This window comes from Nuphar pumila, chromosome 13, assembly GCF_984573655.1.
Source record: "Nuphar pumila chromosome 13, dmNupPumi1.hap1.1, whole genome shotgun sequence".
Lineage (NCBI taxonomy): Eukaryota > Viridiplantae > Streptophyta > Magnoliopsida > Nymphaeales > Nymphaeaceae > Nuphar > Nuphar pumila.
The window spans coordinates 53,366,030-53,438,118 of record NC_143261.1 but is presented as its reverse complement, the minus strand read 5'-3'; the positions used below and the strand labels follow the sequence as shown (position 1 = coordinate 53,438,118).

The 72,089-nt window shown below is 37.7% G+C and overlaps 1 protein-coding gene and 1 pseudogene across 1 annotated transcript; both read right to left on the bottom strand.

Moving 5' to 3' along the window:
* Positions 1 to 11,264: 11,264 nt before the first annotated feature.
* On the bottom strand, positions 11,265 to 16,059 carry LOC149818410 (nuclear transcription factor Y subunit B-1 pseudogene; annotated as a pseudogene).
* A 9,431-nt stretch (positions 16,060 to 25,490) lies between these two features.
* Positions 25,491 to 64,936, bottom strand: SRT1 (sirtuin 1). Its single transcript, XM_089986209.1, has 15 exons — positions 64,838 to 64,936; positions 49,153 to 49,182; positions 48,949 to 49,041; positions 46,994 to 47,113; positions 36,705 to 36,805; positions 36,443 to 36,551; positions 35,311 to 35,390; positions 34,923 to 35,001; positions 34,218 to 34,271; positions 29,164 to 29,257; positions 26,580 to 26,662; positions 26,250 to 26,317; positions 26,046 to 26,148; positions 25,621 to 25,699; positions 25,491 to 25,516 (listed from the first exon to the last, which is right to left on the bottom strand). The coding sequence occupies exons 1-15, from the start codon at positions 64,934 to 64,936 to the stop codon at positions 25,491 to 25,493; spliced, it is 1,218 nt and encodes a 405-aa protein (XP_089842335.1).
* Between the last annotated feature and the right edge of the window lie 7,153 nt (positions 64,937 to 72,089).

Here is a 72,089-nt window from a genome sequence, read left to right as displayed (position 1 = left end):
TACCATTGAGTATTATAAATCGTTGTAATGTTCAGCATTCTTAAGTATACATCGCTGCAGGATTGTCTTCCGTAGTGCATATCGTTGTTACCATATCATGCGTAGATAAATTTTAATATATTTGTCATTTGTTATTAAAAAAAATTACCAATGTACAGGTTTTGTGGAGACCTTATGGAGATGGGGGCGATGATGAAGACGTTGTTGCGGAGGCTGCCAGATTGTCTGACCGCGATTTGTGGCTATTCTGCAATTTTGAAGCCGAGTTGCAGCAAGGTAGTCGAGTTCTCCTACAATCTGGCTTGGGGCAGTCTATCCCAAATAAGCCTTTGGAGGTGAGAAGAAAGATGAATATTGGTGGGGGCAGGCACGTGAATTGGAGCGATCGCTACAGGGACGAATTATTAAATTGGAACTCAGGTGGTTTCCCTACCGTATCGTATGATCATGAAGGACGACAATTTGATCCCTTCTATTTCGAAAGCTATTGGGAACCAATGCGGCGAAATCGGAAGATTGAGAAAATTGTCAACCCATGCCTCCCAACTGTCCCTTCTCATGTTGTAGCCTAGCCTCTACAACCAAAACATCGTCTCGCTCTGGTTAATACGACTAGTCCCTCAGTAACAAAGCACGAGGAAGACCGAACACTTGCTCCAAAAGAGAAGACTGTCTCTGCCGCAAGGTTCGAACTTATTGAGAGGGAGAATAAGAAATTAAGGACAGAAGTAAGCACTATGGGCATTCAATTGAATGCAGTGGTGGACATGATGATCAGTCTTCTTAGGCAAGGTTTCGCAACGAAGAGGCCACCCAGGATAGATAGTCCACCAATAAAAAGTGAGAGACAAGTCTATGAAATTTCATCAGATTCGTCCAGTGACTCGGAATAAATCCTAGATTTTCATTTTTATCACGCTATACATTTGTTGTAATTGTATAATGAGTTGCGGTAACGTGAAATTCTTTTACTGTTTAATTCTTTATTATTACATCTTTCCGATTTTGGGTCTCGGTAATAAATAAACTTTAAACGAAAATAGATGTTTCTTCAGAAATCGTGGCATTGCCTAACCTCTTTGGCATCGCTAAGATATAGCATTTCTGTTTAGCAATCGTTGTATTTGTCTTCGCCTCGAAAGAATATCGCACAAAGTATTGGCGATCTAAGCCATGAACAATAATTTAACGAGTTCTGACGGCACAAAGGTTTGTATCCATATACGATAATTGTGAAAAGGTATTTGTGTTAAATAATCAATAGATAAGGAAAGGATTTGTTGTCATCGCTGGATACTTCGTGCTTTGAGCCGGAGAGCGATTTATTTGTAGCGGCTGTTAGCGATTTTTTGCTACTGCAGGAAGTCGATTGATGACATCACGGTATGGCGATTTGTGGTTATCGTTGAATAGCGATCTGTGGCATCGCAGCATAGTGATTTGTGGGTATTGTTCGAATGTCAAATCACACGTGGAAAACGTATTTTTGAATATTTAAAACTTAATGAGCGGCATGGAAAGACGTATTTTTGAATACTTCGAACGCATGCATTTAATTTGGCGACGGTTATCAAAAAAAGGCGGCATGCGAAAAGCCGTATTTATATTTTTTTTAAATGCAATCAATTAATTAGCGGGCTGTTTTCAAAAAATGGCTGCACGTTAAAGGACTTTACCTTTGTAGGTGAGGACGGCGTTTCAGTATCTGCATTGCAAAGGTGCCATCGATATCTCCGTTCAGGCATGGCGCCGAAGAAGGGGACAATCAGAGCAGTACGACCAGCCATGGCGGCCAAGAAGAGGACGAGTGGAGCAATACGACCCGGCACGACGCCAAAGACGATGGGAGCACTACGACCGGGCACGGCGGCAACGGAGAGGACGATGGTAGCAAAACGACCAGGCACGACGCCAGAGGAGTGGATGAGGGGAGAAAAACGACCAGGCACGGAGCAAAGGAATAGGAGGATGGGAGCTAAACGACCAGGCACGGCGCCAATGGAGTGGACGATGGGAGCAAAACGGCCATGCACGGCCCTAAACAAGAAGACAACCACATCCACAGTACCAGGACTAGCGCTTAAGAGGTATATTTTTTGAAACGCCTGAGCGGTTTAGTGAACATTTGCCTTTTCATGTCGTATTTGGATTAGTGTTGTTTACTGTAGACAATAATCTCAATGTCCAATCCTGAATACCACGCTCATGGTGCACTCAGTGCAACATCCACAGTCTCGGGTGGGCGGCAACGCCCTGACGAGTTCGTAGATGACATCGAGCAGATGCAAGATGAATTTGCAGATGGGAACACTATCAGTAATTTTGTAAGTATTTGTCCACTATCAATTTCTAGGTCATCGGTTTGCATGTTCTGAAGTTCGTAAATTTGTGCAACCAGACAATGTATGATTTTGTTAATTACATTCAGAGCAACCCAATGAGCAATACAGTACGCATCATCAGCCCGTATTTCATGGTATGTCTGGGCCGTTGTTGTTCTGTTTGCTTTCATGACGTACTCACATTTCTTGGTGGTTAAACCTTGCTATTTCGTGCAACAGATGTACGTCCGGCGAAAGCCATACGGCATAGGATTCGCAGATGCACTACCTTGTTGGAACAGCGATGATGAGTGCGTAGACATTTCGAAATTTGGAAAGGTAAGTGAACAAACCTCTTATCCAAGGTTTATTCGTAACATCCCCATCACGATAAGTCTCTGGAACGAAAAATGATTTTATCGATTCGCAGATTTTACTTCTTACACTCTGGCAACATCCAGACCATTGGGTCCTATACGAGATGAATTTTCAGGTAAAACAACTATGGTGCTACAACTCATCGGACTGCCACAGTGGCGTAGAATGCGATGCTATGCATTTGGTAAGCTTGTGCCCAAAGGTGAAGTAGCTATTCGAGGTGGACTGGACTGTAATATATTATCCCTTTTTCACAGGCGGGATTCCTTAACGGGCTTTTGGGTGTCGACATTGCCGAGTGGATGTTGCTCTGTGCTGACGATGCTCCGTTACAAAGTAATGGGGTCGATTGTGGCATATTCGTAATGAAGCATATTGAAGCAATATACAATGGAGAAAAACCTTGTTTCCACGCTGTATGAGCTTCGTATCCGATGTTATTGGGTATTCCTGTTATATATTGGTTTCACATTACCTGTTTTGTTGCATGAACATATGCCGATAATACGCGACGAAATATGCGGAAAATTGATTGAGTTTAAAACGAACGGCAGACATAATAGTATAAAGTGAAACCTATCGATTGCTCTGTCTGTACAACCTAACGAGCCCCTCCATCACCGTTCTCGCCGTCCTCCTCGACAGCAACCCAGTCGGTGCAGTCGCGCTGAGGGTGGCCAGCAGGAGCTCCGCCAAGTCCTCTTCCTCTCCCTAGCGAGGTCTCAGCGGATTTGTCGTTCCGGTGACGGGTGTTCATCTCGTTCCGGTGACGGGTGTTCTATGAAAAGTAAATTGTATTCAGAAATAGTTTTGTGTTGTATACGCATAACCAATGCTGGTAAAGTTGTTCTTAAGCAATGAAGAATATTGTACGGCGAAAGATATTTCTAAATATCGCATTACGTGAACTTATCAATAAGAAAGGTTTGTTCTCAAAAATCGCTGTATTGATGAACCGACGGTAATGTACACCTAAGGCGATTTCTTGAGACGTACTTGTGGATTTATTTGAGACCCAAAGATTCGGTCCAATCGCATTGACTACGATTCAGAATAACCCTCTGGCATGACATTGTTTTCATTAACGCGGAGTGCTTTTTTATTTAAGATTTGCTTTTGGTTTAATGAAACTGACGTATATACTCGAAAACTGACGAAGGGTGATAAGACGTTTCATTAATATTTGAATGACACAACACACAGTTCCACTTTGCTTCGCGAATAAGGAACCGACAAAATCGACAATTCCTGCATAAACGACTTATTCTTGAATCGAGTGCATAGGCGGCTTCGACGCAGTTGTCGTATTCATCTATACCTTTTTCATACGTCTGTAAGATCATAATTGAAGAAAATGTCGTTTAAAATTCAAGCAATTTTCAAATGCTGGCACAGGTTTACATGGTCGTAGCAGTGTAGTTTGACGTTAGACCACCAAGCGTATCGCTTTGTACTATTCGTAAAATACGAACGCGACATTAATGGCTCTTATTCATCACCTTTTTCATATGCCAGCAATAAAGCGATGTTTAAGCATACAACATTTCATAGCGATGTTGAATATTATCATTTCGAACATTAGAAGTCTTTATTCATTGCACACATCGCAGTCTCACCCTGCGACTGTCAATCACGTGGGTTGAGCGCACATCTTTTATCAATTACAAGCCTTTTAGATCCTCGCGATGCCTCCGTCAGTTTCACCTCTGAAATTAGAAAGGACGTCAACTTTTTGCAGAGTTCTTCGCAGAATCCGGGTATATCAACCTGCAAAAACAGATTGTAAACTAGAAGCAATAGACATGCCCTAAATTTCCAATAACAAAGGCCAAGGAATGGCATACAGCGTCGAAACAGGGTTTTGCACCATTGTATATCGCTTCAATGTACTTCATTACAAATACGCCGCAATCAACGCCATTATCTTGTAAAGGAGCATGGTATGTCGTGCGATAGATCCACTCACTGACATCGACTCCCAAAATGGCTATGAGGAAACCGATCTGAGAATAATGCGATCGAAAGTAAATTCATGACCCCAGTACACTACACGATACTCATATAGATGGAATCTTACGAGATAGGAAATGTCTAGCCGTAAACCACTGTCAACTTACAACGAATTGTAACACCATAGTTGTTTTTCGTGTAAATTCATCACGTATAAGACCCAATGCTTTTCAGACTGCCAGAGTGTAGGAATCAATATCTGCAAATAGATCGAAAAAATATTGTTACCACTGTCACGCTGTAATATTGCACTGTAGGTTTGTTTGCTTACATTTTCACTTGTCATAAGGTCTCTGTAGTGATTACCGTTAACCCAATAAGGTTTGCCGTCTTGAAATCCACTGGAGTATGGCAAACAGCGTAATATAGTCTGCAAACCGAAAGAAACATTGCTAACACCAACATTAACATACGAATCAATTGGACTAAATCAATAATGAAAAGCAACATAAAATACAACTGATATACCATGAAATATGGGCTGACGACGCTCACAGTCTGGCTTGGTGCATTGCTTTTAATATAATTTACGAAATCGGATATAGTCTGTTTGCAACAAATATGGTGTTGTATTGATCATACGTACACATGGCTTACGTTTATAGACAACTACTACTAGTTTCATACTAACAAAATTACTGATCATGTTGCATTGTGCGAATTCACTGCGCATTCGGTTGATGTCCTCCAGGAGTGATTGACTAAGTTTTCGCCCAACTTCGTCGGTAGATGTTCGACTGAAATGAATGCGGATATTGCAACGACCGATATTTAAATTACATTATATAGTACACAAAAACAAATCGCAAAAAACGCATGAAAGAGACGGATTTTGCTGAACATGTAGACTATGTGTAGACAATATACCCATGATTCGCCATTGTTGGTCGTGTAGCTGTCTTCGTCTGCCTCACCGACTACAATTTTCTATGTTCGAGGGCGGATCTCCAGGTTTATGAAGGAACTGTCGGTTTGGTTGTTGCTGGTTCACGAAGTAGAAGACAAACACACCTTCCAGTGCTTGTGCGACTATTTATGACCTAAAAGATGTACTGCTCAACCAACATGATCAATGAATACTGTACGACAACTCAAACATTTATGGGTATCCGTTGGAAAATACACATTTAGTAGCCTTTTATTTATAATATATGGATACAACTTTTCATAAGATAACAATAATGATTTCAAAAGGCAAGTGGAGGTGTCGGGAACGCGAAAGATTTGTTGGAGAAGAAGTTGACTGGAGGTGTATGGCGATTTGTGGCATCGCAGCACAGTGATTGACAATCCTACGTTGCGATGCCACACATCGCAGCACACTTGAACAATCCTTCGCATCACGCTAAGATTGACAGTCCAACAATAATCAACAACGTTCTACGCTGCGATGCCACATATCGCTATTCAACGATAACCACAAATCGCCATATAGTGATGTCATCATTCGCCTTCCTGCAGAAGCAAAAACCCGCTATCTATCGATTTGAACAAATTCAACCACGAACCGCAAGTCGTCAATGACAAACGACTATAATCTCTCAAAAAAACCGGCATTGTGGAGATCGGGTCATGCAAAGAGGCATGACAACTAAGTTAATAGCCCACACGAGATTCTTGTGTCCCAAACCTATCTGTCGACTGCATCATAGCCTGTCATGAAAGAGAAAATATTATACACTGAATTAAGTTTCACAAGAAATGCATACCTCCTCGCAACATCGATTACATACCAAAAGCCTTGTAAAATTGTAGCGATCGTTGCCGGAAATCTGGTCGGGAGGAATGTAGGTTTGAACGTTTGCTGGTACTTCTGCAGGGTATTGCTGCATGATGGACATTATACGAGTTAGCTATTTGACAAGCTTCACGCAATGGGAAGCAATATAATGTTTTACATACTTGTTCATTCGAAGGGCTTTGTTGTTTTTTATTACAGGTTGGTTGTTTCTTAGTCCTTTTCTTGCCAACCAATTCTAGTGCACCCTTTGCCCTCCGACGACTGCGATCAGAGGTAGGTTTTCTTTTGATACCCTGCGCTTCATGAATATGTCCATCATAATCAACAACGTTCACTACTGACTTGTTGAAGATAATGTTTACGCTTCGGCGCAACTTCTCGAAAGTGTCAAGTGAGACATGATTTTTACCTACGTTGTTCGATCCCATTATCTTCGGCTGGTATTCATTCGCTGCAACAGACTTAATGTGAATTAACTCCACATTTTCAAGTAACTCCGTTGCAACTTTTCTCACACATGCATAGCCTTTTTCGCTTCTCGATGCCAAATCAGCAACATGCATGAATGACCTACACAGTTGTTGGTAACGGGAGGCTATGTGGCACTTCTCGTCAACACCAGATTTACTCGCATTGTCCATAACGAGCATTTCAATCTTCGCGCGTCTCGTTCATCTTCACATTACGTAAGACTCATGTATTTCTTGTATCTTCTCTTGATTGAGTGTCTTTAATGCATGACAGCATAGGATACCTTTGAATTCATACATTTTGCACGAACATTCTACCCTTCCGTTGTCGACATTGTACGTGACATGTGCTTCTTGCCTTTCCTGATGCTTTTCGCCCTGACAAAAAATATGGTATTTGTGCATATTCTCGGTTTGCACCAGTTCTTCTATTTTGCAATTCATGACATGCAACACCTCTTTCTTGATCCATTCAAATACAGTTAGTGTATACAGAGCTGCAAATCGCATCAATATTTTCATGCCAAAAGTTAGAGGTCGTGTATTGAAGCATTTCACGTCTTGTTCAAGCTCATTCTGTCTTAGATCGTCTACAAATAATTCATATTGTTCTATGAAACGAAACATTGTTAAACATGAATACAGGGTTTTCTTCAGCGTGGCATGCATAGATTTGGCTCTTTGTGTGCTTATCATACCTGCATAAAAGTATTGTCTTCCATATGCCAATGCCCACTTCTCTTTTTCTGCATATAAATTTTGTAATCATAGACAGTCAGCAAGGTCGTATGTCTTAATCATTTTGTCCCAATCTGACTTAAAGGTGACCTCGTCTATGCTATGAAGTACACACCTTGTAAAATGTTTGTCAAATCCTGTATTCTGATTAATATATGTCCTATGTTCTTTGCTGCATTTTGAAAGATATGTCGCAAACACAGGCGATGATGTGCATCTGGCCACACATGAAGCACTGCAGCCACAATTGCGTGATCACCATCTGTAAGTACAGTTTCAGGATGCTTCCCGTTCATTGCCTGTGTAAATACTCTGAACAATCACTCAAAGGTTTCCTTGGTCTGGTCATACACAAAAGCACCGCCTAATATACAACTCTGTGCGTGATGGTTCACTCCCACAAACTGCGCAAATGGCCACTGTTCAGTGTTAATCTTTACTGTAGTATCAAACACAAGCACATCATTGAAGCATTCATAATCTAATCTAGACCTTGAATCTGACCAAAACATATTCACAGCATATCCATCTGCGTCCACTTGCATTGCACTAAAGAAACCATGTTCATTGCTTGATTTATTCTGTAAGTAACGAACCAAACAACATATTTCTCCGTTCTTCATGTTATCTGTCCTCTTCCTGCTTAAGTAGTTTCTAAGATCCAAAGGTGTGAATGGCACATTTTCGCGACCACCATCTATGCGGGTAAACAAATTGTATGTCTTCCTTGGTGCAATGCCAGCGCTATCGGCTATTTTAGCCATTGCAGCATGCGCTACAGTTACTTTACGATGTGACCTTAGCATAGGAGTCATAAATGATGCAGATAAATCATGATTATGATCACTGATTAAAGTACGCACGACAAATTTCTCATTCGGATGTCTTCTCAAAACCAATCTTGCCTGACATCCACATCTTGATTCTGGCGTGCTCCTAGTTGGATTTCCCATTGATTTCTTCCAACCTTGCTTGGAACAGACATATGTCTTTCTAACCAAGACACCCTGTGCATTTTTTGACCAAGAAAACCTTCTCACACTGAAGCCAACTTTTAAGGCATAATCATTGTAAAATTTATATGCATCTTCTTCGTTATTAAAATGCATTCCTTCTACAGGAACATAGTTAAGTGCAATTCCATGTACATTCCCAGTTCCTACGGTTTTATTAAGTGTACTGACATCAAAATCAGGATCATTATTGAATTGCATTTCTTCTCCTGGAACATTGAAGTCAAGTGTACTTCCGTGTACATTCTCGATGCATACACTTTTATTATGTGCGCTGTCATGGTAGTCTACCTCATCATTGAATTGCATTTCTTTCACTGGAACATTCAAGTCAATAGTGGGTCTAATGTTTGCACCCTTCTTTTCATGTGCATCGTTAGTGCATATGTTCAATTCTTCAGTTGGGTCATAAGTATAGATATTCAATTCTCCAGATCTTTCTATTGATTGAGCTACATCATCTTTATTACAACCTGATGATAAGCTCAATAATGTTTTAAGAAATATATCAATTTGTGTTTGCAGCAACATAGCAAACAAGTCGATATTATCTCACAAAAATGAGAGTCTGTTACTAATACAGCGGTTTGAGATACAATGCATATGATGAGTGAATGTAGGATACCTGATGGGGTAGAGGCCCTTCCTAGCATCTGCAAACAAGCATTCCTGTCAACAGGTCCCAGCGTCTTACAAATATCGATAAGTTTCCAACCTTCGTAAGAACAAGATCTACCTGCAATAACCAAACAAAGCCTTAATGACACACAAGACGACATGCCTTCTTCATCGATAGCATGATGCTGGGAAGCTACTCACGCCGCCTTGATGGAACTGGTTGGAATGTTTGTGCATCATTGCTTTCTTCCTTAATGCCTAACAACAACGACAAATAAAAGAAGACAGTGGAATGTTTTGTAAGCAATATATCAATTTCCGTTAGCAAGCGGCATAGGTTTACTACGATTTAATCAGGATGTATATAAGAACAGATACCACTAGGGTTACGCAAGTCAAAGCAACGATTTAATGAATGAAAGTATCAAAGCAAGTGCGGTTTGATGTTTGCTTATGTTGAGCATCGACGTGTCGCTTACCATGCCAATAAAATATGCATGTCGTACATGTGTGTTGACGATAACGCTCTCATAATATCGACGAGGCTCTAAAGCGAGTTCAATAGAAGTCGCTGAGAGAGCAACGATATGCATGCGAAAATTGCCCCGCCATGCGTGTCAAGATGTGTTTCTGCACCCAAACGTTTTCAAAGTCTGTGTACAAATATCTTACAAATACATATTACAAAACATATAATATCTTACAAAACGATATGTATAGCGATTTGTCAGATATTGAAAATCGATACGGCAGTTCAGTATTTATAACTTACAACTCGACGATACAAAAACATACTATCTAAAAGGTCGATAAATATATCGCACAATAAATTACAAATCGATAAGGAAGAACTTGAACATAATAGCAAACAAATCGATATTAACTAACAAAAATGTATCTCACAAAAACGAGAGTCTGTTACTAATACAGCGGTTTGAGATACAATGCATATGATGAGTGACTGTAGGATACCTGATGGGGTAGAGGCCCTTCCTAGCATCTGCAAACAAGCGTTCTTGTCAACAGGTCCCAGCGTCTTACAAATATCGATAAGTTTCCAACCTTCGTAATAACAAGATCTACCTGCAATAACCAAACAATGCCTTAATGGCACACAAGACGACATGCATTCTTCATCGATAGCATGATGAGATGAAAAGCTACTCACGGTGCCTTAATGGCACTGGTTGGAATGTTTGTGAATCATTGCTTTCTTCCATGATGCCTAACGACAGCAGAAATGAAGAGAAGACACTGGAATGTTTTGTAACACAAGACAGGCACGAGAAGGCGACAGTGTGTTGTACAACAGGATAAAAAACAAGGCGGAAAGCTCGACTGGAGACGAAGGCAAAGTTTGGGTTGATAATGGGAGCAACTGTTACAGCAGATGGCGTAGGCGAACGTCTCCACTTTAAATGGTTAACATCAAACTTTCTGGATGGAGGACTTTTTTGTCCTTTTCTCCACCCGTCGTTTCACAACTTTTGAATGGAAGATATTTTTGTCATTTCCTCGAACCGTCATTTCAGGGCAAGAAAAGCAAGTAAGGGTGATTAAGTCTTTGCAACGGCACCAGAGTCCGATGCAAAGTTATGTCAACATACACGGGAATACGAGCCCCATGTGCATGAATATGTGGCACTCATTCGATCCCCCGAACACGGACGTGGGATTCAGTGAATCATCGGGGGCGAACATACACAACCCTCCCCATTAAAAAAGAAGCATGACAACCACTCTTGACCATGATACTCATGACCACAAAAACCAGAGGCACTCCCCATTTGTTGCTCTATCAAGTGAAACATACACCAATACCCTCTCTCTCTCTCTCTCTCTCTCTCTCTCTCTCTCTCTCTCTCTCTCTCTCTCTCTCTCTCTCTCTCTCTCACACACACACACACACACACACACAAGAGCACAGACTAAACAAAAAGAGGTTCAACAGACTAGCACTTGCACAAACCACAGATCAATAGAGAGACCCTCCACCTGCAGGGCCACCCCTCCCTCCATCCTTGTAGAACCTACCACCATACATTCCATGAGTATGGTGGTACCCATTGAAAGCCCCCATATCCTTCCTAGCAGAAAGTGCCTCAACCCTAACACCACGTTCCCCTTCCACCTCCCTAAACTTCTGCAGGTACACAGTCAAGGGCTCAACATAGTCATCAAACCCCAACTTCCTCATAGCCCACAGGACATCATCCGCTGTGATGGTCTTCCTCTGCTCCCTCTGGCACCTCTCATTGGCCTCACTTGTCACAAAGGAGATGTACTCTGACACACACTCCTGGATGGTCTCCTTTGCATCGTCTGATATCTTTGCATGGCTTGGAAGGATCCTCCTCATGATCCTTATCACGTTGGCAATGGGCATGAACCTATCTTGCTCCCTCACCAAGCACCCCCCTTCTCTCTCTGCAGCAGCACCACCATCCTCAGGTTGCCTTCGTTCCTGACCTTGGGGGCTCCCCATTTCTGATGCAGTTCCTGCAATAAGGAGCTAGTCCTTCTTAGCCTTGGCTTTAATGATAGACAGGAGGCAACCAAAATGAGATTTGAAATAGTTGTAGGCTTTTAGCATGACATAAAGGTTGACTATGTCCATGAACTCTAGTGTTTGATTCCATGTCTTAAGTTTGTGTAAGGTCATGTTTATGTTCTTGACTATGTCCATGAACTCTACTGTTTGATTCCATGTCTTAAGTTTGTGTAAGGTCATGTTTATGTTCTTGACTATGTCCATGAACTCTACTGTTTGATTCCATGTCTTAAGTTTGTGTAAGGTCATGTTTATGTTCAGGTATGACAGGCTGAGCCAGGGCGATCAGGTCTTCATGCCGAGTGAACTTTCTTAGGGTTATAAATTTTTAAAAAAAAATCATGGTTTTATACCTGGTTCATCCAAGGATCACTTGAGATGACATTATGGAAAAGGTTCAAAAATTATACTGGCTTTCTAAAGGGCAAAGGAATGAATCACATAATGTCGGCTTGTTGACCACATGTATGCAAGAAGGCATGATGACACATGGGCTCCCCATGCAAGACAGGTACCTCACAAGAAGCGATGCATGCGGCAGGTGATGAAGGCATCACATCATACTGATGGTTTGGTTGGTTTTGTTCTGGCTGACCTAGGCTTCCTTCTAATGTAGGTATACCCTACGAGTCTTGTTGGGACGTAGGGCTTATATTTTCACAACCACTGCCAGATTTTTGGGGTTTGTCAACCCAATTTGAATGCAAGAGCAGCTTGGTTGGTGGGACTCGTCGGTCAGGAGCATGCGTGCCATAAAACCCTAGAAATAAAAATGCTCAAATTCCAAAGCACCCAACGGTAGAAAATTTTTCATTGCTCATCAACACAGAAATGTTTTTGTCAGAGATTTACCAAAATAAACACAAATGGTCTCTCTCTTTCTCTAAATAAAAAAAACGCAGATTTTTACACAATATTACCAAAAAAAAAAGTATTACCATAACAAACAAAGAGGTTATTATGCACTCGAAGTAAAGCATAAATGAGAGAGATGGGTTTTCTTTAAAGAAATAAAAACATTTAAATTTTGTAAAAACTCTCAAAAATTGGAGAAATTAATTTTTTTTAAAGCTAAAAAAAAACTTTTAAAAAAATTAAGAACTGAAACTTAAATTGAAAAGCCATCACGATTACATCATAGGTTCAAGAGGTGAGATAAGATCCAATAATCGGGTCGAGTATTCTTCATGGTAGCCCCACAGCTTACATTTTTTTAACAACATTTTTCAAAAATTTAAAAAAAGTTTTTTTTTTGTTTAGCAAACTTTTTTTTGTATCAGGTAGTGCTCGTGTTTAAAGAAATCATTGAACCGTTTCGCTATTTTTATAAAAAAAAATGCGAACCCATGGAAGGACGCGTGTCATGTTTTGAGTGGCCGAGTACCTTGCAACGTATCCAGTTCAATGGTTTATCTTTTTTTTTAGTCTCATGTTTTCAAAGAATTTGTTCAAACTTGTCAAATGAGCTCGATAAGCCAAAAACAAATAATAGATGTTTGTTGTATGGACTCATTAAGTAATAATAGATATATTTGCCCACAAAAGCGTGAACAGATCAGGTGCAACATGATTGCCCAAATATTTGTGCAATAAGCACCTGATCACCCTCCATCTTGGGGACAGGGCCTGTCAGGTGTGGGGCCCAAGATGGAGGGCGATCAGGTGCTTAATACACAATTTTTGTGTAATCATTTTGCATCCAATTCGGACTCTACAAAGGCTCTCCTCATCTGATAGGGGCAACTTGTGAATGTCACCAAGTTGACAGGAACTCTCAAGTTTGAAGTCCCTTGCCCCAAAGTAGAAGCTAGAGGTGTGCTTTTGGGTGGGCAAGGAGGGCTCAAGGGTTTTTAGGCCAGCCAATGTATGAAGAGGGTTTTCCTTGCATTATCTAAAAAGTAATAATAATAATAATAATAAATATAAATATAATTTTATTTCAAGTAAAATAGTGTAGAACAAATGGTTGAAACGGACTGTTGCCCTTCAAGCAATAGGTTCAGAGATAAAGTACTGTTGCCTTTTACTTCCAAACAATGTTTCTTGTAATAGGGCTATAGTTCAACTCTATTACTTTTAGCTTTGAAAAGATATATTTCATTGGATACCAAATCTGTCTCGACCTTACCTCGGTTAGCTCAGGTTCGTCACAAACTCAATCTTGGTTTTGTTGGAGTGTGGAGCATAATTTTTATCTTGACATAAATTCTTGATTTTTTAAAGCAGAATATTTTAAGGTAGTTTTGTAATTTTACTCAAAATAAATTGCCTAGTATTAAAAAAGGGCAATCCGTCTTTTATAAGTATGTGTATCTCAGTCTTAATAGTGATTAGTGAATCTTAGTGCAACTGTAAAAGTAGGCAACTCTTGTGAAACCACAAAAAAAAAATTGTTCTTTGTATGGTTGATTATTTTTTCTTCTCATTTTTGCTTTTTCGATCTATCGATCGTGTGTTGAGTCGTTTCCTGAAAGGCTCGACTCAACACAAGCACCAGCAAAGCTTAAACACCTCAAGCTGGGACATAGAGCAGATCTGATGCCCTGTTTGAGACTCCCCATCCATCTCCATCACTTGGTTTCCCTATTTTGGGAGAGGCAAATGAGATCGGAGCAGTTGGGAGGGGCGATTCAGTATAAAGTGGGCAGACATAAACAACAGCCACTAGAACAGAGCCTGAATACGGTACTCGTCCCAATGAACAGACGCCACGATCCTCCATGGGACTACTGTTGTCAGTATCGAGCTTTAATCAATTTTCAAAACAGTTCAAAGATTCGGCTGATTCAGACTCTGGAGTGAATTAAACTGAATTGGCATCTTTTAACCAGTAGATGACCCATGTTGCTAAAATATTAAATCGTATTAAAATTATTAAAAAGTATTTTGAACTCTTTTTTAAAAGTACAGTTCGTTTGGTAGCAAATATTTTTTATACTCAGCGATACTGACAACAATGCATGGGACCCATCTCTCCAATGAATAGATGTTTATCATCTATTGATAGGGTCCAGTGTCTTCTACTAAATCGAGGGGTCTGAATGCACGTACCCTTCATTCTCATTTACTAATTTTTAATTTTTTTCCATGAAATCAGGAAAATGCATGTAAAAAGAGAGATGAAAAATAAGTTCATGCACATACTCTCAGCATAATGATAGCGATCGAAGACGATGCGAAATTACCATTGGATGCAGATATCCTACGGTGAAAACTGTAAACAAGCATGCAAATGCATTCTCCTCCTCTTACTAAGAAAATCTCTCTCTCTCTCTCTCTCTCTCTCTCTCTCTCTATATATATATATATATATATATATATATATATATATATATATATATATATATAAGAGAGAGAGAGGTGTGGTGTTTTAAAAATGAAACATTAATGCAACCATTTTTGTCTGTACTGCTTAAAAACAAAGGCAAATATGGAGAAGAAAAGTTCGTTTCTCAAATTTCTTGGTATTTTTGAGAAGGAGACCCTGAATCAGAACCTATAAATAAATGTCTTGGTATCCGGCGTTTATCAAATTTCTGTTAACTTTTTTCCTGAAATGTTTAGCCAAAAACATTGGAAATATGGCTAGTTATTCGACCAAAGAAACCCTGAAGTAGTAGGAGAAAAATCACAGACATTATCTGATTCAAAGAGATTGCATGCATTGCACTTCTCTTTTTTTTTTCTCTTTTCCTGAAGATGAAGAAAAAAACTCTCTCTCGCAATGGGTGCTCTAATTTTTTTAATGTTTTCTCGATGAAAATGAAAGAAGAAATCCTAGTGCCTCAGCCTCAAAAAGCTAAACGTAGAAGTACAGACTGCATGCGCCTCTCTTTTTTTTTCACTCTCTCTCTCTCTCTCTCTCTCTCTCTCTCTCTCTCTCTCTCTCTCTCTCTCAAGCAACAGCCAATAGGCGAGATAAATATGTATTTTTTCAATAATTTTTTATCAAAAGGAAAAAAAAAAAACTTACTGCACCAGCCTCTAAAAGCTAAAACGTAAAAGTACAGATCCTCTCTCTCTCTCTCTCAAAGGTCAGCATTTTCTCTATCGAACGGGAAGAACCAATCTTTGTCGCTTCAGCCTCTTAAATCTAGAGTGCTAAACTAGAGAGAGAAGGATTACCTCTCCAGCCATCGGCGTCGGAGCTCAGCCTCTGTTTCCGGTGGTTGGTGGCGGAAGACGGCCCTCCTCCTCCATGCAGCCACCCTCCCTCCATCACCACACTCTCTCTCTCTCTCGCTCTCTTTGTCCTTTCTCTCTGTCCTTTGTTTTTATATTTATAAGCCCTCAGGATTCTCACACGTGGCAAGGTCGGCGGTACAAACAAGAGAGTGCAATTCAATCCAGTATCCGACGAAATGCATAGCTACGATAAAACCCTTCTCTTTCGTATATTTTTTGTCTATGCCATTCACTATCGTCGAGTAAATCTGTGTGAATGACTACATGAAAATGTTGATCATTTTACCCTGGAAGTGCATATCTTCATCTGGACCGTCTAACGCGGAAGATTGACGGCTCTGAAGGAAATCGAGACCCACTTTTATCTTTTTAGACCTTGTGGTTTGATAATGGATAGAGACCATACGATTTTGAACATCTAATGGTTCATATGAGGGTCCTCACTTCTCACCCTAGGCACCTGAACACCGGTACCCACGTCATCACGGTTCCTTCCCTTTTTTCATGTAATGCCTTTCCCATGCCGTCCATCTAAATCATAATGACATCACAAATGAAGATAATGCCCATTTAGATGATTGCCACACCTCCCTGGTTGAGAGAAAGGGGGAGGCCTGAACTTGTTAAGGTTGCCTAGGGGTGGGCATCAAGCCCACTAATTAATGAACCTGGCTGGTTTACTAACGGGTTGAGTTTTGGCCCGATTTTTAATGAACTTGGGTTTGAAGAGAAGTCCATTGGCCCAATGGGCCAATGTGAAGTGGGCTGAATCCGGGCTGGCCCAGCCTGACCCAATCTTAAAATGCATAAATGCTTGACTGAAATTATGAGTTACCCAGAGAATATTCATGTTTCCATGCAACTAATTCCTAATTAGTGTAATTAATTAGGTAAATAATAATAGTTCAAGTTTTTATGCAACTAATTAAGTAAATAATAATAGTTATCAAAGTTACTATGTAATAGTTAATTTTTAAAAAAATTGTATTATTATAAAAAATAATAAATAACTCAGGCACATCGGGTTGGCCCGAGCCTGGCCCAAGTAATAACAGGCCGAGTTTTGGTCCGGTACCTAACGGGTCGGGTCTTAAAATCATGGCCCAAACCCAGCCCGTGGTGAGTCCGGTTGGCTTGGCCGATTGGGCTGTCAGGTCCGTTGCCCACCCCTAGTTAAACCACTAGAGCGAGTGATGTGATTAGTTTTTTTTACTTGGAGAAATCACCCCAAGATCATAGACCTAGTTGCTGTTGTAATTATGGTTGTCTCGGCAACCTATAACTCCTAGGGCTTACCCCTCACCCCAAGAGAGTCACCACGCTTCGGCTTGCGTAAGGAATGACACTGATGGGATTTGAATCTAGACTACCTGCCTAGCAGTCTAGGCCCCACTCAACTGCACCAAACCCCTTGGGGGCGTGGGTGTGATGTGATTTTAGCAAGAGTGATTGTGAGGCTAATTTTACTCTTGAGGTTTACTACACAGGGTAGGATCCTAAATGGGTTTTTAATAAAATAAAAAAAAGACAATTTAGGTACTATTAATCTCAAAATAAATGACATTTAAAGAGTCCTTGAGGATGACACCCTATCGATGGGTAAGGTATCCAACCCAACAAAGCGCACCTAAACTGGACCAAAGAGCAAGCAGGGGCGGCTTTAAAGGAAGTTGAGGCCCTAAGCATATTTCATTTAGAAGCTCATATTTTTTTCATATATATATATATATTATTGGAGGCCTTCATGTGAAATATAAGTGTTATATATATTTTTTTCATTTGAAGCCCTATTCCTTACCCGGCCCATAGAGCAAGTAACCAAATTCGGGTTCGGGTTTGGGTCATAGGTTATGTCAAAACAAGCCAGCAGGGGTCTCTCCTTGTTTGGTAGGAGCTGTTAGTGCACAGGACCTTGGGGATTTGCAAGTTCAAATCCTAATGGTCTGCCTAACCCCAGCTCGCCTATCAGAAGAAAAAAAAACAAAAAAAATGTACCGAAACCTGACCTTATAATTAAAGAGTGTTGCATATATTTTCTAAAATAAAAATTGTCAAGTCAAATTAGGTCAGGTCGAATATTCAACAAAAATCATAACCCAAACACAACGTTAGAATTGAACCAAAATAATATTTAACTTAGCATTTTTTGTGTAAACCCAAGAGTTCGGGTTCGGTGTACTTGATACAGACCTGACCCATTAGCAGCTTACCCTTAACCAGATCAGCTGTCCATCACACTCCTGATTAGGGATGTCAATGGGCCGGGTTTGGTTTAAAATCAGACTCAGACCTGATTTGAGATGATGGTATATCGGGTCCGGCTAGGCCTATAAATCATACCTGAATCCTATAAGAATTACATGAACCAGACCGGAACCATATCCGATAAAATAATATGTTTTATCATTTTTACATTGAAAATTTTCAGATCTTAGATGGAACTCGGGTTGGGCCTGAGTCTGGTATGAAATTTCACAAACCATATCCGGCTCCATATATTAGTCAGACCTTTCCGATCCAACCCAAAATTCTTGAGAAGCATGAAAATTTGAAAACCATGAGGGAGAATAGAGGGTATTAAATGCTTCGCAGAAACTACAAACTAACCTTTTTCCTCACACAAAGGAGAAAAAAGAAAAATTGCATTTTATTGTCAAAATTTGAAGTTTATTTGAGGGGGGCGTGGCGCTGTGTTAGATCTGAACCGTTCGTTAAGAAAACCGATGCATTAGATTTGCACAAGTGGATCCTTTAGATGTGCACATGGGTAGGCAGCCCTTAATTTGTATTGGACTGTTGGATCCAATGAATTAGCTAGGTTGGCAAATTGTGCATTATCATCAGCTATGTCACAAAGACACGTGGACACAAGTGTGACGCAGGTTCGACTAAATTTTTTGAAAAATAGGACACGAGGACACAATTTTTTTTATTTTTAATCAATACAAAACTAATTTTTAATATTTTATATTTTAAAATACTTTTTTATTGAAATAAAACCTTAAAATATTAGAATTAATAAACTAATGCTAAAATATTGTTTGTGGCATAGTGACAAAAGTTAAAAACGGAAAAATCTCGGGAGATTTTGAATTGTTTTATAAATTGTGTGTTTTTTTCAGCAAAATCTCGGCAATAAAAAATAAAAAAAAATAAATTTTAGAAGAAAATATAAATAAAACACATTTAAAAATGGAAATCTCACGATATTTGTCACAGTTTGAAAATCTCTCAAGAAATTGCAGTTTTAAACTTTTCTCGCAAGATTTTATAAATCTCGCGATATTTGTTACCGAAGTTTGTGGGTGTCAGTGTTTGTGTCTGTCTCCACATGTCCCAGCACGTCCTCTCATGTCCCTGTGACATAGATGGTCAGTGTTGTTAGAATCAGTTGCTGACTTGAATCAATTTCCAAAAAGATTCAAAGAATCAGCTGATTCCGGCTCCAATCAAATTCGGCTGAATTGGTCGATTAAATTTTTTAATTCAAAAAATTATAAAAAAATAAAATACAAAAATAAAAATCATATTCAGCTCGACGAGTCAGCCCAATTCTACGTATTTGGGATTGAATTGGCGAATTGTTTTTTTTTAGCAAGCCCTGACTCGACTCTGAAGTGAATCGAATCGGAAAAGATTCAATTGGAATAGGCTGATTCAGGCCAATTTGTTTCAATTTTTATAATATTGATTTTCCTAATCGAGAGGTATCATGTTCAGCTTGCCAAGTAAAAAACGAAAGTGTTAGGTCGTTTCAAAGATGATTTTTGCACTTGCATGAGAAGAGTAGACCTTGCTATAGGAGCCAAAATGCCAATTAGCTGCTTGAATATATAAAAATTAAAATGCTTGAACTATAATATTAATAAAGGCCCCAATTTGATTTTACTAGAAAAATGCATGTGCACGAGTAGCCAAGCCGATCGTGGCCTGTTCTAACTCGGCTCAGTGCAAAACATTTTTGTCCAAGCTAGGCTCGAGCTTGAATGACTTTGTCCTGACTTGGCTCGGAGCTCGAGCTTCAAGGCATTCCAAAAAAAATATTTTTTAAAAATATTGTTGAAGGCGGGTTTCAAACCCTAACTCTCTCTCAAGTTTTCCAACTGACCCACCACTAAGCCAAAGCACATATTTTAGACATTAACACCTAAAATAATATATATATATATACACTAAAAATTACACTAATAATAACTTGTTGAATAGAATTGCAAATATTATATATATATATATATCAAGTTTATTGGGCTTTATTGAGCTCGTAGGCGGATCAAGCTCGGCTAGTTTGCTAGAGTCTGAGCCTTAAATCCATGTTCAAGCTCGGCTCATTTAAAGCATCACTATGCACGAGTGCACATGGAAGGCAAAAAAAGGGAAAAAATTATATTTATATTTCAAGTTATTGTGCTTTTGCCTTGTAAAAAACAACACTATTATGTAAGGCAAATTATTGGCCCCAGAAAGGAAATAAAATACGGCAAATTATTTGCAGTTTAGATATGATTGACTTTTTCAACCCTTATGGGTAACAAACCTTTTAGTTAAAAACTTGTAATATTTTTATTTTTTTTAATGTTTTCTACACTTCTAACTTTGTTAGTAAAAAACAGTGCATGAATCATGTTATTCCAATGTATATGTAAGATTTTACAAAGGTTGGAAAATCAATGGCTCACAATTTACAAAATTTTTAATTCTCATAAAATCATATTTTTATGTCAATACGATACAATTCAAAAGTTGATTCCTATTATTTTAACCATGTTGAACCTATCTATGGTCTTAGATTACACTAAAAAATTTACATATCATGCACATATATGATAAGACATAGGCTGGAGAGAGAGAGTTTTCACAACTAATTGAAAAGACCAAGCGCTTCTCAAATATATTTCAATGAGTTGAGGTCCAACAAAACAAAATATTATTTTAGGCACAGGCCCATAATTCGTATTCCCAAAAAAAAAATTGATGTAGTGGAAGAGCCCTGGCCCCTACCAGTTGAGCCGAGCCCGTGTGGGCTCACACGGTTGAGTTACTCAATTGATGAGACCCGATGCAGGGTTTAGAAGAAAAAGCACATTAGTAGATTTTGTGTTTTTTTTTTAAATAATAACAATCATCATCAACATTATTGTTGCTGGTGTACCTATTAGCCCCTAAAATAGCTTGGTTTGATGCAATTTGGGTTAGCTAGGATGACAGACATTTGCCGAATATATAATATTTTGCAAACTGTTTTTGATATTTACAATTATAAAAATGGCAAACTCGGCAAGTCAACTCGTGGCTTGCCCGAGTTGGCTCGGATCAGGCCCTAACCAAGTTAGAAAAAGTGTATGACTCAGTTAGGACCAAAATAGGTCGAGTCAATTTTTTGACTTAGCTTGACACGGCCGAGTCAGCCATTGACTCTACCCAGTCTTGTTTACTTTTTGTCAATATATCATCACCATAATTTTTTAAGGGGCTAATATATTATCACACTCACATATTAATTTAAAATTTCTTGTACTATAAAAGTATATAAATTATACATTTTTAATAAATTAAATAAAAAACCTTAACTCACCCCAGTCACTGAGTTGACTCGTACGAGTCGCCAAGTTGCATGTGTCCAATACGATACCGAGTCCCGAGAATGCCAACCATGATTTACATACCATAATAATTCCAATACTTTGCTAAATTATTTTAAATATATATAAAATTTAAGGGTTTTTTTTTTTTGTTAGGCTAAAAGAAACCCTTTCAAAATCATTGACTTTCGCATTGGGAGGCTTCTAGTTGGTAAGGCCTGCCCTGCCAACTGAGAAGTACACTGAGCTTCGACCTTGTGACAAGGGATAATCCTGTGGGTTTCGAAATCATGACTTATCATCAACTTGTTTTATTGTTTTCAATGGGATTACAATATTCCAGAATGATGCTCAAAATAGATAATTGTGCTTTACCTAATTTGTTTTATTAAATGATAAATTATGTTTATGATGGTCATGAAGATTAAAATCAGTTTCTTGGCTAGCGTATTTTAGATATATCAAATTCTTTATGGCTAATATGAAAACGGTTGTTGAAAATGTGAAGAGTTTAAAAGCAGACTTAATTCCACAATTCCAAGTCCTAGCTTTCATACTTAAGCAAAACATGAGCCCGTGTTCTCTGTCAGTTATCATTTAACCTCCATTAATGTTAGAATCTGCAACTTGACTTTGCTACACTAGGCATTTGTGATATATATAATATATTAGTAATGCTATGTGCTCCGGGAGCACTTACACCCACCTACTAGAAATCATAAGTGTATGTTGCAACATACTTTATTTGATAGTAATCAAGCTTTGGATCATGTTTTTTGGACATAAAAATAAGTTTTTTTAAGTTATAAAACTTTGGTACATTGTGGGCCTTTGATTTGTGAAGATCTTGAAAAACCTACATGTCCACAATAACAAGATCCAAAACTTGTTTTCAACTAAAAAATGCATGTAGATTATATATGTATATATATATATATATATATAATCAACAAAAAAACTCAATAATTATAAACATTTGAAGCTTCTATTAGGTGGAAGTAGGTGCTCAGGGAACACCCTATCATTACTAATATATATATTTGCTATGAGGTGCAAATAAGCTTTTTTTTCTCAGTTTTTGATAAAACTAACCTTACAGATGTGATGTACATGTTTTTGTTAGTGGAGATCAACTCTTCGATCGTCCAATTATATGACACATAGGCAGGTTTTTATAAGACTTTAAAAATTAACAGCCCGTAATATGCGATATTTTTTAGGCTCGTAAAATCATGTCTTTCTGTCAAAAAACAAGATCCAAGAGCCAATTCATGACATTTAGGCCATGCTGAACACATCTGTGAGGTCTAATTGAGATGATACGACTTGCACCTATAATTTTCAGCTAAGATGGGCAGTCAGGTTGCCATAATGTCATGCTGAGAGTGGATCAGGTCCGATGAGCTTCGACAAAAAACTGTCCAAGACACCTCGGATACCGTACATCATGAAATCTTAAGACATAATAACTGAACATACAACCTTAAACATGCAAACACACACACAGACACGCACACAGCAGGAACTAAAATTTCACTTTTCGCTATTTCCATTAATCAATTAGAAAATTTCCCTTGTTATTTTCCATATACAATAAATCAGATACTCCAAGATCAGAATGGCATATTCAAAATTCAAAGGCACGATGAATTTCATGCATTTCGACGTGCCACAGTGCATGGGTAAATTATCATATACAAGATATGACAAAAAGAATACAAAGGTATACAGATACACAGCTTATATCATCTTCTCAAACTTGTTCAGCCTTTGCACCATTTGCATGGACCGAGAAAACAATGTCATAAAGATGCCTGGATGCCAAATAACCAGCAAGAAACAGTATTTCAGGAAACAATTCAGATAAACTAGATTTTTTAAAGACAGCCAACTTCATCTATATTCAAACCAAGACCGGGGACGAACTGAACCCAGCATTTTTTTTACTGTGATCATTGTTATCATATGGAACATGTGTGACATAGTGCACGTTCCACACATTAGAGTAGTAGGGGACTCAAGGCCATTACCATCATCATCATCATCATCACTGTTTAACTGGGAGTAATAAGCTGAAACTGATTATCAATTTTCAGTCAAACAACTTCCATCAGTCCATAAAAGATGACACAGAGGTTTACTTGGATTTAGCACATTAAAAATGATCAACCACCCAAGCTACTGAAGTCGATTCACCTATCTCAGGAAAGCATATAAGACATGGCCAGATTTTGAACACAATGAAATTAAGGTCGATCTAAAATCGAAATGTTAAATAGTTTACAGAACTTTCCCATATAGTGTCCCTTTTCAGGGATGAAGACACTGTTTACAAACGCTGTGTAACTTTGTAGTTCACACATTCAGATGTACAACAAATGCTCTTTGGTAATTGTAATTTGATAGATACATTTGCGTGATAGTCCCAATATGCAGGGCCCCGCCCCAAGAGATTCATTTGCTTGCACGGAAGGCGGCAAAAGATACAGTGGGCCCACTTTAACGAGGGCCGCTGGCATGGGCCGTCCATGGTCAAGGACGTGGCACCACCTGCCCTTGACCTTCCAACCGAACCACAGCCGTTGATCTCGAAATGTGTTCTTTTACGGTCCCCAAGTTTGGGACGAGTCAGTGTTCTACTTGGCTTGATCTGGACCACCTACTCTTGACCTTCCAACCGAACAAAAGCCGTTGATCTCGACCATCGAAGGTCCGATCATGATCCGTGTTCTTTTACGGTCCCTAAGTTTGGGACGAGTCGGTGTTGTACTTGGCTGGATCTGGACCATTCGTTTACCCAGCATGTAAGCTTCTCATTATTTCATTGGAGCTTTGTGTCTCATGGGTAGTTGGTGTTTGGACGAATTGTTGACCCATAATCCAATGTTCAGAATCATGATGTTTATCTTGGTTGGTGTGTGTTTTCTGTGATCACAAACATTAATATTTTGAAAACTATTGTAATTTTATCATGATGTTTAAGAAAAAAATACAATAACATTTATATAGATTACCACAAGATTACTTATAAATAACCCCAGAAACATAGAATATATAGATTTGTGCATTTCAATTTTCCCATTTTCCCTACACTTTGATTTAGTAGGAAAGCATCTTTCTTAAGATCTTTTAATATAAGCTATATTTTCAGGATGCAACAGAAACCAACTTTCTAAAAGCAAAAAGAAAATAAATACACTAAAATTACAGAAGTCTTTTATTGTGGGCCTTCTTTTAGTGAATATAGAGCACAGAATTGATAGTTCTTTAAATCACAAGGAATTTACAAGCAGTTCAAGATCTATTCCTATTGAAATATCCAAATGTTTCACCGAGTGTGAAGATACAAAATTCACTCAGTTCCAGCTCCTCTTAACACCTAATTGTATCTATATACATCTTCAGAGCAGCCCAAAGATAGCACCAACAAAATCAACTACATATGTTTAACTATTAAAAAGAGCCTAACCAGACTAGAAGAATGAAGTATGGAAAAAGGAAGGAAAGGGCAAAAGAAGGAATGAAACAAGAATACAAGGAAAGAATAAAAGATCATGGCTTTGCTTTCTTTGGAATACCATTGCAAGTAAGATCTGTTCCACTTCTCTTCATCATCTTCAAGGTTTCAGTAGCTTTAGCTTCCTTGAGGATCACAGGCTCATCTTGTCTTGAAAGCTCTGCACTGCTACTTCTGTGTAAATCTTCCTTCAGGCTTACCAGCTCACCATCTGTCATTAGACTCACACTGTTGCATTCAGGGACTTCAGTGTCCTTCAGGATCACCGTTTGGTTGTGCGTCTCAAGGCCTATGCTGCTGGTTTCAGGACCTTCATCTTCCATACGGACCACTGGTACATTTTGTCTCAAGAGGCATGTCTCATTGCTTTCAGGGACTCCATTTTCCTTGAGTATCTGGTATTCATCGTGTCTCAAGAGGCTAGTTACCATGGCATGTGTAGTTATTTCAGTATGAGGATTTGAAGAAAATTTTCTTTCGACCATAGCATGCATCCCACATTGTGAATCTTCGAGTGTTGCATCCCTTAGTTGTTGGAGAATAGAACTCTTCTCATAATTGAAACTCTCATGAGAATCCTGCATGACATCACACAGGACCTCATAAAGCCTTGTGGATTAGGAACATCATGAAATTGAGCTTCTATTCTCATGTAAGAGATTCTGAATTTTTCTCTATTTCCACAATAGGATGCAGGCCCTAACAAGCATGAAAATCATACACCTCCTCATATCTCCCACAGAAAAGAAATCTGAAATTTTCACTAAGCCTCTTGATTATCTAAAGATGAGGTTCAAAAAAGTTTCAAATCATGGGGCAATTTGGCTACAATTTCATTTATTAGAGGCTCAAAAGCCTCACATGATCCACATGTTGGTTCTGCAACAAAAAGAAAAACCAGTTTTATGGGCAGCTTTTGCTCACCAGAAAATTGACTGTCCTCTCCATCTTAATGGATGAACATCCACAACCTTCAACAAAATTGAGCTGTAATACCATCTTAAATGCTCTTGACCTAATAGTCTCCCTAAAAGAAACAACAAAGAAAAGGACAAATAAAAAGATCTTTAAAATCCAAACTATTCAAGAATAAAGAAGATAATGTACATTAACAACTGATTAAAGCACCTTGTTAAGGAGAATGGTTGATCACATAGAAGTGCATTTTTCATATCGGGTCTTTCTGGAAAGGTTATCTATAAAGCAGATCAAGTTGCCAACAGACTTTAGATGAGAGCCACATTGACTTAATTTAAAAATAGAAAGACAGAAACAAGTAGAAAAACAAAAATTCACAATAGGCAATTGCAGGAGAAATGCCATCAGATTATTAGAATAAATAAAAACGGCCCAAATTTGACTAAGGCTTAGATTCATGATATTAATAGCAGTTATAGGACTAAACAAACATTTCTTACAACATGCATGGAAAGTAAAAATATAAGTGCTGAGCATTACATCAACTGATTTGAGAAATGGCAGTGGAGTCTTTTGTCCACCCACACTTGAAATCTTGATAGTCCACTTTACGAATTTCCCCCCTGCAATGCAAAGTAATGGTTCAGGATGCCTCAAAATTGGACATTACATCTTTAAAACAACACAAGGCACTAACCAAGATTTCAGAGATACAAGAAGCATGCAAAGGGACATCAAAAAGAAGAAATTCAGTGAATCGGCATGAAACAATTAAGACACCAAGAAAATCTACCAAGAATTGATTGTAGTAGTTAAATCAACAAGCAGAATGGACCTTGCACCAGACCATATGTAACAAAAAATTGTTCTAGCAACACCATTTACCAATCACTTCAATCTAGGGTTTTCAATCCTTATCCAAATACTCGAGTGACATACTTTACCCTGTACAGCTATTTTCTTGATTGTTCCAAACAGAAGCTCATGTTTAGAACAAATTCTTCACATCTTATTGGAATAACCACAGTTGCCCGGGGGTGAAAGAGAGAGAGTATGGGAATCAGAATCAGGAAGCCTGATTTTAAATTTCCAGAGGATTCAGAATTGAGAATTTAGTAGAAAGTGACATAAGGAACTATTTAGAGAGCGATAATTGTTTGGAAAACAAATATAAAATTTGTCAAATATCAAAAAACAATGGAGATTGGAGACAATAAAACTTTTATGAAATGAAACTCACGGTCAACAACTATATTTGCCTATTAGAAAATCTCTAGATCACTTAAGAGAATACCATTCAAATATGTGATTCAGCAAAAGTACAAAATATTCCAGCCATCCATGTGTTGCAACAATCTTATCAAAGCACGAACAGCTGTAACTTTCAGCTACATTATAGGACATACCACTTAGATGAGGCATACCTAATATAAGGCACCATGGTCACACGGATGTAATAGATTGGAATCACATGAAAGCTACAAAGGACAAAATCTAAGAGTAGTGACTGATTGGATTGAACATATTGGAAGAAGGCTTCCATACAGTTGATCCAAGAACGATATTGCAAAAATGGTATGACAACAGATCTAATTCTTCATGGACATCTATATCACCAAACTGGTGAGAGAAGCATGCAAATGTTATAAACATCTTCTGTGAAGTCCATACCAGAATAACATGAAAATTTGATTTTACTTGTGCAAAAAACATCTTCATTGCAGATAGGTGTGATGCAAATTTCAATCAGTAGGATCTACTACCGATGCACTCAAGTAGATAACAGCATGGATATTATCATAATGATAGTAGGTTAAGATGGCCTAACTTTGAGCAATTGATCTAATACTGTTAAGGATAACAGCGTGGATATTATCATAATGATAATATCATGAAAATAATGTGACAATTAAATCAACAAGAGGATATTTGGAAACACCTTTTACAATTTTATATAATATTAGATATTAAAATTTGTTGCCATATTTTCATCAGTTTGGGCATGTTTAACTACCCCTTTTCATATATTGTGCAATATGTCAAAAAGGTGACACTGTTGGTAGGTGCAGAATATGCAAGTAGAACCCAAATATGGCAAATGGAATGCTACAATCTAGAGTACAAGCTATTCATCCCTCTGCTTCCCCCATTCTTCCTTCATGCCCTTTTTCTCATCAAAAAGTAAGAAACTACCTCCCTCTTCAATTTTTCTCTATCTTTCCAGATACATCCTAACATGGTAATAACACAATAATAAAAAGCTAAAAAACTTTTTATCTGGTGTTAAATGTTTTGACTAAAAGATTGCTTTTCTTCCTGTTTTATCAAACTTGGCCATCTTATTGAATCACCAAAGACTTGAAAGACTCCACACAACTTGATTAATACAGCAGTGGGTCAACAAAGATTTAGAACAAGTCAACCAAAAATCCAATTGATCAGCCCTCTTCTGGAAGACTACAAATTCCTTTCTGTATCTTTACTTTATGCACCTCCTGTCTTTTATCACTGAAGGAAGCGAAAAAAGCACTCTTGAATTAATAAAAATGGAATTAGCAGTGATAGATCTTCAAGTGTGTTCATCAATACTTGACAGAAGAAGAGTGAGTCACATGACGGAAGGGACTTGCTTCATTCTCATAGCAAAATAATACAACTACTGCGTGCATCAATACTTGAGAAAAGAAGAGAGGCACATGACGGAATTGCCTTTGCTTATTCTAGTCTAAACTCTAAATACAATACATACATGAAACAATAGAAAAGAGCATATACAAATAAAGAATGTCCCTATATCCTTAATGTAATTTAGACAAAAACAATAGGACACAAACAGAAGAAAGACATTTATGTCCTCAATCAAAAATGACCACTATGCCCCTGATATGAATATACAACAACATGCTAAACTGTCACAGAACACTATTTTCCACTATAGGGAGTGCTACTGCTAACTCAGACTTTAAGTTTACTTCAACTTAAAGTTGCAAATCCAGTCTTGATAGAATGCACATGAACCAAGAGAATCAACCAAACAGGTAACAGCTTCCTGCATCATCAAGCTTCAAATCAAAGCATATGTTGAAGAGGAGAAATCATTAGAAAATGAAAAATGTATGCTTACTTTTGTATGACTGAGAAAGACTAAGTTGAATAAGATCAAAACGAATATATGGAGGGATGCGCAAATTAAGAAAATCCATAACACCTGCAATAATCTGCAGCTAATCAAGTCAGAGATACATCACAATAAGTATCCTAAATGCACGATCATGGCAATCTGTATATACGCAATTTTAGAGAACTCGACATAAATAAAATAAAGCATCGAAATTTCCAAACACCAATAACCACATAAACAAAATTAGGGTTATTCTCATGAAGAAACTCAATAAGAACATATTATCCAAAATACACTATGTTAAGAAATTGCAACCTGCGATTAGTATTTCTCCTACATACTGGCCAATGTCTACAAATCTAGGCAAGAGGACAACTGAAGGAACTCGTAACCTAATGTGGCACTGCATTAAGTGCTACTTAGACGTGCAACTGATAAACTCATGAGGAGTAATGAACTACATGAAGGCAATGGCAATACCCCACAACTTAGTATGACAATATTCGCTGTGAAAAGAGATCAATGATGCAAGGTCATCACTTGTCTGCAATCCCCATTGTCAGTCACAGATGGGAGCTAAGCAGTTGGTTTAGATATCACCATTCCAAAATCAACTGTGTTGCTTAACCTGTCATCCATTTTGCGAATCATCAAATGAGGATTTCCTCTAGTCAAATCTAACAGCCCAGACCAGCTTTTGTGTCTAGACCTTAGAGGGGGCTCATACTTGTCCCCTTCAAAAAACCAACCCAGAAGAAAAATCCCTAATAAGTAGAGATGCAAGTAATCTGGCGATTCTGGCAAATTCCAAAAGCTGGTATAGGCTGAGTAAGTTGGTCAACCTAATTCTCCAAGTCATTTAATAGACAGGTTGAGCACAAGATGAAGATGAAAACCCAACACTTCTTGAGAGGTCAGATAGGCATTAGGTATTAGATTCTTAGTAATGAAACTAAGATGAAAAATGAAAGCATATATCCCAAAACAAGAAAGAAAGGAACAAGAAACAAAGTAAAGAAGAAAGAATACAAACCTAGATAAAGGAGGAGGGTTGGCGTCAGTGGCAAACAGCTGTGAAACTCTAGCCACATCCTGTGAAAATGAGTCCGAAGCTATGTCACATGGGTATGGATGCGGGTACATAAGGTACGACAGCGATTTCAAAAAATGCGGATACGGGGCTCCACTTCTTTAATATATATAAAATGCAGAGTAGGAGGAGGGATAGATGGGTATCTCTCTCTCCCCTTCTTCTTTTTCGTCTTCTCCTTGCGCAATCGAAGGTGGAAAGGAGGGAAGGGTTTTGAAAAAGGGGCATCACCTTTTGACTGTCGTGAAACAACGTAAAAAAAAAGAACAAGAAAATGGGTTTTTGGGTCGGGTCCAATTTGAACCCAACACGTACCCATGCAGCAACTGTAAGCGTGTGTCGACACTAGTACTATAATGAAACAAAGATATACAAAGACAAGGCCACTAAGGGCTTACAAGAACCAAACAAATGTGCACAATACACAAGCCACTTAGTGGCAAATACACAAGCACTAGTTCACCAAGGGACAATACACAATCCACTTAGTGGCAAATACAAAGATTCAAAATACACACATAAGCCACTAATGGGCAAGCGCAAGACGGAACAAACAAGTAAAAAAGTATATGTTTTATTCTCACAAATATGCTTGAGAAAGAATAACAAAAATAAGGGAGAGCTAGTTGGCTAGTCCCTAATGGCTATATTACAAAAAATAAAAAATAACAAAAGTCAAAAGTGCCCCTAATGGGCACTACCTATTACATGTTTAGAAAATGACAAAAATGCCCCTATATGTGCATAAACTATTACAATTAAAAACAGCCATATATGTATATGTATATACATATCTATACACAAATACATACATATGTACCTATACATCTTAACACTCCCTTCAAACATATATGTATATATACATACATATATACCTATACATCTTAACACTCCCATCAAACTTATGGTGGGATAGCCGAAAGTTTGTCAAGAAGAGAAATAAAGCGAAGTGAAGGTAAGGCCTTAATAAAGAAGTCTAATGGCTGATATTCAAAAGTTATATAGGAAAACTTAATTGTTTCTCTTGAATATTCTTCTCTAACGTAGTGGCAGTTCATCTTTATATGCTTGGTTCGTTCATTGAAGGTGTGGTTACTCATAATGCAGATGATACTTTTATTGTAGCATCACATCTTCGAAGAACTAGAAATGACAACTTTCATATATTTTAGAAGACTCCTCAACTAGATGATTCCCATAGTTGTCATAGTGTGCTATTCAGCTTATGTTGATGATAAAGAAATCTTTTGTTTTTTCTTGCACCTCCAAGATATAAGAGTCACCTAAAAACATACAAAATTCGTAGTTGAGACGCTATCATTAGGATTACCTTTCCAATCAGAATCAATATAAGCAATTGAGAGTAACCTTTGGCCACTAACTTAGCCTTATATCTTTCTAAAGATCCATCCCCCCTTAACTTTAACCTTATAAACCCACCTACATCCTATAGTATTTTTTCTTAAGGGTAAAGATTGAATTTCTCAAGTTTTTGCTTTTTCCAGGGCTCTTAATTCTAGGTTCATAGCATCTACCCATTCGAGAATAAGTTTGATCTCATTGTAGTTCATGAAAGGAGTGAATAGACATAAGACAAACTCTATACCTTGGTCAAAAGGACTCATAAGACACAAACTTATCGAGAAGTCTAGAGGTTCAATTGATTTTCTAGCACTAGGTTCTTCAAGTGATTGGTTTTGAGAATACCTATCAAGTGCACATGGAGGATTTTCAACAGTTTTTCTAAATATCATAACTCAAAACATCATCATTTAAAGAGTCACTAGAATCATCAATATGCATAATTCCATCATGCTCATTTTCCAATTCTTCACTAAATGTATCTTTCTTTGGTAACAAATCAAATAAGAATACTAGAAGTCATCCTTAGGCTTATCCATATTAAAACCATTTTCTTTTTCAAGAAAATTTACATCCTATTGAGGTTATAGGTCTAAACCAGGGTTACCAGAAGCGCCTAGCTAAAAGGGGAAGCGCGCTTCCCCGAAGCGCGCTTCGGAAGCGCGAAACGTCGCGCTTCCGAAGCGTGGGGGGAAGCGTCCCCCTTTTTTGGGAAGCGCGCTTCCCTTTAATGGGGGACGCGTCCCCCTTTAATGGGGGACGCGTCCCCCTTTAATGGGGGACGTGCTTCCCTTTAATGGGAAGCACGCTTCCCATCACGCTTCCCCCTCGCTTCCCCCACGCTTCCCCTGTTTTTTCAATTTTTTGTATTTTTTATTTTTATTTTTTCGCTTCCCCCTCGCTTCCGAGACGCTTCCTAGGTCGCTTCCGAGACGCTTCCTAGGTCGCTTCCGAGACTCTTCCCGAATCACTCCTAAGTGGTCCCACGCTTCCCCGCTTCCTAAAATTTTGAAAATGCCTCGCTTCCCGCTCCCGCTTCCCGTATCGCTTCCCGCTCCCGCTTCCTCAACTGGCAACCATGGTCTAAACCCCTTTTGAAATAGTAAAGAAAGCCTACCTTTTGTAGTTCCCTTTTCATATAATTAATGCACAATAGAGTCTGATACCCTTTAGCTTGTTCAGAAAAATCAATGAAAGATGAAAATCATCAAAAAAAAAGTTTATATTACATATCAATAAAAACCAAAATAATAATCCGTCATATAGCTGCTAAAATGTATATATATATATATATGTGTGTGTGTGTGTGTGTGTGTGTGTGTGTGTGTGTGTGTGTGTGTGTTTGTGTGTGTGTGTGTGTTTCTAGGGGTATTTTGGTAATTCTGTATCTAGGGGTATTTTGGTAATACCGTACATGTAATAGGGCCTTTTTGGTATTTTGTCTTTTTGTTTGAGGTTGAGGGCACTATGGTCAAAAGACCATAGAGTTGCTGGGAAGGCCCAATGGCTATATTTCTAGCTATTGGGGCCTCCCCAACGGCTATAGAGGGCTCTCCTTTAGCCCCATGTTGTGTATATATAGGGACATCTTCTCCCCTAGTTTCTTATGCATTCTCTAATGCACATTAAATGAATAAAGTTACATTTTTTAAAGTGTGTTCTTGTGTTGGCTTTATGAGAGACACTTAGTGGTTTGTTCAGAGTTACCAGTCAGGGAAGCGGGAGCGGAAAATGAAAGCTAGAAGAGAGGCACTTTCAAAATTTTAGGAAGCCGGAAGTGCGAGACGACTTAGAAGCGAACCAGGAATCATCTCGGAAGCAACCTAGGAAACAAACCGAAAGCAACCTAGGAAGCGAACCGGAAGCAAGGGGAAAGCAAAAAAAATAAAGAAAAAAAATAAAAATAAAAATACAAAAAAAAAAAGAGAAGCGAGTTTCCCCTAAATGGGAGGTGTGATTCTCCTAAAATGGGAAGTGTGCTTCTCCTAAACGAGAAGCATGCTTCCCAAGTTTTTTTGGCGCTCCCCAACATGTTTCAAAAGCACCACGTTTTGTGCTTCCGAAACACGCTTTGGGAAAGCACGCTTCCCCATGCCCTATGGCACTTCCAGTAACCCTAAGTTTGTTCTTGTGCTCTTTCCCATAGTAGGTATTTTATTTTTTAATCCTTGTGGATTCTTTACAGTAGCTTGCATACATGTTTTTGAATTTTCAAATATTTTTCTACCAATATCTGAATTCCTTTCTTTGTGAAAATTAAAGGGGAAAAATCAAAGGTGTAGATGGACTTTCTGGTTTGCCTCTTGTAGATATTGCCAAAACTAACAGTATTTGCATGTTAGTTTAGACAAAAATCTCTAAACAATCAAATCTATAATTGTGTAGGTACCATAGCAAATGGCATATGAAGATCGTGTTGTCCACCACAAGCTTTTTAATTCAGAGTCAGCTCAAAAGACACCTTGCTCTAGATTTTTAATATACTATGAAAAGATCAGGTTGTCACCACATTCCATAACAAGCTGCGACTGCAATATAATATTGCTTGACATTACAAAATCATAGTAAAGGTACTGCATGCTAACCATCCAACACATGCCCATACCTTATCAACCTGACCGTGAATCACCAATGCTGCTTTCTTATCCTTCGGTGTTGGCTGCAAAGCAAAATGTTCTCAAGTGCTATACAACAAATGTTTCCAGCGTAAACACCATATAATGCCCATAAATGGAGAAAAGAATTACAAAAAGCAAATTAAAAAAATGCAAACAAAACTTATAAAACTTGGTCTCTACTTCTTATCCAGCCTGCAGTTCTTTTTGCCAAAACATGCATTACAAGAAAGTTATGATACAGAACCTCAACAGTTAACTAACAAGTCCCATTTTTTTCTCAATCCACATAAGAATAAAATAGATCCTAACATTTACACATCTGTTTCCAACACAATAAAACAACTGACAGTCGTGCTACATAATCATCAATTTGTACTGTAGGCTACTTCAATCTATGTCACAAGGACACACCAAATATGAGGAATGTCCCTTGAAGTACGATGCCAAAAAAGTTATGAAATGTAATGGACACGGTCAGTACCGTGTCAGGCACTTGTCGACCATGTCCAACCCAATCAAGTTATTTTGAGAGAGAAAGATATGAAATAAATTTTAAAAGAAATTCAAAATGGTCAAATCTTTATTTTGAGAGAGAGAGATGAAACAAATTTAAAGGGTCTCCTGTTCATATAAAGTTACCAAATTATTCAGATAAAGGTCACCTACCAACATAGCCACAGCCATAGCAATACCTGAAGGTTTACAATAACAATCTTTCCCCCTCCACGAAGACATTTCACAGGCAGGTTGCATGCAGGGGTGATCTGCAAACTGCAAGCAGGAAACTAGTTTCATATTTCTCTTAAAATATAAAAATTGATCAATAGTTTCTATCAAACAGGCAAATAGACCAGAAAAACAAACATGCAATTTTCAATTGCAATAAGTCGTATTGGCTCTCATGCATGCTCCCAAAGAAGAGGATATGAAAAATATGCAAAGACTTAATAGCTACTGCATCCAACTGTAGATTAACAACAGCCAATAAAACACCACATGACATTTATGCATAGGAAAGAAGAGAAATGAAAATTGCACTGGAGCGCCACACAAAAACTTAGTTCATGAACATAAAACTACCTGGTTCCCAAACAAAAGACCACATCAGCCATCTTACAGTGCTTTGTTGCAGGATTCATTTCTGCTGGAGGCAAAGCATTCTGCGAAGAACAAATATAGCAATCCTAAGAGAATGTCAAAGAGCAAACCCAAAGGCAGACATTGTTTCTCATAATCTCCCAGAACTTCATTGCATATCTTATAAAAAATTATTAATTGAGCTGCCAAATTCAATTCTAAAACATATCTCCATTTTCTATTTGATGTACCACTTAAGATGTGAATAAGACAAACAATTCTGGCTCATGCTCTTTTCAGCTGCTGCAATGTTCAAATCATTTTACAACAAGAAAGATTGAGAAGTATGACAGAATTATCATATATTCCACTGACTTGAAGCTTTCAATTAGGAATAAACCAGTCACCTATATCTTTCAAGGCAATTTCTCGCCAAGGTTTTTTTTTTTTCAAAAAGTGGTTTTTGTCGGGAAAAATCTTGGAAGTTTTAAAATTAATAAAAATTAACAAAATAATAAGCTTTGCATTGTTTTTCTTGCAAAAATATAAAGAAACAAGTTTTAAAAGTTTAAAATATAAAAGAAACAAAAAAAACTAAAAAAAAACAGCCTTAAAACATTAAAAAAAATAAAAAATATCTTGATAAAATCACAATATTTTGAAATATCGCAATATATTGCTGATATTATCAGCAAACCTTAAAATAGCGATTTTATCGCAATATTTCAAAATATCAGTGATTTTGGTGAATATGGAATAAATTAAGAAAAAAGTAAAATAGTAGGATATTGAAAAAAGATTGTAAAGAGATTCTCATTTTCTTCTTCCTGGAAATAGTATTTCATTTCACATGCCACCATACATATCTCCATCTTAAACTCAGAATTAAGAAAAAAGTAAAATAGTAGGATATTGAAAAAAGATTGTAAAGTGATTCTCGTTTTCTTCTTCCTGGAAATAGTATTTCATTTCACATGCCACCATACACATCTCTATCTTAAACTCAGAAGTTAAAAAGAAAAATAGATCCCATCAAAATATTGCCTAAATGGTAATTAAATGTCTCACAGAGAACAGTCAGAGCAAGATAAAAGCTAACGTGTGTTTCTCCATTCTGCATTGATAAGCAAGTTACCTCCCAGTCAAGAACAGTGTCCTGTAGTTTCCCTGCACAATTTTTAACAGAGCAACGCCGAGAAGTCTCCTTCATTCCAATAGTTTCCACCTCAAAGTCACGAATATATCTTCAAGGTTTAATTGCATGTAGATCAAAAAATGTGAATTGTAAATCACTATGGGTTATAAAGTCCTTTTTTTGTTATAGCATCATCAGAATTCAATGCATAACCATGAAATATATTTATATACATAATGTGATTGATATCTGGAAACCATACTCTACTCCACACTTGGGGCAAAGCTCCCTAAATGAATTTCCATGCAACTCAGCTAGTTTCTCCCTTGGTATCCCAGATCGAAGATGGAGGTTATCAATGTTCTGCCATGAGAAAAATAAAGCAAAACAAATGAATTTCATCTCTGAAAATTATCCAGGCAAAGAAGAAAATTTTAAAGAAACAATTAAACTGAGATAAATGTATAATGCAAAAACTAGCCAACAAGATCATGAAATAAGCTACCAACAAAAGGGAAAAATGACATCATCCTGGATAGCCAAAACTAGGCTGCGTGCAAAACAAAAGCAGCAAAAAACTTCTGAGGCTTCTTCACATGACATACAAAGAATATTTCCATGGACAGATAAAAAAAGGAAAAAACAGAACTATTTTTTTTAGAATGGCAAGCTGGGGTTAGGCAGACCCCGACCAGAGTACAATGAAGAAATCACAAATACAAATCTGAAAGGGAGGGAAACCAATCCGGCAGCGTTTCTTTCCACACCCTATCCCTACCTAAGATATTCAGTCCAGCGAGGTTGCAAGCACACAATCTTAGGCAAAAATCCTTTCATTTGCAGCAAAATTTTACCTAAAAAAAAGATTCTCCAGTTGATGCTCAATTTTTTTCTGAATTTGTGATTGCCTTGTTCGAAGGAAAACCTGTTAAATATTCGATCTTAGATGAATTGTTGCTTTAAAATAAATTTTTGAAAATTTCATATATTGTTGAAATTCTAGAACAGGTTAAATATAAATTTTGTGAAGAATTAGATTGGAGGAATCAGGTAATCTTCCAACCTGTAAACTAAGTCACACGGACTCGGCTAAGGAGGCGCCGCACCCGAGTCGACACGCCCCGACACGGGTGCGGCTTCGGACTCGGCCCGAACTCGGTCAACGCCGAGTCAGACTCGGTCAACGAGTTGAGGCCGAGTCCGTCCACATTTTGGACTCGGTCAACTTTGACCGAGTCCAAAAATGTCCATTTTGATTTTTAAAATACGTTTTGGATCTGGGTCGGGTCCAAACCCGACCCAGATCCAAATTTCATCTGCAGCCGAACCCTAAAAGGGATTTATCGACAGGGGGAGGGGCTTACTCTCTAGATTTTGCCTCTCCCCCTCAGCCCCTACAGCCTTCTCCTACACCCACGCCGGCGATCGAGACTCCGGCGACAGTACGCACAGGTGCCAGCCACCGTCTCCCCCTCCGTCAACACTCAAGAGGTATGTCTACCCTCTGCTCGCAACCTCCCTCCTTGCACCCTCTGCTCGCAGAAGAGGGGCTCGGCCCCTCTCTGTGCCTCCTATTCACAAAGGAGGGGCTTGGCCCCTCCTCGTTTCGCTTATGTCGGGCAGGCCCCTCCCCCCCTTGCACCCTCTACTCACAGAAGAGGGGCTTGGTCCCACCCTGTGCCTCTGATTCACATAGGAGGGGCTCAGCCCCTCCTCGTTTTCCTTTTATCGCAAGGGTAAGAAGTAGGAGGGGGGGAATGAGGGGGCTCGGCTGACAGGCCGAGCCTTGCCCTGCCGGACAGAAGGAGCCCCTCCTCGTTTCCCCTGCTGCCTTTGGCTTTTTGGCAAGGGTGAAGCCCCTGTCACTGATAAGGTTCAAGTTGGCTTGCCCTGCCCCTCCTTTTTGCGTCAGATAGGAGGTAGGCCCCCTATCTCGAAGCTGGTTTGCGGAGGGCCTGATTTGCATAGGAGAAACGAACCTAGAGCTCTTATTACTATTATTTTGAAGTGTTTATTAACTTTATTTACTTATTTTCTTTTCAGTTTTCACTTTTCAGATATAATGGCGAGTTCTAGCGGTAGTGTCAATACATTTGGTTCAAGTTCTAACCCTGAATTAGAAGTTTCTCAACCACTTTGAAGGCTTGTGACAAAATGGGTAAAAGCTAGTGGTGGTGGTGGTGAGAATGTGCAGTTTCATTGTAATCTATGTAAGACTGTTTTCACAAGTTCTTATACACGTGTGAAAGCACATCTTTTGCATATTCGTGGTCAAGGAATTAGGGCATGTTCTGGGGTTGACAAAGACATGTTAAAGCAATTAAAAAAAGAACAAGAGAAAGCTGAAAAGAAGAAAATTGCAGAGATGAGAAGCGATTCGATTAATTTGTCTTTTCCTATTGCTAGTGATATACAAGAAGAGCTTTTAAAGAAAAGAAAGATGGAAAGCAATAAAACAATACAAGCGTCATTCAAAAACATGGCAAGAGCAGAAATTGATAAAAAGATTGGTCGATTCTTTTACTCAAGCTCAATTCCTTTTAATGTAGATAGAAGTCCATACTGGAAAGATATGATTACATCTTTGGCTAATTGTAATTTGAGTGGTTATGTGCCTCCTAGTTCAGAAAAACTAAGAACAGTCATTCTTGCAGAGGAAAAAAATAGAATTGAAGACTTGTTAGAGACCCAAAAATTTGCATACATAGAGTGTCAATTGTTTCTGATGGGTGGACTGATATACAAAGGCGACCACTGATAAACTTCATTGCTTACTCACTTAATGGGCCAATCTTTTTGAAGACTGTTGATGCATCTGGAGAGTATAAAGATATTGAATATTTAAAGAGATTATTTGTCGAAGTGATAAAAGAAGTGGGTGAAGAAAGTGTGGGGCAAATCATTACTGACAATCCTCCAGTTTGCAGTCGTGTAGAAATGAATTTAGCAAGTGAAGATACATATTCACATATTTTTTGGACTCCTTGTGCAGTACACAGTTTAAATTTGGCACTTAAGAGTATATGCAATCCATCAAAAGATGATACACATGCACGTGAAATGTGTTTATGGATTGAGGAAATAGAGCATGATGTTCGAAATATTAGAAATTTTGTTGTAAACCATCGTCATGCTCTTTCTATATTTAATAGGCATTCTGATCTTAAGTTACTGAAAGTTGTTGAAACTCGTTTTGCTTCTCTCATTGTTATGATGAAAAGAATTAAGCAACTCAAGAATGCATTGATGATGATGGTGGTTGATCAAGATTGAGATTTTTATCGTACTGAAGATGATGTCAAGGCTCAAGCTATCAAAAAATGCATCTGTGATGATTTTTTGTGGGATAAAATTACATATTTTATTGAATTTACATAGCCTATTTGGGAAATGTTGAGAGAAGTTGACATAGATGTACCCATGCTTCATAGAATTTATGAAATGTGGGACAATATGATTGAAAAAGTTCAAAGTATCATTTTTAAACATGAGAAGAAAGATATTGCACTTGATGATTCAGAATTTTACAATCATGTACATTCAGTTTTAGTGAGAAGATGGGATAAAAGAAATACACCTTTGCATTGCATGGCACACTCTCTCAATCCAAAATACTATGCAAAAAAATGGTTGACAACAGGTGTTGGTCGTGTTTCTCCAAATGAATATCCTGAGATATCAAGAAATAGAATGATATGTTTAAGAAGACTTTTTAATGATCCTCACATGTTTAAAGTTGTAAATAATGAGTTTGGCAAGTTTTCTATTGGGAGATTAGATTCTTTAGCAGCACTCGTGGCAAGGGACGAGGAAGATCCCCTTAATTGGTGGGCAACATATGGATCAGAGACACCAAATCTGTAACGTCTTGCAATGAAGTTGTTATCCCAACCTGCTACATCATCTTGTTGTGAAAGAAATTGGAGTACATACGCTCAAATTCACAACAGTAAAAGAAACAAACTCACTAGTAAAAGAGTAGAGGATTTGGTTTATGTTCACTCAAATCTACGATTAATTTCTCGCCGCACCAAAGAAGAGTATAGGTACTTTTTTTTCTTTGTATTCAAAGTTTGTATTTAAATATTTGTATTCAAAGTTTTAAGTTAGATACTAATATAGTCATTTTTTGATGCAGTTGTGGACCATCCAAGAATTGGGATGTAAATCCAGAAGATTTTGACTTGGAGGGAGAACATAATTTGCATACTCTCAACATGGACTACCTCGATCATATTCTTCCCTCCAATTCAGACGATGAGGCAGATTTATGATAAGTTTTGTTGTTTATCACACTCACAAGCTTCTTTATGTGTTATATTTTGGTAAGTTTGTGTTAAGAATTGCTTTTTTATTTTTGATTTAAAATTTACAATTTTTATGTGTTAATTTATTGTTATATATATATATATATATATTTTTAAAATATATATTTTTTAATATATATATATATAGCCGAGTCCTCGTGTCCAAATTTTTTGGAATTGCGCCGCACCCGCACCCATGTGACATAGCCTGTAAATTTTATTTTCCATGAGCATTATTATTTTGTTTCTTTTAGAATTATAAGTTGCAAATTATTTAATGGAGTATTTTTGGATAGGTATTATGGGGATTTGGTTAAGAAGAATCAGGCTCTGAGGACGAAGCCTTTCGACCTAGGAGGGAATGATGCACGAGCATCAAGATTTGTGCCCCACATGCGAGTGAGAGAAAGATCCAAATTCGAAAATATGATCCAAAACGCAAATTCAAACATACCCGATCCAATTTCAATCCATTTTGGCCAATTCGGGACCCAAAGGTATTTTGGTAATTTTACCCTCAGTAATCTTTTGAGAATTTTGTGTAGCATATCTCAAAAAATTCATTTTGATATTTGGTTCCAATTGTATGAATTTTCAGAACGACGTAAAAAGCTTTTGTATTTTTTATTTTATTTTTATATTTATTTTTATAGGAGCCGGATTCTACGGATCCAGATAGATCTAGTATCTGTTAGGGTCACTTTTATAGTACTAGAAGGTGTAGTGGGTCTAATGGGTAGTTTTAATTTTAAATCCAAGATCCAGATCCATATTGTTGAGAGAACCCCTCCTTCCATGCCAAGTGGTCTTCTTTTAGTGGGCTATGAGTGGCCAACCAAGGACTAGTCACCTCTCATCAAGCCTCATTGGGCTGAAAAAGAGGTGCCGCCCAAAGGTTCCAACCCTTTCTCCCTTGGTGGCTCCTCCTTGGCCAGCCAAGAGAAGAATAGGACAAAGAATTTTAAAAGAGGCAGCTCATTGACCTCCAAGGAGGTGGCCTCCCACATGGCCAATGAGAGCCCATGCTACTTCCCTCCTTCATATAAAAACAAATCCAGAAAAAAAATGGGTTTTTGACTAACTTGAAAAAAATATTGAAAAAAAAATGAGAAGGAAAAATGGAAAGAAAATGTGAGCTTGTGGGTCTTTTGCACATCTGAAAATTCTGGAAAAGGTTGGAAGCTTGAAGAAGGCAAAACGTGAACTTGGTGAAAGCTTATAGAGCTTGTGAAGTTGCTTGTGCATGAACCTTGTGGCTGGACGTTCAACCAAACCACCAATGTGAACTTGTGATCGTGAGAAGGAAAGTCCATCGAGCCTGCCCAAGAGGAGGTCGAGTGGAGCTGAACCATGTGGCTGGACGTAGAACCAGACCCTGTGTGAACTTGGTGAAGAAGCCTTGAGTTTTGAGGACTTGCCGCTGGCGTGGACTTGTTGGGCATGACCCCAGTCTAGCCGATCAGCCTTGTGCATGAAAGCTTGTGAGGACGAGCTTGTGACTGGAGTTTTGATGAGCGGATATTGGCATAAATGTGTTGGGTGTGACTCCAGTCACGTAGGCCATTACCATTCATGAATCAGCCTGTTGCTAAACCCGTCAAGATTCGAGAACTTGTTCATCGAAGTCATTGTTCCCTGTTTGTGCTGTTGTTCGAGAACCCCAGATGAACCATGGTGGTTGCTGAGCGAATCTGGAACTGTTTCGCTGCTGCAACGTTGTTTGTTGTTGTACACATTTAAATCATTATTCCTGTTTATATCTTTTGTTGAATCATAGCTCGTAATATATTGCTGAGTTTAAGTTTCTGTTGAGTGTTTGTTGGATGTGACTGAGCAACCAGATTTGTGAAACCTTTACGTTTGACGTGAACATATTTTTTTCTGTTGGAGGATTGCCTTAGAATCGATCTTAGCTTGTTGAGTGTATTGTTACTTGAAATCTGGGAAATCGAACAATCGATTGCTTGCTGTTCATTTACATTTCCTGTCGCAGCCCGACATGTGTTGCTTGTTCAGGCCAGTTGACTTGCTGTAAGCACCAGCCTTCAGTCCCAATCAGTTGGGTCTAAGCGCGACCCCAGTCGGGTGTGTCATTACCCATATTTTGTCCTTTTTTTGGACTGCTGAGTGCATATGCCAGCTGACCTACATTTAATAGCTATTTGTGTTTGACGTCCCAATGCATGATGTCCAAATAGTGGGTCTGCTGACCACTATTCCCACCTTGCGATTTTCAACTGAACTACCTCTATTAGTTGCTTGTGTGTGTTTGTTTTTTGAAATTGTATTGACATTCTGGTGTTAAGTTCATCGTATTTGATAAATCTTATTGAAGTGCATTTTGTTTGCGTTATTGGCGTTTCTTGGAAGTTGGAGGGAATTATAAGGAGTGTTTTGCTGCAGGATGTACTATACTCATAGATTATATATATATATATATATATATATATATATATATATATATATATATATATATATATATATATATATATATATATCAAGCAAACTGCCAATGCCCTATGTCACAGGGATTCGGCCAACCAGGTGCCGCACCCGCGTCGACACGACCCTAGGTGCAAGTGCGCGTGCGGCTATGTCACATGGGTGCGGGTGCAGGTGCGAGTGCGGGTGTGGGTGCGGGTGCGGGTGCGGGTGCGACACGGGTGCGGCACAATTTTAAAATTTTTGGACACGGGGACTCGGCAAAATATATATATAATTTTATTTTATTTTTAAAATGCCACAGCACAGTCTGTGTGACTGTGCACAGTCCACAGCACTGTGACTGTGCACTGTGCACTGTCACAGTCTGTGCACTGTGCACTGTGCACAGTCACACAGTCACAGACTGTGCACACTGCACAGTCACAGTCTGTGACTGCAGCACTGTCACAGCACTGTCACAGCACTGTGCCTCTTTTTATATATATATTTTTAAATAAAAAATATAAAAAATTGGTTTTTTAGGGACATTTTTGGACTCTGTCAAAGTTGACCGAGTCCAAAATGTGGACGGACTCGTTGACCGAGTCCGGGCCGAGTCCGAAGCCGCACCCGAGTCCGCACCCGTGTCGAGGCGTGTCGACTCGGGTGCGGCACCTCCTTAGCCGAGTCCGTGTGACATAGGCGTGCGGGTGCATCACCCGGTGCAGTCAACCCGACCCTAGGTGCAGTCAACGCACCCAAGGTCATATATGTCCAAATTTTCGACTTTAAAAAAAAAAGAGCCCGATGAAATGGGCTGAAGAGGATTAGGGCAAAACATTTTTGCCCTCTCCTGTCTCCCGAGCCCGACGCTGCGAGTCTGTGACCTGTCTCCCAACCCCGACGCCGGCAACGCCTACGAGCTGCCATCGTCCGTCAACGCTCCTCTCCATCTCCAAGGTACTCATTCTCTCCTTCAATCTTTCTCTCCACTCGTCTCTCAATCTCTTGGCTACCTCTCTCTCTCTAGATCATGTCTTGAAACATTAGGGATCTGGAGAGGAGCTGGCCGAGAAAGAACCTTTGAGACGGATCTAGCGAAGGCAAGTTGGGAAGAGGTATGGTTCCTTATTTGTTTGAAGACGTTGGTGTATAGGTTTTATAGAACTCAAGTAAAGAAAGCTTCTTGTAATCCCCATTTTTTTGGCTAGAACACTAGCCAAAATGGCTAGAGTGGTGATGAAATTTTGGAAAGAATCAAACCCAGTCCGACCGGCAACCTCAATGGGAGGATAAATAGATGTAAAGTTTTTTCAGTTATAATAAACTAGTAGGGGTTCGCCCAGAGTTACCGGAAGCGCCTAGGTAAAAGGGGAAGCGCGCTTCGAAAGCGCGAAACGTCGCGCTTCCGAAGCGTGAGGGGAAGTGTCCCCCTTTTATGGGAACCACGCTTCCCTTTTATGGGAAGCGCGCTTCCCCCACGCTTCCCCCTCTCTTCCCCCATTTTTTCATTTTTTCGCTTCCCCCTCGCTTCCGGTTCGCTTCCTAGGTCGCTTCCGGTTCGCTTCTTAGGTCGCTTCAGAGACGGTTCGGAATTTTCTTCTAAGTGGTCCCACGCCTCCCCGCTTCCTAAATTTTTGAAAGTGCCTCGCTTCCCGCTCCCGCTTCCTCGACTGGTAACTCTGGGTTTGCCTAAACCCTCGCTTGCCTATTGAAAAAAAAGAAAAATATTTTTTGTCCACTAATGACCTTCTTCCCTCCTTTATTATAAGGAGAACTATAGAATCTATAGATATAGAATAGCTAATCTATTACGATTCTTTGGACATGGAATAGTCTCATGTCGAAGGGAGTGGTAGATTAATCTATTGACCCACAAGTGGGGCAGTCTGCATTAAATGCCTGACATTTTAAAATAAAAATTACAACGCAAACAACAATGTGTTATTTTTTTTATGTTAAGTCACGATAAAATTATGGGATATTCAATTTAAGCAATAAATTGAATAAATTGTTCTATTAGATGATTAATATTTTGTTTAGTGAAAATGTTGCTTTTTTATTATGAAAAAAAATAAATAAACATTTAGTAATTAAATAGAGAAAAGTCATTTTTTCATAAGATGAACTATAAAGTCACTTAATGGGCCAGTCCCTTTGCGAGGTAAATCTCGGGTGGGGTCACCAATACCCAAGCTCTTATGAAATCCGCACACCCAATGAGAGAGAAAAGTCATTTCCGCATTCAGAACACCATGTTTGCATGATGATGAATTGATTTGATGATATTATGATAATTGTTTTTTATTTCATTAGTGTTACTATTGTTAACTGTTAAAACTTTATATATATATATATACCCTCCCGCACCCGCACCCATGTGACATAGCCTATGCCTAATTTGATTTGCATACACCCTTCTATTCTGAACGTATTTTCAAAATTACATCCTGTTTTGAAATCAAATCGCTTCCGCATTCCAAATTAGTTATTTAGGCGCGTTTGTGAACCAACCCCAAGTAGTCAGTTTGCATCAGAGAGAGAGCATCGACTCACCTCTCAAAGGATCGCCTTGCAGAGAGATAGAGCATCGGCTCACCCCTCAGAGGATCACCTCGCAGAAAGAGAGTGAGCATCAACTCGCCTCAGAGAGAGAGAGAACCTAATTGTTGATGGCGTAAGAGTCCGTCGATGGTCACTGATAGAGAGAGGTTCGTCGAAAGATGGAGGGGAGGGAAAGAAGCTTCTCCAAAAATGGGAGGGGAAGAGTCGGTCAACCCCCCTTTTATGCATTTTTAAGAGTTAAATTGGTTCGTCTCTGAACGAACCAGTACAAATACCGGTTTGACCCGACAAATCAGGTTGAAATCGGTTCGACGTATATTAGTCCTGAACCGTCAGATTCAAGACTAACTCAACGAGTTGCCGAGTCGGGTGATACTTAGCTGATCCATGCCCGAAGCTGGCTAAAACAGGTTTGGGCTGGAACTGGGACCGATCCGACTCGGACGATTCCCGAGTCGGATCGCTGGGTTTGCCAACTATGAGGTATATACGTATGTATATACATACGTGTTAATGTATATACTTTATGCATAGCTATATATATGTGTGTGTATAAATTCTTATTCTTGTTGTTTTGTATTTGTAATAGGTTTTGCCCATTAGGGGCATTTTTGTCTTTTCATTTTGTTGTAATAGGTGGTGCCTTGTACATTTGTTTTTCTATTTTTTATTTTTGTCTTTTTTATTTTCTTCTAGCCGTTGGGACTAGCCCAACTAGCTATTGGGCTAATCCAACAGCTGATTAGCCTAGCCCCTTTGCGTGTTTCATTCTCTATAAATATGAAATCTCTCCCATACTATGAGCATGCTTTTCTTAAGCATTGTTAGTGAATAAGACATTATTTTTTATATTGTGTTTTGCTCTCTTCGGCTATTGTGAGTGTGTTTTGGACTCTTGTATTTGCCCTCAAGTGACTTGTGTATTGCCCCTTATTTGGTTAGTGCTTGTGCACATTATTTTGCCTCTTAATTGCCCTTAGAAGAAAAATTAGCACAACAATGTACATAAAATTAAATCAATAAAGTCAACCGATATTTCCAGTTCACAGGTATAGGAGGATCAAAACTAAGGGTATTAACTTATTAAACCATTAGGGATTTTCGGTAACGCATCTTTTTGACAATCAATTCATGCCACAAGGCCGTAATTTTAGTGACTTCTAACTCATAACTGAACAAATGAAAGGCATGCATAATAAATGCTCAGAAACCACCAATATTCATAAAAGTAAAAGAAAGAATAAGAAATACATACTTGACTAATAACAAACTTCAAAATGCCAGCCTTCTCCAGCTCTACTAAAGCCATATGAGTTAAACTTGGCATTGCACGATGAAATGGCAGTGATGCTTCAGGCAACACTTTTCCTTCACGCTGCATATACAATTCCAGAAAATCTTCTCTTTAAATGAATCTACCAGCATTTTCTTAAATGAATTATGTTAGCAAATATTTTGTGACAAATTCATGGAATCTTGGCCTTCCGATAATCTTAGATATCTTAATGATATATAAGAAAAGTTTTACCAACCCTTCACGTTTGTCTTCTAAATACATTTCTTAACTATCCTAATGTTTCTGCATATGAAGGCATTATGAACCTCTATTCAATCATTTACCCTTAATAGATACCAGGTTTAAATCATAGCCAGATATTGTTCTCGCCGGTATATTCTTGGCAATGGAATATCACAAGACATTTTCAGAAAATTTGTTTTCATGGAAGATCTCAAAAATACCTGCAACTTGAAAAATAAAAAGTGAGATAAAACAAAAAATTAAAAGAATACATGTATTATTTTGCATTTTTTAAATAAGGAATACCTTAAGCAATAACATACATTTGTAACATATTCTAAAAAACCTACAAAACAACATTTATATCTTTAATATAACTTTTTCTTATCGAAGACAGAATTAAAATGAAAGAAAGAGAGAGTTTCAGAAATTATCTCGCTGAAAATCTGAAGGAGATTCACCACAAGAAAAAAAGACTAAAGTCCTCGATTCTCTGATTTGGGTTCTCCAATTGGTAATCGCTGGAATAACCAAGAGGTCAAAGACACACAGCAAAGGTGTGTGTTTGGGGGGTTAAAACTTAAAACCTAACAGCCTTACCTCCCTCTAGTTTTAGTCTTATATTGATGGGGAGTTAGAAGGGTCATAGCACCTTTTAAAAAGTAGGTTTCCTTGTGTCTTCAAATTCATGTGTTGAACTTTTACCATTTCAAGCCCACCTTTCAAATGTAAAAAATTATTTAAGTAGTGCCCTTTTCTGTTGCAGTCAAACAATGAAAAGCCCTTTAGAATACTTATAATTATATTATCATGAATTTTATGTGATATTTTGGTTAAAAGTGCAATAAGATCATAATAAAGTAAATAGTGATAAATTACTTACATCTATTTTATACAAAACTGATTATAAGAAAACATCTACTTTATACAAATCTCAGTTTTTGAATTTAACACAAAAATTATGATAAAATTAATTTATCAATCATATTTGTAACTAGGGCTGAATGTTAATTTGCAGACAAAGACCACTGATCCCCCCCCAATGTCACAGGGAATAGACATGACCCAAAGAGTGGACACATATTTAAGCATTTCAGGAAATCACACACGCATAATATTCAAAAAGCAATTCAGTTCAAATGAAGTACCTTAAGAGAATTAGAAGATTTTGACTGAAAACAGTTCTATTATTCAGATGGTAGCTAAGTCATTACAATCATTTAGCTGAAACTAATGACCTGATAAAAATGAATTAATTAAAAACGGGACATATGCATGTGAGTAAACATGTGTACAAAAAGGTAGGAGGGAGCATTAGAGAGAAAGGTTGTGCTTCTAATTTTATTGGATGCAATGACATGAGGTAGTGTCAATTTGACTTCATACGTTCTTATTTATTTTAGATTGCTTTAATTTATAGATGAAAATTATTCTAAAATTTGGGACAAAATATAACTCGGATATGATGTGAACCATATTCAATATGGTTACACTGTTTGACATTGTAATAATACATCTTCAGATGCTCATATTGCTTTTCTGTAGAAACATAGAATATTAAGTTCCAGAAGGGTTTGGTCACGAAACCACAAAAAGCACGCCCCACAAATGCACCATGAGACAATGAACAGATCAAAACAAAAACGGCTTCTCAAATTTATAAAATGTTTCAGTTGAAAGACTTTCTATACCTGAAGAGTCCAAATTCCCTTAGGACCCCGAAAATCAGGTATACCACTGGAAGTTGATATACCTGCTCCAGTAAATGCCACCAAATGCTTACTCTGCAAAAATAGGCAACAATAAATGAGAGAATTACTAGCAAGTAGCCTGAAAATGCAATTTTCATTAATAGAGCAAACAAGGTTATATTTTTTACATGGAAAGCTTCTAACCTTTTGTATCAACATGGCTAGCTCTTCAATCTGTTTGCAATCATTAAGAAAGCAGAGATCAGTAATAGCAAGATGAAAGTATAAAAGGATACATCCAACTAATAGATTCTAAGAGAATCTGGAGACAGCCAATCTCAGTAGTATGATAGACACATCATACTGAAGATTACCCAATGATGAGGTGCTCAATCATGAGAGAAACAAAGCAACTTAATAGAAACAAAATTTGCACTCTTTGACAATTTTAACTAAATCAAGATCATATAAACTAGAATACACATTAGAAATTGCAACTTAATAGAAACAAATCTAATGCTATGTAACACGGACTCTTCTAACAGGGCACCACACCCATGTCGCACCTGCACCCTGGCGGGTGCGACACTTGGACACGGCTTCCTTTGTGTTAGGTGAAGTCAACCACACTGAGGTCCATTTTTATCCAAAAGTAGATTCAGTTAATCCTAATCAAGTCCATTTTTATCTATATTGTATATATAAATACATAAATGCACACACATACGCGTAGTGTTAGCTTCAAAACATTTCCACCTCAAGTTGGGGAAAATATATCAAGCATCCCCAACTTGCTGCTAGTATCTTGATTTGTTTACACCCATCGTTAAAATGTCTGCTAGTTGAAATTGAGTGCAAATGTGGGAAAGGGAAAACAACTTTGCTTCAACTTTCTCTCATAAAATTTCAATGCATCTCAACACGTTTGATTCTTTCATCGTAAACTAGATTACTATGATAATGCATCTCAGCATTATGTCTATAAGCTTCTTGACTAGCCTTTGATATTTTCCTATATTTTCAGTTTTGCCATCCTTATACAATCCCTACTTCTGATTTGGCTCTATAGGTGTATCCACAACTTTACACCCAAGTATTCTCACTCCATCCGATACATCAAGCATGCATTTACTCTGGGATAGTAATTCAACACTTCCATTCCCAAGAAATAATGCAAGGGTCCTTGATATCAAACACCTCATGCAAGTACCTTTTGAGTCCCTGAATTTCCTCTTCATTATCTCCTATAATCACAATATCATCAACATAAACAATTAAAATTGACAGTTTCTTCTCTCCTTTCATGAAAAGAGTATGATCACAAGTACTTTAACAGAGCCAAGAGAGAACTGAACATATTAGGCCCTCTTTTCTCGTTCTGCCCCATAGTTTGAAGTGTTTTATGATAGATGAACCGTTATATGTGTTTATCATGCTCTATTTAGTGGGAATCAATTCTTGGATCATGTTTTTTTTATGGAAAAAAGGTATTTTTATGAGACAGGAAAAATTGATGCCTTCATAGCCATTGATTTTTTATCACCGGAAAAACCTGTATACAGGTCATATTCCGGTAATCCAAAAGCCGGTTCCCACTAAAAAAACCTATAGATCACATTTATGGTGTTAGATGTGAGAAAAAATACCAAAAACTATGATTTTTGAAGGGGCCAGAATGAGTGCATTACTAATATATATATATATATATATATATATATATATATATATATATATATATATATATATATATATATATATATATATATATATATATATATATATATATGAGAACTGAACATATTAGGTCCCATTTCTCACTCTGCCCCATAGTTTTGAAGTGTTTTATGATAGATTTGAACCGTTAGATGTGTTTAGCATGCTCGATTTAGTAGGAATCGACTCTTGGATCATGTTTTTTCACAAAAAAACATGTTTTTATGAGTTGGAAAAAACTGGTACCTTCATAGCCATTGATTTTGGATCACCAGAAAAACCTACATACAAGTCAGATTCCAGTGATCCAAAAGCCGGTTCCCACTAAACAAAATCTATAGATCACATCTATGGTGTTAGATGTGAGAAAAAATACCAAAAACTATGATTTTTGAGGGGGCAGAATGGAGTAGAACAAAAAGGTGGGTAGCTATGTCACATGGGTGCGGGTGTGGGTGCGGGTGCGACACGGGTGCGGCGCAATTTCAAAAATTTTGGACACGGGGACTCGGCTATATATATATTAAAAAAAAAATAAATATATATATATATATAAGACTCGGTCAAAGTTGTGCCCATTAGGGGACAGCTGATGAGTTGTGAAGGCATTCTGCACACTTTCTTCATACAGGAATAATTCACTTTTGGGCACTTTCTTCATACACTGTAATAATTCACTTTCTTCATACAGGAAAAAACCACAAAAACTTGAGTTGTGCCCATTCTGTACTTAAAACTTGAAAGTGTACAGGTTTTTTAGTTGTGATGGGTTTTTTTCCTTACAGCTGTAGCCCAGAAAATTTCAAAAAAAAAAAAAAACCAAAAACTGGACCAAAATGACCCTGGGTGCGTTGACCACACCCAGGGTCGGGTTGACCGAGTCCGAGCCGCACCCGTGTCCGCACCCGTGTCGGTGCGTGTCGACGCGGGTGCGGCGACCTTGGAGCCGAGTCCGTGTGACATAGGTGGGTAGAAGGAGCGCATTACTCTCTCTCTCTCTCTCTCTCTCTCTCTCTCTCTATATATATATATATATATATATATATATATATATATATATTTTTATTTATTTATTTATTCATGTTACATTGAAGGAATGCATTTTTTACATCAAATTGGTGTAGTGCCCATCCTCTCTAAGCTGCCAAGCTAATTAGAACTTTAATAAATGTCAATTTAGTAATAGGAGCAAAGGCCTCTTGATAATCTACAACATAAGATTGGTTGTAGTTGTACCCCTTATCCACCAAACTTGTGATATACCTCTCAATCTATGTCACATGGGTGTGGGTGCGGCACTTTCAAAAAACTTGGGTGCGGGGGTACGGCAAAAATATAAAAAATTATATATATATATATATATATATATATATATATATAAAGTCCAAAAGTTGGACATAAATGACCCTGGGTGAGTTGACTGCACCCAGGGTTAGGTTGACCACATCGGGTGCAGGTGCGGGTACGGCACCTAGTTGGAGAATCCTTGTGACATATAGGGCAAACAAATTTTTCTTGGCAAAATTTTTTTTAAGTCCAAAAATTAGACCAAAATGACCCTGGGTGCGTTGACCGCACTCGGTGCAGCACCCGCGTCGCGTCGCGTCGACGCGGGTGTGGCACCCTGCTAGCCGAATCCCTGTGACATAGCTCTCAATGGATCCATCTGAATTATATTTGAATGTGTACACCCACTTGCACTCAACCGGGTTTCTTTCTTTTGGTAATGGGACTTGTTAAGATTTTATATATATATATATATATATATATATATAAACCGAAATACCCATCAGGGGTATTTCAGTCTTTTTACTGTAATAAGACTCAGACCATTAGGGGCTGATCATATTTCATTTTTTGTCTTTTTATTCCCTTTATTTTTTTGTAATAAGTCTTTTTCAAACTTGATGGGACAGCTCCATATAGTTGTTGGGGCTGCCTCCAACGGTCACAAATGTGACCGTTGGGAGTAGCCCAACAGCCATGTGGAGCTGCCCCCTTTAGTGCCCCTTTGTAGTATAAATAAGCCTTTGTGGCTCTTGTATTTCTCACTCTTGTAAGAGCTTCTCTATGCAATAACAAATATATTTTGACCCTTATGAGGGTGGTGGAGTTCATTCAATCAAGTGTCTTACTTGATTAAGTGGTATCTTGCATGTCTATTGGATTGAGTCCATTTCATTACATGGTATCAGAGCTATGGTGCTCTTAAAGTTTTATTCTAATAAGTATCAAGAGAAGTATCGTGATAGCATCAAGAGGAGGACCTTGAGCTCGGCAAAACAATGAATCGTGGATCGTTGCATCGGAAAGTGCACCATCTCTCAAATTTTGTATTGCTTTTCTTTTTTCTCTCTTTCTCTCTCTTTCCTTTCTTTCTCTTTATTGTAAAGAAATGGAGAATAAAAGAGAAGTTATTGTCTCCATTCCCAAACGACTTAACGACACAAACTATGTGATTTAGGCATCCATAGTAAAGCACAAAATATGGGAAAAGGGTTTATGAGGATTGGTAGATGGTACCAAAAAAGAGTCTAAACTCATTCTTACCAAAATTGAGAATGGTAAGAAAGTTGCTCTTCAAGGAGAAGAAATGTCCAAAGCCATTTTCGATTACGAAAGAAAATGAAAAGAATGGAGGATGGGACATTCCAAGATAATTGAATGGCTCATCAATATGTGAACATCCACAAGTGCTCTAGTTTAGCGAAATTTGATTTCGCTAGTGATGCATGAAAATATCTTAAAGACATTGTTCATATATGCAATGTTCAAAACAAAGTAAGGACTATGACTCAAGGAGAAATGAGCATTAGGGAATACTACAATGCACACTCTCTCCTTTAGGATGAATTGGCTCTTCTTGAGCCAAAATGACATTGCCCCCAAGATGTAGATGTTAAAATACATGTAATTCATATATATATATTTATATATATATGTAATACCCGATAGGGGTATTTTAGTCATTTCACAAGTACCCGATAGGGGTACTTGTTTTTTCTCTTTTATTTTCTCTTTTATTTTCCCTTTTATTTTTTGTAAAACATACTTTTTATTTTTATGTTTTTTGCTCACACAAAAGGGGCCCCACCATGTAGTCGATGGGGCTCCCAACGGTCACATTTGTGACCGTTGGGGGCTCCGAACGACTACATGGGGAGCCCCTAGGTGGCTCCCCTTTTAAGGCCTCTTGGCCATTCTCCCTCTCCCTCTCTTGTGTATAAATAGGGGTGAACCCCTCTTGTATTCTTCACTCTTGAGAGCTCTCTCTCTTTCAATAAGAGACATTTATATTTTTATGTTGTGTTGTCTCTTGTGGGTTTGGGTATTAGCCCTTTTTGTTTGTTCATTAGTGGATGTTGCAAGTGCTTAGTGCACTCTTTGCTTTTCCGCATATTTCATTACATGGTATCAAAGCCATGTGTATGCTCTTCTTCTTAATATAGCTAGTTGTGTAGCTATATTTTTTTGTGTGTTGTATCTCTCTTCTTTTATCCTCTTGTGAGTGATTATTATGGAAGGAGAACAAAAGATTGATCTCTCCTTCAAACTCAATGGCTCCAACTACATGATGTGGGCCGCCGCCATGGAAAACAACCTCAAAGGGAAAAAGCTTTGGGGATATGTTATGGGCACCATTCCGGAACCACAACTCCAACTAACTAAGATGGAAGGTGATCAAGAAAAAGCTCTTGAAGGAGATGCCCGCATGAAGGCCATTGAAGATCACCAATCTAAAATAGAAGATTGGGAAAGTAAGCATGCCAAGATTCTTGCTTGGTTCATGAACAATGTGGAGCTCAAAATTTGCGCCAACATTGCCAAATTTCGGATAGCAAATGAAGCACGGTTCTTCATGAAAGGTATGTTTACCCAAAAAGACCTTGCTCGTCAATTCTTTCTTCAAGAAAAAATCCGGACTATCAAGCAAGGAGAAATGAGTGTTAGGGACTACTTTAGCACTCTTGGCCCTCTATGGGATAAGTTATCTTTACTAGAACCAAAATGGGTTTCTAGTATAGATGTGGAGTTAAGGAGAAAACAAATGGAAAAAGAACACTTTTCCAATTTTTACATGGGCTTAGGCCCGAATATGAACAAGTTAGATCCTCCCTCCTACATAGATCAAAGCCTCTTCCCTTGGAAGATGCCATAGCCGAAATATGCCAAGAAGAAACCCGTCTTGGCATGATTAAAGGAGGAGATGATGTCTTGGCCGTATCAAAACCCGGCAACCATATGAAAACTTACAAACCTCCACATTTTGGAAGACAAAATAACTATAATGGCAACTATAGAAAAGTCATTTGCCATCATTGTCAAGAACCGGGTCATATAAGACCTAATTGCCCTAAGTTGAATGAAGCACCAAAAAATAAGGTTGCTTCCGTTGAAGAAGCTACTCAAAAGAAAGAGGAAGCAATCAAAGGAAAGGACTCTTTTTCTCTTGCTCAACTATCGGAAGCACTACAAACTCTACTCAAGATTCCATCAACTTCGGGTGCCGCCGTAGCTTCATCCTCTTCTCCAGGTATGTCGTATTGGATCATTGCCTCTGGAGCTTCCTTTCATATGACCCCCCTTGAAAATGAGCTTTCCGATTTATGTAATAACTATAAAAACTCCTATGTTTCAACTACCGATGGTACATCTTTACAAGTAAAAAGTTTGGGAACCTTAAACTTTTCAAAAGATTTCTTTGTGCCAAACGTGAGAGTTGTACCTCAACTTAATTTAAATCTCCTCTCTGTTGCTCAAATATGTGATCATGGATGTAAAATCTCCTTCTCAACTAAGGATTGCTCTATACAGGATCTCCGGTCCGGGAAGCTGATTGGGCAAGGCCATAGGAGGGGAGATCTCTATTACATGAGCAACTTGAAACTCCCCATTAACTCTTTTTGTAACCATGTCCAAGATAAAAATATTGATATTTGGCATCAAAGACTTGTACACCCAAGTTTCTCAAAAATGTACTTCTTTCCATTTGGAAAGAAATTTTGTAATGAGAAACATTTTGTTTGCAAGAATTGTATTTTTGGCAAAATGAAATCTACTCCTTTTCCAAACCGAACTTTTGTGTCCAAAAGACCTTTTGAGTTAGTCCATTCGGATGTTTGGGGTCCTTCCCCCATCATGTCTAAAGGAGGGTACTCCTATTACGTCACTTTCATCGATGACTACACTAGGTATGTATGGATCTACTTTCTTAATTTAAAATCCGAAGTCTTTGATTTTTTCAAAAAATTTCATATGATAGTTAAAAATCAATTTTCAAGTAATATCTCTACTCTTAGATCCGATTCGGGTGGAGAATATTTATCAAATGAATTTCAAAACTATTTAGAAGTAAATGGAATTTGTCATCAAAGATCGTGCCCTAGGACTCCCCAACAAAACGGCTTGGCCGAAAGAAAGCATAGACACGTCATGGAAACCACTAGGACACTCCTTATTTCCAAAGAAATTCCAAAGAATTTTTGGGCCGAAGCGGCCTTAACCTCAACTTACTTAATAAATAGAATGATATTTTCATCCTTACAAAATACATCTCCATACAAAAAACTATTTGAAAGAACACCCGACTTCAATAGATTAAGAGTTTTTGGATGTAAATGTTTTGTCATTACTCATAAACAGGACAAATTATCTCCTAAAACTATTGAATGTGTTTTCTTGGGTTATGGAGAAAATCAAAAGGGTTTTAGATGTTTTGACTTGAAAAATAACAAACTCTATGTATCCAAAGATGTAACATTTTTGGAAAATGAAAATGGTTTTGTGAAAACTAAAGATATTGACGAAAGTGAATATACTTTTTTGTTTGATCTTCTATCTCAAGAAGATGAGACTCCTCAAGAAGAGGAAATCTCTAATGAGTCTTTGAATGACCTAGAGGAAATTCCTCTTGATAATGTTATAGATGAGAATAATAGACCAATCCAAACATATGCTAGGCGTGGTCAACAAACTCAGATGAGCGCCTTAGAAAAATACTCTCAAGGATCCAACATAGAAGAAACCTCTTTAAGGAGATCCAGTCGGATCTCCAATCCTCCTAATAGGTTTGTTTCCTATGAGTCCCTAACTCCAAGATATAGAGCATGTCTAATTGCATTGCATTCATTTCATGAACCCGCACACTATAATGAGGCCAAAGATATTCCCCAATGGGTTCAAGCCATGAACTTAGAGCTTAGTGCCCTTGAAAAAGCAAAAACTTGAGAAATAACTTCGTTACCCACTGGAAAGAAATCAATAGGATGTAGATGGGTCTTCAAAATTAAAACCAAGAGTGATGGTTCATTAGAACGTTATAAAGCACGGTTAGTTGCTAAAGGATATGCTCAGGAATATGGTATAGATTATGAAGAAACCTTCGCACCTGTTGCTAGAATGACTAGTGTTAGGACTCTTATTGCTATTGCGTCAGTGAAAAAATGGCCTATCTATCAACTCGATGTTAAGAATGCATTTTTAAATGGCGAATTAAATGAAGAAGTTTACATGGATCCCCCACCAAAAGTATCTATTGGTAAAAATAAGATTCTCAAACTTAAAAAGGCATTATATGGTTTAAAACAAGCCCCAAAGGCTTGGCATGATAGATTTAGTAATATAATGTCAAGTTTGAATTTTTGTTCATGTTATACTGACACTGCTTTGTTTGTGAAAAGTGCAGGGTCTTTAGTAGTTATTTTACTACTTTATGTTGATGATATGATCATCACAGGAAGTGATGAGCAAGGCATTAATGATATTAAAAAGGTTTTGAAAGGAAATTTTGATATGTCTGACCTTGGTTTCTTAAGATATTTTTTAGGAATTGAAGTGGTGTACTCTCCTCGAGGGTACATTCTTTCTCAGATGAAACTTGCTGCTGACATCTGTTCCAAATCTGGTATCTCCGATGATAAGAAGACAGAAACCCCAGAAGTCATCAATGCAAAATTAAGGTTGGAAGATGGAACACCTCTCGAGGATCCTACTCCCTACCGCAACTTGTTGGGTCTTTAACCTACTTATCCATCACACGGCCAGACATTGCTCATGCCGTCCACTCTGTCAGTCAGTTTCAACATGCACCTACAACCGTGCACATGAGTGCAGTCTTAAGGATTGTCAGATATATCAAAAATACCATAACTAAGGGAGTTTTTCTTTCCTCTGCCTCGTCACTTGATTTAATTGTGTATACTGATGCAGATTGGGGAGGAAATCCCAATGACCGAGTCTCAACTACCGGATTTTGTGTTTTTTTAGGTGACTCTATGATTTCTTGGAGATACAAGAAGCAACACAAAGTATCTTTGTCCTCGACGGAAGCAGAATATCGTGCTATGGCCACTACAACCATGGAACTTGTGTGGCTAAGAAGCCTCCTCAGTGATATGGGCATTATCATCTCTACTCCTTCGAAGATGTGTTGCGACAACAAAAGCGCAATCTATATTGCAAGCAACCACACCTTCCATGAGCGTACTAAGCATATTGAGATGGACTGCCATTACGTTCGTGATGAATACCTAAGAGGAACCATAGCATTACCTTACGTCACATCAGAATACCAGTTGGCGGACTTCTTCACTAAGGCTCTTGCGGCTCCTCGATTTTTGTTTCTCCTTAACAAGCTTTCGGTTATATCCCCGTAAAACTTGAGGGAGGGTGTTAAAATACATGTAATTCATATATATATATATATATATATATATTTATATATGTAATACCTGATAGGGGTATTTTAGTCTTTTCACAAGTACCCGATAGGGGTACTTGTTTTTCCTCTTTTATTTTCCCTTTTATTTTTTGTAAAACATACTTTTTATTTTTATGTTTTTTGCTCACACAAAAGGGGCCCCACCATGTAGTCGATGGGGCTCCCAACGGTTATATTTATGACCGTTGGGGGCTCCCAACGACTACATGGGGAGCCCCTAGGTGGCTCTCCTTTTAAGGCCTCTTGGCCATTCTCCCTCTCCCTCTCTTGTGTATAAATAGGGGTGAACCCCTCTTGTATTCTTCACTCTTGAGAGCTCTCTCTCTTTCAATAAGAGACATTTATATTTTTATGTTGTGTTGTCTCTTGTGGGTTTGGGTATTAGCCCTTTTTGTTTGTTCATTAGTGGATGTTGCAAGTGCTTAGTGCACTCTTTGTTTTTCCGCATATTTCATTACAGTAGAACTCCGTAAAAACCAAATTAAAGCGGAGCATTTCTACAAATTTATTAACGAGCTTAGACCCGAATTTGAAGGAACCAAGTCGGCTCTCTTTCATAGAGGAGGTTTTCCGGCCATAGTCGAAAATCTTGAGGAGTTAACCATGGAAGAAAATAGATTGAAGAAACCATTTGCCTCAAAAGATGAAGAATTCGTGCTTGTTATGTCAAAGCTCGGTAATCACACTAGAAGTTATAAACCTCCTCACTTTGCAAAAAATGATAATGAAAGAAGCTTTAATAACTATGAAAGAAGCGACAAAAGAGCCGATCATGAATACAAAAAATGTGGTAAAATCATATGCTATCATTGTTATGAACCGGAACATATCAAGCCTTTTTATCCAAAAAGAAAAAAAGAAAATCATAGAGATGATAAAAGAGTTGCTTCGGTTGAAAAGAACAATGTAGACGACTCCAAATGTATCGGCTCGTTATCTTTAGCTCAACTAATAGAGGCACTACAGCTGATGTTCAAAACTCAAGCTTCTTCCTTCTCAGAAGCGGTCGTATCCACAAGTAGTGACCCTGGTAAGACTTCTTGGATCCTTAATTCTGGTGCATCTTTTCCTATGACTGTACATGAGTCCATATCATCTGAATGTCATAACTCAAATAATTTTTATGTTTCAACCGCCGACGGAACATCTCTAAAAATTAAAAGTTGTGGGGGGTTTCAAAAGCAATTAATCTTTCGCATACCAAATATAAGAGTAGTACCAAAATTAAATTTAAATCTCTTATTTATTTCTCAAATTACGAATCACGGATGCAAAGTATTGTTTTCATCAGTCTAGGAAGTCGATTGGGTGAGGCCATAAAAAAGGAGATCTCTATGTAATGGACAATCTTGAGTTATCAAAACATATTTTTTGTAATTTTGTGAAAAAAAAGATACAGAAAATTGGTGCAAAAGACTAGGACTTCCTAGTGTGTCCAAATTACACTTATTTTCATTCCTTACAAGTTATAAAGAAAGAGATTTTGTTTGTGAAGATTGCATTCTTGGAAAAATGAAATCCCCTTTGGGCCAATACATTTTATATCTGAAAATTCATTTAAGTTAGTACATTCGTACGTATGGGGACCGACTCCAGTTGTATCTAAAGGAGGTATATCTTATTATGTTGTGTTTGTGGATGACTATAGTAGACACTCTTGGATATTTTTCTTAAACAAAAATCTGAAGTATTTGAGTGTTTCAAAAAAATTCATTGTTATATAAAGACTCAATTTAAAACTAATATTCAAATTTTTAGAATTGACTCTGAGGGAGAATTTATGTCAAAAGAGTTCAAAAATTACCTTGGTCTACAAGGGATTATTCATCAAAAATCTTGTCTATACACTCCTCAATAAAATAAACTAGTTGAAAGAAAGCATAGACATATTATTGAGACCACTAGAACACTTCTTGTGTCCAGAAATGTTCCAAATGATTTTTGGGCCAAAGCCGCTCTTACAGCAGTCTATTTAATAAATAAAATGCATTAAAAAAACATTGAAAATATCTCTCCTATTGAAAGATTATTTAAAATATCTCCTTATTATAAAAGGTTAAGAGTCTTTGAATGTAAGTGCCTTATCAATAAAAATGACAAACTCTCCCCAAAAGCAATCCCTTGTACGTGAAATTGGTTTTAGCAATAAATTATATATTTCACGAAATGTTACTTTTCTTGAAAATGAAATTGGTTTTAGCAAAGAAAAAATTCAAGAGAATTGTGATTATTCCTTTCTTTTTTACCTCGTCAATGAACATGAAAGATGTGAAAACATTCACGATGTACGTGAAAGTGAAAATAAAGACACTCATGATGCAAATGGGAATGTAAATGAGGGTCTTAATAATATCGACCTATCTCATAATAACATACAAACATATACTCGACGTACCGAAGACCATCTATTGTGTGCTTTAAAAGGATATTCTCAAAATCAAGATGTAGATTCTTCTAGTATTATAAAATTCATTAGAATTTCAAAGGCTCTTAGTAGATTTGTATCCTATGATTCCTTTGAAACAAGATATAAGTCAACCTAATGGCCATACACTCATACATAGAACCAACATCTTATCATGAAGCTAAAAATCATCAAGAATGGATTAAGGCGATAATGATCAATTAGGAGCTTTGAAAAAGGCAAAAACCTGAGAAATCCAAACATTACCTAAAGGAAGGAAAACTATAGGATGTAGATGGGTCTACAAGATAAAAACTAAATAAAATGGTAGATTGGAAAGATACAAAGTCAAGCTAGTAGCCAAGGGATATAGTCAAGAATATGGAATAGACTATGACGAGACGTTTGCCTCAGTCGCCCGAATGACCATTGTTAGGACTCTTATTTCTATAGCTTCAATCAAAAAATGACCTATCTTTCAAATGAACGTAAAAAATGCTTTTTTGAATGGTAATCAAGATGAGGAGGTTTACATGGATCCTTCACTAGGTTTGAATTTAGCACATGGGAAAACCCTTTGGTTACAAAAAGCCTTGTATGGCTTAAAACAAGCTCCCAAAACTTGGTATGATAGGTTCAGTAGTGTGATGACACAACTTTATTTTAAATCTTGTTTTAGTAACATTGCGTTATTTGTTAAGTCTTCCAATGTAGAAATGGTGATATTACTACTTTACGTAAATGATATGATAAACACAGGAGGTGACAAGCAGGGAATTAATCATATCAAAGATGTGCTTAAAGACAACTTTGATATGACAGACCTTGGTTTTTTACATTATTTTCTTGGAATAGAAATGGTTTACTCACTTCGTGGTTATTTTTTGTCACAGACTAAGTATGCAGCAGAGATCATTGAACGATCAGGACTCTCGGATAAAAAACTGGTTGATACTCCAAAGGTCATAAATGCAAAAATGAAGAAAGATGATGAAAAACTTCTACAAGATCTAACTCCATACACACAAATGATTGAAGCTTTGTCTTATCTTTCTAGTACTTGTCTTGATATTTCTCATGCTATTCACTCTGTTAGTCAATTTCAGCATGCTCTCACTACAGTACATATGAGTATTGTAACGAGAATTGTTAGATATATTAAGAATTTTATCAATCATAGATTATTTTAACCAGAGTTACCGGAAGCGCCTAGGCGTATGGGGAAGCATGCTTCCCCGATACGCACTTTGAAAGCGCAAAACGTCGCACTTCCGAAACGCGTGGGGAAGCATCTCCCTTTTTTGAGAAGCGCACTTCCCCCACGCTTCCCCCATTTTTTTATTTTTCGCTTCCGGTTCGCTTCCTAGGTCGCTTCCGAGACGGTTCATAATTTTCTTCTAAGTGGTCCCATGCTTCCCCGCTTCCTAAATTTTTGAAAGTGCCTCGCTTCCCGCTCTCGCTTCCCGTATCGCTTCCCGCTTCCTCGACTGGTAACTCTGGTTTTAACCATCTTCTTCCTCGTTAGAAGTCATTGCATATTCTGATTCTGACTGGGAAGGGGACGTAAATGATAGATGCTCAACCACTGGTTTATGTGTTTTTTTAGGTGATTCTCTAATTTCATAGCGAAGCAAGAAGCAGCAGAAGGTGTCTCTTTCCTCCATTGAAGCTGAGTATCGTGTCATGGCAAGATTTGGGAATTCACATCGCAGAACCCTCCAGACTATGTTGTGACAACAAGAGCGCGGTCTATATTGCAAGTAATCATACATTCCATGAGAAGACAAAATATATTGAAATGGATTGCCACTGTGTTCGTGAAGAATTTCTGAGAAAGACCATCACATTGCCTTACATTCCATCGAAGTACCAATTTGCGGAATTATTCACTAAAGCGATCCCGTCATCTCGATTTCATTTCCTACTTGGCAAACTCTCGGTTGTTCCACCATGAGTTTGAGGGGGGGTGTTAAGATATATATATATATATATATATATATAAACTGAAATACCCATCAGGGTTATTTCGATCTTTTTACTGTGATAGGCGTCAGCCCATTAGGGATTGATCATATTTTATTTTTTGTCTTTTTATTCCCTTTATTTTTTTGTAATAAGTCTTTTTCATACTTGATGGGACAGCTCCATATAGCTGTTGGAGATGCCCCCAACAGCCATGTGGAGCTGCCCCCTTTAGTGCCCCTTTGTATTATAAATAGGCCTTTGTGGCCCTTGTATTTCTCATTCGGGTAAGAGCTTCTCTATGCAATAACAAATATATTTTGACCCTTGTGAGTGTGGTGCGGTTCATTCAATCAAGTGTGTTACTTGATTGAAGTGTGTTCTTGCATGTCTATTGGATTGAGTCCATTTCATTACAGGACTACCTCCCACGTTTAGTTTTTGTCCAATGCACCTATCTCTTGAGACATAGCCTCTCTCCACTTATGATGTCTCATCACCTCTCCACATTCTTAGGGACTGGATTAGATAGGAAGTTAGCTACAAATACCCAGTAAGCTTGAAATATAGCAGTATAAGTAACAAAATAGCACAAAGGATGTGAGGTACACAGTCTTTTAACTTTCATGAGAGCTATAGGTTAGTCCAAATCTGATAAAAGATTGTGTCTAGTTTCCAAAATCTCAATGTTATGTTTCTCTTGGCCCTGAGACATATTTATTAAAATATGTTTCTTTTAACCTTTATGGAAGGGAAGAGGAAAAAAATGAATCATATTTACCAAACATTGACTTGAAAAAAAAATTATGGAAGGGATGAGATAGGAATTAAAGATGTCACCTCTCGTTAAAAGTGAAACCCAATACGCTGTACATGGTTTTTTAGCTTATAAGATTTCATAAGAATATATGTATCTTCCAACATCTTAAAAGCTTATGAAGCTCTTAGTGAGCCTAATCTCGAGCATATGCTTGGCTTATCTATTAAAAAAAGTGAGATCAAGCCGAGTGCAGAGCATTTTGAAGTAACCATGTTATGCAGATCCTCGATACTTTTCATAACCATCTTCCCTTCCTAGTAAGAAAATTATACGAAGTTATAGACATCATTTGTGAAATGGAAAGAATGTGGTTCTCGTCCTACTATTGCCCTGTATATGTAACCATATTGTTAGTTGATTAGGTGTATCACCATCTTCTCAAGATAGACTTAGTTTGTTTTCTTAGTTATAGCTATTTTCAGAAAGAACCTTTCCCCCATCTCCCAAATCTATTCCCCACAATCACATGTTAGACTACATTCTTGTTTGAGCAAGACCATGCCTCATGTCCCACCATCCTTCATTAATCTAAAAGCGGCTTGTTAATTGCTCCTAAAGTCCTTGGACTTGTCTTCATGGACGAAGACCTTAGAAGTGGGTACAAGATGGACTTATCAGTGGAAATTCATGCCTGTGGCATAAAAAAGAAGACCATTTTACAATATAAAGTTTTATTTGACATCATGGGATTCGACAATTTTTAGTTGTGTTCTTCCATTAACGTTTAGAAATGGGAATGAATTTTTAGTTGCATTGGAGATTTGTAATCAAACAACCCTTCCTTTTATTGAATGCTGACGACAGGCAATCCCTGGCTTGATGATCCCTGGAGACAACAAGCACTTTAATCATAACAACAATAACAAGTTGCCAACTAGAAATAGCTATAAACCAACATATTAAAAAACATACAACTTCACACGCATGATCAAAGTTCTCAATATTTATGAAAAGCAAACTAGCACGCATTTTAAAAGTGCAATCTATCAACTTTGTGGAGAGTACTAAGAGTCTCAGACTATTTCTCTAAACAGACACCAGGGTCGTCTCCATTAGAGAAACCTGACCACCCAAGTGAAAATATAGACAAAAACAAGGGTGCCCAAGTCGAAATCCAAAGACCAAACAAGTGAAGATTACAAGATAATCGGATTGCGCAAATTATAGCAAAAAATTAGACTACCCAATTGTGAAAAACACATCACCATCATACCAAAATGCAAAACACAGAGAAATAGTATAAGGAAAGGAAGGTTGGACGCTCTTTCACCTTATTCTGCAAGACGTTCGGTGGGTCAAAGATCTCATCCATCCCAACGGAACCAACGTCATCCCTATAGGAGAGCTTCTCTGCATAACCCAAAGACATGGTGGGAAATGGGAGATCCTTCTTACCTTTGACCGCACCTGAGAGCCTTCTTACAAGGGCAGAGAAAGAGTGGGAAGAAAACAATAAATCAGGTCTCTCTCTCTCTCTCTCTCTCTCTCTCTCTCTCTTTTGGGGTACCTCCTTTGTCTGAATGGGAGAGCAAAAGCGTCCCTACAAGATCATTTGGAACTCAAAAGCACCTTGGAGAGGAGGGGATGGATTGGTTACATTGGCCCTGAACAAAAACAGAGGAAGTGAAGTTTTTTTTTTTTTTGGGTGGGGGCGGGCGTTATATATGACTATATGAGAGTCCACAATGAAAGACCCTTTTATGGGTTTTTATTTTGGAAAAACATTGGCTACACTCTCAAGTTGAATCTCATAAGCTCAAACTCTATCTAGCTATAGTGTGGTTCAAAAATGCTTTGATCATGGTGTATTTGCTAGGAATGTATTTTGAATTGAATGGTTTTTTTTTTAATATTTAAAGTTTGAAACATTGTAAATCGTTGGATTTTGCAACCTTGTAAAATATGATCATACAACACAATTGGATTATGTAAAACATTTTTTTTGACTAAGCAAACCATATACATCATATTTGTAGGGCTTGATTTACAAAAAAAGGATAGGTGGTTTCTACTAGAGGTTGATGTGCACTTGAGGGTAACCTATAATTTTCTTTTAATTTTTGACAAATCTTTTTATATTAGTAACGATAGGGTGCTCCGAGAGTACCTACTCCCACCTAATGAAAGCTTTAGTTTTTCAAGTTCTTGAGTTTTTTTTGTTGATCGAACCGTATAGATATGATATGCATGCCCTTTTTTCAGTAGAAACAAGTTTTGAATCCTGTGATTGTGACTTACATGTAGGTTTTCAAGATCTTGAAAAATCGATGGCCTGCAATGTACCAAAATTTCGTGACTTGAAATAAACAATGTTGAATGCATCTATGAAGTTTGATCGAGAAGATGCTTTAACATATGAATAACTTATATTTAACCAACTTAGCTTTCAAATATTTAAGATAGATGTTTCGACCTTTTAAAAATTTACTCAAATGATCGCCGAGTTGCCTTTTATTTACCTAACATTGGCTAAGTTTTGAAATGGCTTTTTAAAACTTTTGTTACACACAAATTACTGAATCTCACTTTTGTTGCCCTCACTTCTGTAATTATACTTAGGGTTTAATAAGCAATTTCAGAATCTTGAAAGAAAGGTTATGATTGTTGAGGGAGGAGGCGGTAGGGGGGGTTTCATTTGGAGTCTCAACCTGTTTGTCTGATATTTCAAAAAGAAGATCATATTTTCTGAAATAATATTTTAGGACTCAAACTTTTAATGAAAGCTGTCAAGTAGAGACTTGCAATTTAAGTTGATGGTAAGTTACCTAAAATAAAATGATTAAACTGCCCCTATTGCATAATAAAATATGCAAAACATATATTTTAAAGTAAAAGTTAAGAATGTTATTCTATATTAATTTTAACCATTAAATTAACTTTCTGGTCCGTAGTTGATAATTTGGGTAAAAAGTGGGATTTTGATATGCCATTATAGAAAAACGCAGGACTCTTTGAAATATCATGCAAATGGCAGGTCTCTGACTGGAATTGTACCTTTTCTTTTTCACCTATCAGATGGAAACAAATCATTTGATTTTTATTAAGATAGCCATTGGGTATATTAGACACAGAAAAGGATATAAAAGAAAGATAACCTACATGTAAATAGTTGTGTAATTTTTGGCAATGATGAAATAAAAAATAATAAGTAAAAACGATGGAGCCCACAACACTTAGAACAATAAATTCCAATAAGTAAAAAAGCAAGAGATGCATGAATATCCTCAACAAGTAAAATCCATGAAACCTTTCAAAATATCCATGGTATATTTCATAGAAACTTAAACAGGGGGGGTGCTTGGTTGCAAGTTTTGAGAGAATAAGTTTTAGACATGACACATTTGGGACAGAATTAGATGCAACTAATTTTACCTCAGCCATGTTTATACGTGAGCTGGTGACAAACTTACCAACTTGAATTTGTAAGACATAGTAAAACTTATGTTTGATTTATCCATAAATGCATTTAAATTTTAAAGGGGCCAACCAAACACCCTTTAGATATAATGATCTTATATATAGAGAGAGAGAAACGAGAAAATATTTGCTACTAATGAAGGTAAGGAACTAATGAGCTAGAAATCTTAGGTGCTAAGGATAAGCCTTAGGACCGTGCTTTTCTGATGTAAAAATGTGATCTTTTGAGTAATGAAATTTTGGCACAATATGGAGCATTGATTTTTGAACTCCTTTGAAAACCTAATTACTTGTCATAATCACATGATTAAAAAATTTTCTACTAAACAAACTATGTAGATCACATCCGCAACATTTTATCTACAAAAAAATTAGAAAATGTTGAAGAAAAAAGTGATTTCTACTCATTAATTCCTTACCTTCATTAGTAGCCAATATTTATCCTATATATATTTCTCTGTATCAATAATTGGCAGGTGCAAAATGATACGTGTTAAATGAGATTTTTAGGGTTTTTTTGTTATATTTTTTATTTTTGACTATACAGATGTGATCTATGTACTTGATTTTATAGGGATCGGCTTTTGAAGTGTTTGATTCTGACACATGGGTGGGTTTTTATAAGGTTCAAAAAATCTATGGTCCAAATCTTTGTAAATTTTTTAGGCTCTAAATATCAAAATTTTCATCAAAAACACATGATCCAGGTGTAGATTCCTCATAAATCGACCATGCCTAACACATTTATGTGATCGAAACCGCAAAATAAATACCAAAATGGATGAAAAACCCATTTAGCACCTACCCACTTTTCTCTCTCTCTCTCTCTCTCTCTATATATATATATATATATAGAGAGAGAGAGAGAGAGAGTACTCGTTTGTGCTATACTCTAGTAAAAACAATTTGGTTTATTCCCAAAGTCTTTGATTGCATTATATAAGTAGATTTTGTATAGGCTTCAAATTTTAACGTGAAAAATTAATGATTGATGAAATCATGTTTTTATGTTGAATGATCCAAAGTGCATTTCCTAGTAAATGGGCTATGTTGAATGCATTTATATACTCAAATTGATCAAATAAAGGTTGTATCTATGAACTTTAATTAGAGGGTATGGTACTTTGGAGTCTAGCCAATTTTTTCCCATATGAGGAAGAATGAGATCACACCCAATTTATATTGGTTCGGTGAAAAAGAATTATGTCCACTCCCTCAAGATCCTCGCTCTCTCAATGAGTGAGATTGCAGGTTCCCATTGACTATAAAAGATATCTTACACAGCACAAAATCAGGAATATCACCACAATGAAAGGAGGAAAAAATAGAAAGAGAAAAAGCAACTCAATCTCTACAATCTTCTTGAGCTGACCATTTGAGTCATTTGGATCTTGTCTGGATCCATTTGATCCATTTTGTTGTAGCTGCTCCAATATGCTCCCGCAAGTTGAGTGTTCCATTAGTGACGTGAAGTTTGTCCAGTAAGGAGAACCATAGTGATGACAGTGGCTTGGTAAAAATGTCTGCAACTTGGCCATTACTAGAGACAAATTATATAACGATGAGCTTCTATTTGACAAGTTGCAGACAAAATAAAGGCAATTTCAATGTGCTTTGTCTCGGCATCAAAGATCAGATTGGCTGTCAAATAGGTTGCACCCAAATTATCACACAACAAAGTCAAGTTCACACAGAAGAGATGCCAAACAACTTCTGAAGTTGCTCCTACCAGTTGTCTTTAAGTACTTAAGAATCATTTTTACAACACTCAGTGATCTTTTGTGAGAGAATGTATAAACTGGCATACTTTGTTTATTACAAACTCAAGTAGGGTCTAATAATGTTTGCATACTATAAGACCCCAATTATGCTTTGATATATTGTTGGAACTGGAACCCAATCTCCTAAAAGTTTCGAGAGAGTAGTGTTTGGAGCCATTAGAGCACCAATAGGTTTAGAACCTTCCATTGAAGTCGTTAGATAATGTCAAATATATATTTACATTAAGATAAGAATAAATCCAGTCCTAAATGAGATTTTGAATATGAAAAATTGAGCTGCCTATCGCTATTAGGTTATCAACATAGATGAGCAAATAGGTCACATAATTTTTAGTAATTAATAACAAGGTGTTGAATCATATTTCGGATCACACAGTTTCACAATCGTAATCATGATGTACAACATGATATAAACCATAATATGCAGCATAATACAAATCATGATTTTGGACAGATCGAAACATAAACAGGGTGCAGGCATGTCGGTTTCTGCAAACAACCAAAATTCAGACAACAGCATACGAACAAACATATGCAAAGAACATAAAGAAAACAACAACAACATGTTTAGATTATGTAACAGGCTAAGGCGTACGACAATACTCCCCTTAGAGAAGATTCGCCCCCACATATAGTGCAAATCAGGGTTCGGCGTCCTTCCCCCAGAATACAATAGCCACGACGAACCGATCGGTGCACTTCCGCAGATCGTCCTTCGAAAACAGCCTCTTCGAACCAATGTTGCAGAACAACCCCTTTCGGGATACTCAGAAGAGAAAGAGAGAGAGAGCAACAAGGAGATGGGAAATCGCAGAGCTCTTCTTCATAAAACCAGAGCGTCTCCGATCTCTCAGATAGATCCCATAACCCCACCCTCACTGCGCTTTTATAACTCACAAACGGTTACAAAGCGTGGAAGGACCTGTTACGAATTATGAGGAGACGTGATCCGTTAACGGACTTCAAAAGATCGAGATCCGTTACGGAATCTGAAGAGACATAACGGGCATGGACTACGAGGAGTCGTGACCCGTTATCATTTCTCATAACCCGTTACAGAATCCAAATATCCAAAGAAACTTTGGGTAAAAAAATACTTTGGTCTTGAATGGATATGGCCCTAAAGGGCCAATTACCCGAGCCCGGCACGGCGGGCACGTGTGTGTGTGGTGGTCATCTCACTCACTTGTTCTCAGAAACAAGTGTATGAGTTTACATGTGGCTTATAAAGCCCACAAAAAACTCAAGCACAATCAATATGGGACTATTCAAAACCAACCTTTTCCAAAAGGTAAAACAACCCACGTTTCTTCTTGGAATTTTTCTCTCCCTTCCTTCTTACACCTAACACAAGATGTATGTATGAGGTCCCACAAAACGCAGGTCTTAGATAAATGTAAAGCTTTTAAGCTAAAACTCCTGGAGCTTGTTTAAGACCATAAGTTGTCTTTTGAAGCTTACAAACATAATATGAATAATTTTTGTCAACAAATCTTAATAGTTATGACATATAAACAATTTCCTTTAAGAATACATATAAAAAATCATTATTCACGTTTAATTGGTTGATGGTCCACTCAAACTAAGAAGCAAAAGACAAAATAACTCAAATAGTAGTTGGTTTGATAATAAGGTTAAAAGTCCCAAAGTAATCTACCCTTATTCTTGGTGGAATCCTTTGGCAACAAGAACTTTGTAATGAGAACAGGCCCCTCAATATGTCTTTTGATTTTGAAAACCCATTTACATCCGACAACTTTTGCTTAAAAGGAAGAACCAAGGTATTGTTTTTTATAAGATCTCCAAACTCTTTTTTATAGCTTGTGGCTATCTTAGGTCTTTATTGGCTTGACTAAAGATTGTGGGTTTGCTCTAAAAAACAAAGATGATGCATAAAAACAATCAAAGCTTTAGAGTTTCATCTTGTGATCTAGTGATCATATGATGTGACCTAAGAACTGGTTAGGTGATAGATGGATTAGGGTCAAGCATAGTTTCAAGAGAGTTAGGTTCAGCTGAACTCGGTTCACTTTCCAAAGGAGTGGAATTTTGGTTTGGATCATTGGCTTCATTGTTGTCTAAGGGTGGTAAGACAACTTGATCTATACGTTGTTGGTTGACTAAGGTGTCTGCATTTCTTTCATTTTGAACAATAGTGTGGGTCTTTCTCTTCTTCTTTTTTTTAAAAATCCATTTGCCAACATCTTGGGCTATTACAGGAGTTTGGGTTGAGCTGTGTTTGTGTTCTATAGGAACAAGATAAGGGTAGCATGTACACCCAAATGTAATTTGACTATAGTCAGGTTTTGATTCATTAATTACTCAAACTGAGATTTAAAATTCAATCTGACTGGTGACATATATTTGATAGAAAAGGTGCTTCTCAACAATCAATTGAAATTTTTTAAAACACTTTAAAGTATCTTGTTTACTAGCACGAGGAAATAACCATGTGAACCTTGAAAATCCATTGGAAGCAAAATATAGTAACGGTAACCTTCATAAGAAATAATGGGTGATGGACCCATAAATTACCATGAACAATCTTAAGAGAAGCATGTGCTTGCGTGGTAGAGTTATTAAAGGGCAACTTGTAACTCTTTCCTAACAAACAAGTATCAAGTTCACCACATATTTTATTCATATCATTCTTATTGTCACGGGCCTATTTCCTTTAATGGGCCAGCGTTGCGCGGCGATCCTTCTTCACCGCCGCAAGCCTACTTGTCAGCTCATTTGCCGGTCACGAAAGCTTGTAATCAGAGTGCAAGAGAGAATAGAGGGAGAGAAATTGCAATCACAAGAAGCAATTACAATGAGGGTGAACAAAAGAAAACTCAACGCATTTACTTCATTTACAATTTTGCCTGCAGGCGATTATAGTTCAAGTATATGGGTTGCCCTTTCGAGGTATTGATTCACCTGAACCGGGCAACTTACATCAGACTTAATAAAAAGCAAAATAGACTCTAAGCGCAACTATACAATGTAAGTCGTAAGGGAACATGCTCTCCCTTTCAAATCATGTGTCGTCCTCGGTGTCATCTGTTTCGTGGTAAGCCCTGACTTCAGTCGGGTAGCGACTGTTCATTCGAAATGCAGGCTCCCACGTTGGTTTCACTGTTTCCTCTCACTGCACCAAGTATTTCTTCATTTCACCCAAGTAGTTGACCTTGTGGCGAAGGATCTGACTGAGGTGTTTTTCGGCCCGTTGTGCTGCCAGAGCCCTCTGCATGATAGGAGTGCGCTGTGGCACATTGCGTTCTGGGTCTTCATCATCTGGATGAAACTGCTTGAGGTTGCACACGTAGAACACCGAGTGCA

Excerpts from the sequence above, each read along its gene's own strand:
- SRT1 (XM_089986209.1), bottom strand. The coding sequence starts at position 64,936 with ATGTCTTTGGGTTATGCAGAGAAGCTCTCCTATAGGGATGACGTTGGT. Across the intron at positions 49,042-49,152 it reads TAGCCATGTTGATACAAAAG|AGTAAGCATTTGGTGGCATT; the intron begins GTTAGAAGCTTT and ends CTATTTTTGCAG. Across the intron at positions 26,663-29,163 it reads TCTTTCTCAGTCATACAAAA|GGGGGAAATTCGTAAAGTGG; the intron begins GTAAGCATACAT and ends TTTGCATTGCAG.